At 52.1% G+C, this 70,020-nt stretch overlaps 2 protein-coding genes and 1 long non-coding RNA gene across 5 annotated transcripts; 1 reads left to right on the top strand and 2 right to left on the bottom strand.

Annotated features, from left to right (window-relative positions):
- Positions 1–18,488: 18,488 nt before the first annotated feature.
- Positions 18,489–19,920, bottom strand: Cebpb (CCAAT/enhancer binding protein beta). 3 transcript variants are annotated; one of them, NM_024125.5, is made up of 1 exon: positions 18,489–19,920. In NM_024125.5, the coding sequence occupies exon 1, from the start codon at positions 19,865–19,867 to the stop codon at positions 18,974–18,976; it is 894 nt and encodes a 297-aa protein (NP_077039.3). In that variant the 5' UTR covers positions 19,868–19,920; the 3' UTR covers positions 18,489–18,973. All 3 variants share the same exon structure in this region, with proteins under 3 accessions (NP_077039.3, NP_001288644.1, NP_001288649.1).
- Positions 19,921–31,810: 11,890 nt separating this feature from the next.
- On the bottom strand, positions 31,811–36,921 carry LOC120101790 (uncharacterized). The gene is made up of 2 exons (XR_005502731.1): positions 36,762–36,921; positions 31,811–34,320 (listed from the first exon to the last, which is right to left on the bottom strand). It is a non-coding gene; the product is annotated as an uncharacterized LOC120101790 (long non-coding RNA).
- An 11,725-nt stretch (positions 36,922–48,646) lies between these two features.
- Peds1 (plasmanylethanolamine desaturase 1) lies at positions 48,647–67,814 on the top strand. Its single transcript, NM_001113752.1, has 6 exons — positions 48,647–48,786; positions 56,224–56,343; positions 63,803–63,894; positions 64,756–64,900; positions 66,116–66,328; positions 66,875–67,814. The coding sequence occupies exons 1-6, from the start codon at positions 48,663–48,665 to the stop codon at positions 66,994–66,996; spliced, it is 816 nt and encodes a 271-aa protein (NP_001107224.1). The 5' UTR covers positions 48,647–48,662; the 3' UTR covers positions 66,997–67,814.
- Positions 67,815–70,020: the final 2,206 nt, after the last annotated feature.

The following is a 70,020-nucleotide window of genomic DNA, read 5'->3' as shown; positions in this document are numbered from 1 at the left end:
GGACACACCAAGTGGAGGAGGCAGCCTCCAAATCACCCTGAGGCTAGCAGGAGTCGCTAAAAGAACCCAGGCAGCCTCAGCTGGAGGCAGAGGGCAAGTGGGGTGGGGTTGGGGACAAAGTAGAGGGAAGGGAAGGGGAATGGGAAGGCAGCCTGGGAAGGGGAGGGAGGGGGAGGAGGAGCCACCCACTTCAAGGTACAGCATCTGTAGGTTGTAAGGGTTAGTCTTTAAGGCAGTAGGAGCCACAGGAGGCTCTGGAGCACGGGAGGGTCATGATCCAGTTGTGTTTCGTCAGGGCAGTCTGGAGCACAGAGAGCATAGGAAGAAGGCTGGGAGCGAGGGAGCCGCTGGAGGCTGGAGGACTCATGGGTGATTCACTCAGAGACGCTCCTGTTGTGGCAGAGGTCGGGGTGGAGACCGGGTGAGTCGGAGCTCAGCCTGGCTAGAGGCTTTGACTGCTGCCTATGAGCCTGGGGAGGGGCCCTCTCCGCACAACCCAGAGAGAGAGAGAGAGAGAGAGAGACAGAGAGAGACACACAGAGAGAGACTTTAAGGCAGTCTTGTGTAGCCAGGCTGGACTAGAACCTATTATGTTCCCCAAGGGTGACCCTGAAATTCTGATTCGCCCACGACCACCTGAGAGCTGGGATGATGGGCATGCACCACCATACCTGGTTCATGGAGCGCTGAGGACTGAGCCCAATGTTGGCTACATGTACTCTAACGACTGAGTCCCAGCCCCAGAAACTCTTGACACTTCATCAGATGTAAATCAAGGAGTCACGATGGATCAGAATGGGCTTAAGCCTCCACACCCCTCACCCCTCACCCTCATCCCTCATCCCTCATCCCTCACCCTCACCCTCACCCTCACCCTTCACCCCTCATCCTCACCCTCATCCCTCATTCCTCACCCTCATCCTTTACCCTCACCCTCATCCCTCATCCCTAACCCTCATCCTTCACCCTCACCCTCATCCCTCACCCCTCACCCTCATCCCTCACTACTGCTTCAGTTGGCCCCAGTCACTTGTAAAGCCCCAGCAATAGCTGGGCCTGACAGTAGACAACTCTAATCCCAGCTTCTCAGGAGGCTGAGGCACGAGGACCATGGAGCAGAACCTGGGTTCCATGAGACCCTGTCTTTAAACGAAATTGAGAAAGTAAAGTAAGAAAGTAAAAATAACACGGAAAAGGAAGGAGCCAGCAGCCAGGTGTGATGTTTCACACCCGGGATTCCAGCACAGGTGCAGGCAGAATTAGGAATTCAAGGTCACCCCTGGATATGTAGTGAGTTCAAGGTCAGCCTGGGCTAAACAAAACCAACACCACTCAGAAGAGAGCAGGGGATGCTGAGCTTTGGGTAGGAGAGAGGCTGGATAGTCCGAGGAGTCTGAGGATCCTGAGAAGCACGGGCTTCTCTGAGTCCCTGCTGCTGGGGACTTCGAGCTGAAGGATGTGTGGCCTGACCTCGGACAACTGGGAAGAGCTTGGTAGGGAGCACAGCCGGTGCCAAGGATCTGTGGTGGGTCGAATTCGGAAGGTTCACAAAATAGCAGCAGGTCAAGCCAGCTGCCATGGCAATGTGGAAAGGCCTGGTCTCAGAAAAGGCAGAAGAAAGGAGCAGCAAGCCCCAGAGGAGGCCAGGAAGGAAGGCCAGAGCCCGGGCCCCCAGGCAAGGGGGAGGTTAGTTTACACAGAAGAAACCACAGAAGCCATTAGCAAGGAGCTGAGAAGAGCTGTCAAGGGGGTGTGGTAGTTCACGCATTTGAAGGCTCTAGGACAAAAGGACATGTCTGCCCTGACACACAAGGCCCTGGGAGTCCAAGACCTCATAGGTCTATTCACCGGCACCAGGACCTCCTAGAGAACATTCCAGACTGTGATTACCTCAGTGCTGAGGCCTTTCCAGTTCCCCTCTCAAGAAGCCCCCTGGAGAAGCAACCACAGGACCAGGGGGATGGGAAAGACAAGGAGTGACCAGTGTCTGGAGGGCCATGCCCATGACACTGAGTCCCCACATATGGTTGCCTCTTCCATTCCCAGTGGGCATGTGGTGCCCACACCCTTCCTACTGTGTGCACCCACCCCGCCCTCGCTGTACACAGTTCAGCTGCTACCCCCTAGCTGACCTGCCTTTCTCCCTGTTTCTCTATCTCTGTCCCCCAACCCACCTGATCCCCGGTCTCCAGCTTGAGGTCTGAGTAGATACTCTTCTGGCTAGCCCCAGGGGCACAGGGTAGAGACAGGCGTCTTCTTCCCAGCCTCATTCTTCTAGGTCAACCCAAACCAGGACCTATCACTCTGAACCTGCAGGGCTTCAGGAAGATGAGGCGTGGCTCGGGTCCTCTTGGGAACTCAAGATTGAGTAGGACCAGTAGGTCTGAGCCTCCCCGGAAGGGCCCCCATTCACACTTGAGGAAACCAAAGCTCAGAGAGGGCACACCACTGGCGTAGGGCCACACAGCTAATTGCAGTCAGAATATGACCCCAGGGCCTTGGGCAGGGCTTCAGAGAGACTCGCTCCCCCTCCAGCCCCCAGCTTCCTTCTGCAGAGGCCACTGGGCCTCCTGTCCTGGGAGTTCTTCCAGAACCATCCACGCATCGCCTGCTTCTCACACAGGTAGAGAAACAGTTCACTCTTTCTGCCCCTGCACAGTGACTGAGATACCAGAAAGTTTGTCTGGCTGAAAGCTTCTACCTCCGGGCCCACCAGTAGCCTGACAGCCTCCACCGGGCCTCCTCCCTACATCTTAGTAGAAGCCAGTCTTCTCCGGTCCAGGAAGTGTCAGTGATTCCTCATATCCCTGTACACATATGTGCACACATGTATATGTACACATATGTGTACTCCCACACCTCTGAGTCTGCTAAGCTATAAGACAGAAGAATCATGGGACATGGTATGAAATCTTAATGAGGAGCAACAGGTGGCCTTGCCAAACTGCAGGTCTCTGGGCTCTACTCCAGACACCCCCAGAACAGAAGCCCCCAAGCTGGAGGTGCCTGGCAGTGACCATCAGTAAGAGTCTAGAGTGGGACAAGTGGTGGACAAGGCTAGGTCTCTGACTGGAAAGGCTCTTGGGGTGTGGAAGGCTGGAGCCTCAGCTCTCCTGAAGCCCTTTCTTCTTGTCTGTGTATGTGCTGGGGTTCTCAAAGGGTGGGGGGTTAATAAAACCAGCGATGGAGAGCTTTGACCAACTGGGATGGGAAGCAGACCAAACAGCAAGAGAGGACCACACAGCCAGGAGCCAGCTCCTGGGATGCAGAAGAAGGGGTGCTGGGAACCCCCTAGGGGTCTGATCCTCTTCCTGCCCCTCCCAGAAGGCCAGCCTTCCATTGGAATCACCCTCTTGCCCACCCCACCGGCCCCTCCCATTCACCTGTGCATTGCTCCAGAGAGTTGTCTCCCTGCCCTGAGGCCCTGCCTGGGGTTAGCAAGGGGGTGGGAGTGGGGGAACCAGAGCTCCCACACTGAGAGGCCACCTCCACCAGGAAGCCCAGCGAGGCCCTCTGCGAGGCCTCCACAGATCCTCTGCCTTCCCAGGGATTACTGAAAAGCAAATCTCCTTGAGCCTTTGGATGGGGTGGAGGGGTAAGAGGAGGTGGGGAGCTAGGGGGGTGGGGGTAGAAGGGTGGGGGGTGGCAGGGGAGCAGTCAGGGGAGCATATTCTGCTTAGGAACCCATGACCACATACGCACCCCACTCCTGCCCCTCCTCTCCCCACTACAGCCTGGCTACATAGTGAGTTCCAAGCCAGCCAGGGTTACAAAAGGGAGGAGAAAGAACTCCAGTTGTTTGATATCCAGTTCCCTGGGTCCTACAAGGGCTCAGGGAGGTTTGGTGGGGTGCAAGCGTCTGAGGTTTACTCATTCACTCACCAGCCAGCTGCTCACTGACACCCAGCATGTGACATCCTAGGGCCCCCCACTCAGAGGCATGACTGACATCTGGGAACCCGGAAACGTGGTGACATGGTTGGTGTGAAGCTACCACAGCACTAAGAAGGCGGCTTTGGGGGTGCTGGAGAGGTTAAGAGCGCTGGCTGCTCTTTCAGAGGACTTGGGTTCCATTCCCAGCACCTGCATGGTAGTTCACAACCACCTGTCACCCCAGTGTCAGGAGACCCACCAGGCCGCACACAGCGCACATACATACATGCGTGCAGTGTACTTTCATGCAGGCAGGCAGAACATTCATAATTACGAAGGAAAATAAGTAAGATTTTTAAAAAGCAAGGAGAAGGAAGAAGCACCTCGGGAAACATTAACACACAAGGACGACTCACAATTACAGCCCATAGAGTCTCTGAGATCAACTGGGGTGGCTGCTGGGGCTGGCTTGTATCCCCCCCCCGTGCTGTCCACTGGAGCTGGTCACAGAGTGACCCAGGCCTAGCCTAGCTGCCCAGGTACAAAAGTGCAGAGGCCAGAACTTGCTTGAGAATTCGAGAAATGTGCCTGGTGCCTTCATAACCCACAGCCGGACCATGGGCGTGGCCCGGTATCCGCTGACAGGCAGCTAGCTGGACAGCAAGCAGCTTGTCACCTGGAGGTCTACGTCACTGTAGGAAACCAGGCACCACGTACCACAGATGGACCCCAAAAAGTGTTGCCAAGGCAAAGACACTAAACACAAGAGCAGGCACCCCCCAGTAGGTGGCCCACAGGTCAGCTGCCCTGGGGGAAGTCAGGCAGAAGGGCAGAGGATCCGGGGAAAGCCTGCAAGGTGGACTCCACTAGGAAACACTTCAAGCCCCTGCCTTCACTATGCCTGTGACCGCTAAGAGGTCACGTGCTCAAAAGGGCTAGCAGAGAAAAAAGACGTAATGCTTGCAAAGAGATGAAGGAAAGGAAATAAACAGGAGGTTTGAACTTGAGCCCCCTAATCCAAAGCCCCCATGGGGTGTGAGAGGAAGGCTCAGCCTGTGCCTGGCCATCCAGCACCCATCGATCTTGGTCTCATGGCAAACATCTCTGAGAATCTTCACATGTATGGCTAAAGCCATTTTTATTCATCATGGACAGGAATAAAAGCAGAGACAGAGGCCCTGAGTTCAGGGTCAGTCTGGTTCATGGACTGAGATTGTCTCAAGTCAGTGCAGCTGGATCTGAAGGTTCAGGCCTGTGATCCCAGCTGCTCAAGAAACTGAGGCCTGCCTTGAAGTTTGGACCATAGAGCAGGTTCTAGGCCGACCTGGACAATTGAGCAAGACACTGTCTCCAAATGAAAAGTAAAACATTGACTGGGGATGTAGCTCAGTGGTAGAGTATTTGCCTTGTATGCACAAGGCCCTGGGTTCAATCCCCCATCCTCCCATAACCACTGGGAAGAGTGATTTGAACTCTGGGACTGGGGAAGAGGGCTCAGTTGATACCTGACTCCTAACCCTAGAACTCATGTGCAAAAGCTGGGCTTGCTGGCACACATCGGTGGGGAGGGTAAGGTGGGTGGGTCTCTGGGGCTCGCTGGCCTGCCAGCTAAGTTCTAAGCTGGAGGGAACCCTGTGTCAAAATCAAGGTGAGTGGGGCCTGAGGAAGGGCACCTGAGCTTGACCTGTGGCGTGCACGCACTCACACACACACACACATGTACACGTGTGCACACATGATAATAATGAGAGGAGGAAGGGGGAGGAAGGGGGCTAAGGAGGAGGAACACAAGACAGGCCAGGCAGGAGTCAAGAGCACCTTGGATGGATGGAGGGCCCCTCGAATTCCCAGTGGTACTGTCTGCCCTGCCAATCCCATCTTTGCCCATATTTCTTGATATGGGTGCAAGGGTAGAGCTCAGGGTTCACCCCTACCCCAGTGGCCTTCCCTGGGAGGATGCAGGTCAGAGAGGTGAGTGGTGGGGACTGTTGTCCTCAGCTTGTCACTGACCCTCCAAGGAGATGATTCGGGTGACCTGGCAGGCAAACAGCCCTACAGAGCCAGCCCCACAGAAACCCAGGGCCTTCTAGAACCACTAAAATTGTCAAGCCGGTGGGTGGTAGCAGGCCTTGTTAGCTTGCAGGGGCCAGCGCTTTCTCTTCTTTTCCTCCTCCTCTTTGTCCTTGCTTACATGACTTTGTTTTTAATTTTGGTTTGTTTTTATTTGTATGTTTGGGTGTGCCACCCGCCATTCGTGTGTAGAGGTCAGAGGACACTCGTGGGAATCGGTTCTCTCCTACTGAGGTGTGGGTCCTGGAGAGTAAACTCAAGTCTTCAGCTTAGCGGCAAGGGCCTTTTCCCATTGAACCATCTCGACAGCCCCGCTTTGTTTTTTGAACCAGGATCTCATTCTGGCCTCAAACAAATGCGCTTCCTGCCGGACCTCCAGCGTGCTCTAATTGAAACCTGCTCCCTCGCACTGCCCTGGAGAGCGTAGGGCATGCCCCCAGAAGCCTACCACAGTCCCCTGAGATTGCTGAAAACCTTCTCAAACACCACTTGGTCAGTAAGAGTCCTCTCTGACCCCATCAGTCAGGAAGGTGTTCTTCTAGAACTCGGCGTTCAGTTCTGGCAGGCTGGGGTTTGAGGGCCCCCTTCCTACCTTGGCAGTCCTGGGACGCAGGCACTGGAGTGAGTCCCACCTTCTTCTGAGTCCCCCATGCTGCCTGGTTGAGACTAAGAGGTTGGGTTCTGGGGCTGGAAAGCCAGGCCCAGGGCCCGTGTTGCCAAGCCAGATGAAACTGGATTTGTACCCAAGCCCGGAGGCAAGAGATCCCACGCTCTGACCCAGGAAGCGAGGCAAAAGCCAAGGAGGTAGGTGGAGACTCTGGCTGCCCAGGCCCGGGAGAGACGGACGCTCCACAGTGGGCCTGTGCCCCACTGACCCCCCTCCCCACTTGGAGCTGCAGCTCTGGATTGGACCTTCTTTGCCAAACCTCTTTCGCCATTTTCAGCAGGCCCTGGGGAGCCTCCCAGACTGCCGCTGGGGCTCTTCCTGCTGGTGAGGCCAGACCAGAGCAGCAAGAAGGGAGCACACCGGTATCCTCAGAGCCGGGTTCAAATCAGGTCCTGAGACCCACTCTCTGTGTGACCTCCAGCGATGTGCGTGGCCCTGTTGAACTCCGTGTTTTAGTTTTTCTCCTTGAGCTCAGGTGCCTGGGACACCCCTTCCCCGAAGACACGACTGCCTGCACAGGGCTCTTTGCTTGCTGGCGTGCTTTGTCGTCTTTAACCCATTCCCACCTCAGTCTCCTCTGTCTCAAAGTGTTCCTCTGGCTATTCGGTTGTGCCACTCTGACTCTGGGTTTGAGCCGTGTGGCACAGCGTGTAAGGGAGTGGGTCAGATGCACCGAGCTCCATAAACCTTATATGTACCTCATATAGTCTTGTTGTTTTCCAAAGCAGTGCCTCATGTAGCACATGCTGGCTTCAAACTCCCTATGTAGGGAAGGACGACCTTCAACCCCTGACTGTCCTTGCACCCGTCTCCCTCAGGCTGGGGTGACAGGCGTGCACCACCATAAGACCACGTTCATACCAGGGAATGAAACCCAGGGCCTCTTGACATTAGGCCAATGCTCTACCAATTGAACCTGCCACGTTTCGTACAGTTCTACAGGTGGGTTTTGATGTATCCAGAGACCACCCTCCTGGGTAAGATTCAGACCCCTCTTAGCTGTCCAAGAGGCTTCCTGATGCCCCTCTCCAGGGAGTAATTCCCCTGCCCACAGAGGAAGCTGCCAGAGTGTCTGGGGACTCCCTGGTGTCTAGCCCCCCTCACACAGTGAACACCTCCAAGATTCATGAACCATGCGCTCAGATCTGCAGCTTAGCTGTGATTTTGCTATCTGTCACAGGGAATATTCCTTGGCCTTGGTTTGAGGCTGTGAGAGCTGTAACCGCTGTAAGCTCACAAGTCCTTTGCAAGCGTTTTCTTTCTCCTGGGTGCATAGGAGGTCAGGTTTCTCTTGGTTATCGTTTTAAACAAGCAGAGAAATGGGAAGACGGGTGTAAGGCTCCAGACTGTCTCCCTGGGAGGCTGTTCCCACAGCTTCCCTGCACTTTAGCCCTCTTTCCTTTTGATTTTTCTTTTATTTTTGAGACAGTGTTTCAAATCATGGTGCAACCTGGGATGGCCTGGACCAAGTCATCCTCCCCAGAGCCAGGAATCTGGGCGCACGCTGCCAGACTCAGTTCAGTACTGCCTTTCTATCGCATTTGAGCACGAGTTGTTAATACGGAATCACCCCCCCCCCATCCAATATCTCCTGGCCTTCATCACATGTGCATGCGCGTACACACCAGCACACACACATTCACATGTGTGCACTCACACAACAGTACTAAAGCTGAGTTCAAGTCAACATCGCAATTGTCCACATGTGGGTCTTCTGACATTTGTCCGGTCCAGAGTGACATAAGTCCCTTTCCTTGTGTTTGGGGTCTCACCGTCTAAAGTAGTTCCTTCCCTGGCGTTCCCTCCATTCTTGAGACCTCTGCCTGACTGAGGGTACCACCCAGCTGTTCTGTAGGGCATTCCTTGACTTGAATTCACCTCACATTCCCTGAGGGCTAGAGCTGGGCTCTCTGCTTCTGCATGGGGACAGCAGGAGTGACACTGGGTTGCTGAATGTCCTGTGAGGACACCTTTAATTTGTCCCATGTTTGGAAAATGAGGACAGGGAAGTGTCCCATCCCACTGAGTGATTTCAAGGATTAAACGAGACACAGCCCAACGACTGGTTTTGCAATGTTCTCTCCTTGTATCTGACCTATCTCCCTGGCCCTGGTCCTGGCTGTATCCCAGAATTCCTACCCAACCCAGAAAGAGACAGGGATACAAGGAGCTCAGGATTCATCCCACCTGGTTGAAGGCAGGGACAGGGACAGGGAAAGCAGATATTTCCCACGTACCACCAAGGGACACTTACTATCTCTCCATACCAGAGATTTTCCAACCAAAAGCAGTTTTGCCTCCAAGCAAGAGCTAGAAGCTTCTATGGGGAGCCTAGTGTGGTGGTGCATACCTTCTAGCCTAGCACTTCAGTGGCTGAGGAAGGAGGATGGCAAGTTAAAGGCAAATATGGGTTATACAAAGAGATCTTATCTCAAACAAATGAACAATCTAAGAGTGGACACTTACTCCTGTAATCTCAGCACTCAGGATACTGAGGCAGGAGGATCACCATGTATTCAAGACCCCACTTTGGGGAGAAGCCAGTGGAGTTTGGTAGGTGAAGACAGGAATTGTGGTAACTACTCTTTGATGCATGCAAACCCAGAAGAGAAAGTGACCCCATTCCAAATGCCACCCGCGTTGAGGCTGCAGCACCCTGGCCCACACCAGACCTAAGTCATTCAGGAGCTGACAGGCAGGCCTCACCATCGCTGTCTCCTGCTATCTATCTGCCCAGTGGTTGATGAGAAAAGGGCCAGTTCTGATATCCAGCATACACAGAACTTGAGGGAGAGCTTCGTCTTATGAAGAGTGAGTCACAGATCCTAAGCTGTTGTTCTGTAAGCCCTGAGAGGCTTCAGAGAGTCTGAGAACTCCTAACCTCTGGGAAGCTGAGAGGGAGGGCCTTATAGGGCAGCCCAAGCCTTGTCCTCAGAGCACCAGAGCAGGAGTCCAAGATCCAGAACCCCTGACAAGTTTAGGATATTAACAAATTAAAGTGTTGGTGGTGATGCTGGTTTAACCCTGCAGATAATAACTTATGACTCTATAGCGGTCAAAATAAATAAGGAACTGGGAGATGGGTAATGTGCTTGCCTTGCAAGCCTGAGGGCCTGTGATCAGATCTGCAGCAGCCTTGTCAAAACCCTGTGTGATGGGGTGAGCCTGTAACCCCAGTGCTGGGGAGGCAGAGACAGGCAAACCCTAGGCCTAATGGCCAGACAGTCTAGCATAACCCATGAGCTCTGTTTCAGTGAAAGAGCTTGGATTTAAAAGTAAGGCAGAGAGCCACTGAGGACGACACCTGCCTGTGACCTACAGCCTCCATGAGTGCACATGCACCCACCCCTTATAAACACACACACCACATACACTACACACATACACCACACAACACCACACACCACACACAACACACACAACACCACACATAAACCAGAGAGAGAGAGAGAGAGAGAGAGAGAGAGAGAGAGAGAGAGAGAGAGAGAGAGAGAACCAGTTGATAAATAGGTAAGTAGAAGTAAGTATAGACCAGGCAGATGGCTTGATGGGTAAACCTGCTTGCTGCTAAGCCTGACCACCAGAGTTGATCCTTTGGACCACAGGGAGGGGAGAACAGCCCCTCCTACAAGTTGCCCTGTGATGCCACACATGAATAAATAAATAAATAGTCACAAAAAGCTTCTTTTAGGGGTTGGGGATTTAGCTCAGTGGTAGAGCGCTTGCCTAGGAAGCGCAAGGCCCTGGGTTGGGTCCCCAGCTCCGAAAAAAAGAACCAAAAAAAAAAAAAAGCTTCTTTTAGAGGTAAATAAGTAACGACTTAAAAGTTGGAGACCATTCAAGCTTTTTTACATTGTTTCAAAGTTCCTCCCTCCAAAGCCTATTAGGTATGAAGAGGGAGAAGCTACCTTACAAACCTGACCCCCTGACCCTGTGTGATGGCTGTTGGTGAACCCAGAGCTCCAGAGACAGAAACCGGAGATTGACTGCAAGTTTGAGGCCAGGCAGGGCAGTTTGGTCTCAAAAAACCCTAAACCAAAACTGAAAGTGAAGCCTGCAGGACTTGCCCAGGTCAGGTGACCAAAGTATGACTTTTAACACTGGGACAGAGGGTGGCACTCAGCCCTCTGAGTCCTGCAGAGGCTCAGAGCCCAGTCACATTCAAGGAGCTCAGTGGAGCTGCTGGGAGGACCAAGTCACAAACAGCCCCCTGGAGTCCCTCGACCTGCTAAAGCTGGTGAAGGACATGAGGCCACCAAGGTCAGCCTGGTCTACATAGTAGGCTCCAGGCCAGTCAGTTTCATAGTCTGTAGCTGTCCTGAAAACAAATGAACAAAAAAAAGTTATTTATTTATTTATTTATTTTTATTTTATTTTTTGGCATTTTGAGACAGGGTTTCTCTGTGCAATCCTGGCTGGCCCGGAACTTGCTCTGTAGACCAGGCTGGCTTTGAACTCACAGAGATCTGCCTCCTTTTTTGCCCCATAAGTTCTGGGATTAAAAGTGTGTACCACCACTGCCCAGCAAGAAACAAACTTTTTTTTTTTTTCGGAGCTGGGGACCGAACCCAGGGCCTTGCGCTTCGTAGGCAAGCGCTCTACCACTGAGCTAAATCCCCAACCCCAAGAAACAAACATTTTAATAGATTTACTTATTTTTATTTTATGTGCGTTGGTGTTTTGCTGGCATATTTGTCTGTATGATCGGGTTGCCTGGAACTGGAATTATAGGCTCACATTGGTGCTGGGAATTGTACCCGGATCATCTGGAAAGAGCAGACAGTGCTCTTAATGGCTGCACCATCTCCAGCCCCAACAAAAAGTTCAAGAGAAACATAATCATGAAGGATTGGTGAGAACTCAGTGATTTATTCTCAGTTCAGATGAAATATGTCAGGCGGTAATTTTCCTATAAATCTTCGATCTTTTTCAAAATGTCTGTCTTTTAAGACAAAGACAGACAGACATACACCACACACACACACACACACACACACACACACACACACACACACACACACTGAGGGAGGCATCACCATGAGCAGGAATTCAGACACATCCCTCATTTTCTATGCTTCCTGGGGGTGTGACCCTGAAGTCCACTCTTTGGACCACCTACTTGTACAGTGTCCACCTCAGCCAGCTCTAAAGAACCCAGATGGAAACCACTGTGTCCCCAAGCTATTAAATGAGTGGCCACTCTGCAATAAAAAGGACTAGTAAGCCACACACTGCCACTTAGGGAAGTGTCAGGTTGGACTTGGGGCCACAGTGTGGGATTCCTTTAACACAGTTCACAGAAACAGGTAGGCCAGTTCTTGATATCAGAACTCACAGTACGGTGGCTGGGGATGTGGCTCAGCTAACATGTACGAGGTCTAGAGTTCAATCCCCACCATCTCATGAAACCGGCATAATACAGGCCTCTAATCCCAGCACTTGAGAAGTAGAGGCAAGAAGACCAACATTTTAGGGGTAACCTGGGCTACATGCCATACTGTCTCAACAACAAAATCAAAGTGCTGATAACCTAGATGTAGGGAGGGGCTCATAGGCATTGGCTTGGTCCTTAGCAGTCCCTGGGGAGGGGAGGGAAGCTAAGTGCCTCTGCAGGTGTGGATGGTAGATTAAAGAAGAGGAATCCACAGCAGGAGACGGCCACGTGGACCAGACAGGACAAGGCTGTAAAACAAGTGAGACATGGCCTTCAAGTAGGCCTACGGGGACTCACGACAGGTGCAGTGCAATTCTTGGAATGGCCTGCGAGAACCTCACGGCACATGCCTGGGGTCAGGGATGAAGACAAGAAATGCCACATCTGTGCGTCTGTCACCACCCTCTCCACCCCATGGAGCAGGAAAGGTTGCGGCCCAGCAGGCTCTGACCCACCCCAGTGTTCTCTTCTCCACAGTCCCTGCCCTGGCTACCAGGTCTCTGAGGATTCCTTCTCCTCCCAGGCTGCCTCTGTCCCTGCCAGGGCTGCTGGGCTGGGCCAGGGATCTGGTGACAACTATAAAAATAATAACTTACCCAGCCAGCTCCCTGGCCTCCTGACTCGACCCACAGCGATCTCGGTGGGCTGGCCCTTGTGCCTGGTGAAGGTGGCCTTCCAGCCCTGGCAGGCTGGCATCTCCAGTGAGCAGGTGCTGATGTCTGGGGCTTGGGGCAAAGAGGTCATTCCAGGTGACATCTGGGCCCTGCACAGCTGACAACATGCTCTGTGCACCACAGCAGGGCCTGAGCCTCTCTGACACTCCTGGGCCCCCTTTCTGGACTCGGGTGGGAAAGCAGGGTCTGGAGCCAGCTGAAGCTAGTTGAGAAGTTTCTATCCAGCCCAAGGGCCTGGGTCATGCCTGAGCTGAAGCAGGCTGAGACTCCAGAACTATCTGGAGACACCAGCCGCCTTCACACATGACTTCTGTAATTCAAACGAATTAAATCAACCCTTTCACCTCATCTAACAGAGACCTTTTCTCCTCTCAGGGGAATGGTGTCAACAGAACAGCCCAGACAAGGAAGCACTAGGCCACCACCCCTGAGAAACACAGGTGACAAAGAGGCCCAGTGAGCTCCGAGCCATTTGGGCAAATGTGTCAGAAATGAATTCAGCTGCCAGTAACAGGAAACGGAATGACAAAGGTCTCAATGAACAGGGATTTCTTTTCTTCACATAAACAAGCACAGAGCAAGGTCAGCAAGGAGCAGTGAGGCTCCTCTGCCGCCATCCCATTGCCATCAGGACTCAACGCCTTTTTTCTTCTGGGTTTGCTACCACGCACACATGCATGACATGCTGCCTCTGGGTTCAAGATGGTCTCTGCAGCTCTAGCTGTCTGAGTTCCAGGCAGAATGTAGGAAGAAGGAAGGGGTCCTGCAGAGAGAGGTTCTGTGCAGCCCTTCCTACAGTTTATGCTCACAGCTCGGGGGTCACTCCTAGCTGCAAGAGAAGCTGGGAGAACGTAGTCTTTCCACAAGGTGTCTGTTCCTAGAACTGGGCAGTCCTGTGACTGAGGGAGAGGGGTTGGCGTGCACACTGCACAGGCAGCATTAGCTACAGTGAGGGGGTTGGGGTGAAAAATCTGAGGAAGAACATTCTAGAAGCTAACAAATGCCATCTCCAGAGGTCTCTGCATGAACTAACCTGTCAGAGCTTTTCAAAACACTGAGGAATGTTGCTATCTTCTCGTCACGGCCAGGGAAAAGAAGTGCTTGTTTGCCCGATTCACGTGTATTGGATATGGTGGATTCAGCTGCACTGTACAAAGCCAAGGGCTAACACCCACCCTGTACTAGGACGGGATCATGTGAACCAACTCAATCCTCACTACCTTATGAAGCCAGTTCATTGTCCCACTTAATAAGCAACGAATCAGAGGCACAGAGAGGAGAAGTAACATATCTAAGGCCACACAGCAAATGTGAACAGGTTTATTTCTGGGTATTAAAATCATTAGTGTTTTTGACTAATTTTTTTTCTTTCGTGATCCACATTCTCTGGAAATTAAATAGAAACAAAATGCCTCTTAGAAATCTAGCCTCCAGCCTATCTCCCAGTCCTGAGACCATAGGAGCCCAGCTTCTCTCTCCAGCATAAACTGTTGTCCCTTCACCACCACCCTTCACCCAACCCCCACCCCTAGGCAGCTGCCCTCTGTCCCACAGTCATAGCTTCCCAGAGAACTCCTCTCTATCTTGGCTCCCAGTCCCTCCTGGCCAGCCTGGCCCCTCTTCCTGCCTGGCACAGGGCTCAACTCGAATGGCTCCAGGCCCTGGGTCACAGGCTCGAATCCCTCAGCTCTCCTGGGCCAGGCAGGCTGCCAGCCACTCTGCTCCTTCACCCACTGCACTTTGCCTAGCCTCCAGGGCCAAGGGGCCCGCTTTGTTCGTCACCAGATTTATCAGGGATTCTATGGGTGCCAGGCTCTGGCAGGGGCACCCACTCAGCCATCCTCACACAGCCTCTCTTGACCTCAGTCTGGCTTCAGAGGCCCTGCAGAAGGAATCCACAAGCCTCCATACTCCTCTGCCAGTTCCCACCTTTGCTGCCACCCCTCCAGCCTGCCTCAGGACCTTTGCACCTACTGATCCCCTGAGGCCCACCCTCTGGTACATTCTACCACTCCTCAGTCTTATTTTCTCAAGCCTCTTATCGCTGTCTGAATGACCTTACCAATTTGCTATGGAGTCCTTTTAAAGAGTGAGGAGTTTAAGTCAGAGTCTTAGGTAGCTCAGGCTAGCCTCAAACTTCCTCTGTAGTAGAGGATAACCTTGAACTTTTGACCCTTCTGCCTCCACCTCCGGAGTGTTGGGATAATAGGCAAATACCACTTTACCAGGTATCCCCCAACATTGTTTCTACTGTTGTTACATTGTTACTCTCAGGTAAATCCCCCTCACTGGGGCCTGCAGCAAAGTGTTTGCTTGTTGTAGGTTGACCAAATGGATATTTTGTTCTCCATGAGAAGGTACAAGCCTAGAAAGGTCAAATGTCTTGTTTGATGTCTCTAGTTATCAGAAGACAAAGCTCAGAGTCACAGGTTCTGAGGTACACCTTCCCCTCAGAGGTTGTGTGTGCCTGTTGTCAGCCCCATGGCAAGACTAGGCCAGCAGGGAGGGGTCTGAACCCATCAACTGCCTAGGTTCAAACCCAGCTCCATCAGCATTGGTCCTCTGGCACAGAAGCTTGTAGCATTTTCCGACACATTTACAGGGCCCATCTTTTTATCTGCAGTGAATGTGTCCTCCACCTGCCAGCTCCCAGATCGGTTTAAATCCCATTCAGATCCTGTGCCTTTAAATTACCCCACCATTTTGTATTTTAAAAAAAAAAAGCCACACCACTCTTTGAGCAAAGAATGTCCTGTGAAGAATTGTGGGTCCCCACACATCACAAAATGGGGCCCCTGGCTATTACCTCAGAGGATGCAGGAGGGGGCTTGGTCACCAGCTCTCCCCCTCCCCTGTTTTGTCCAGCCTGCCCCAAACCCACGCTCAGCCAACAGTAACATCTGAACCCCCACAGGGGTAGTTGGGGGGATGTTACTGGGGTCCCTCTATCTTTGCAGGCCCACAGGTATTCCAGAATAGGATAAGAAGTGGGGAGAAGGCACAACAGCCCTAATAGGAGGTCTAAGGTGACAGGAGGGCTGGTGAAGAGCCTCCAAAGTCACACTGAACTGGGAAGTCAAACTCTCCTGGCCCAGCAGCTCTGAGAAGAGTGACTTTGCCTCTGCCAAGGGGAGAACTAGGGCCGGTTTCATGGGGGCTTGAGAAGCACACAGCTCAGTGACTACTGTACATAGTGTCCTGGACTCCCCACTCAGCCTAGGCTGGCCCCAGAGAGACACCTCCTCTCAGAAGCCCTCAGGGACCTTCTCGCCCCTCCCCACCCTTTCCTGCCCCACTTTTCTTCCTTCAGAGTATTTGTCCCCACCTGTCATTATGTCGTTCCAGTGGCTGAATATTTAAGTGTCCTTCTCTCCCTGTTAATTGTCACCTCGGTCCTTGTCACCACCCAACTCCAACAGCAACAATGGAGCTGGCATATAGCTGGTGCTCAATAAATGTTTGTCACATAAATGAAAAGGAACCAGGCAAATAAATGTCTACTCGAGATAAAGAGCAAACAAGTCAGGGCTGGATGTGGGGGAGGGGAACATTCCTCAGAAGGTTTTAGGAGACAGCCCACCCCCCCACCCCCGACTCCTGGCTCCCATGCCAACTTTTACCCTTCCCAGTTGTGCAAACTTAGAGAAGTTACTTCCCCTCTTAGAGACTCTTTTCCAGGCAGAAGAATCCTATAGCAGAAGCTCCAATCAAGACTGAGCTGATCACAACGGCAAGTGTGGCCTCCAGCTTCCCTTTCCGACACCCACTTTTCTCCTGGGTAAAGTCACCAGGTTGTGGGTGGCTTCGTTAGACAGTACGATGAGAGTACATTTTGTCAAGGCCCCGCTCCTGAGCAGGCGTGGGGAGGGCTCTGGTTGCCCCTCCTCCCAGCAAGTCTCAGCATCGACAACCACCCAGTGGAGCTGTGGGCAATATGGCTGACCACCCAACAATTACCCTTCAAGCTGCTCTCCCTCCCCATCTTGCTGTCTGTCTCCAAGCTTGTGGTCCAGCTGGCAGCCTGGTGATCTGATCCGTGGGGCATGTCACCCCATCAGTGGCCTCTGCTACAGAAGGCCACCCCGATGGCAGGCAGTCAAAGCCTTTGACCTTTGACCCACTCACTGCTTTTTCCTGATCCTGCACTTATCAGATGGGCCTGGGTTCACATCCTTTCTAGTCTATGCTGCCACTCTACTAGGGGCAAGGGGTACCTGATCTCGGAGCCAGGAAATGAACCTTCCATGAAGGGTGGAGGATTTGGGGTAGGGACAGGGACTACAAACCAACCCAAACTTGCTGGAGATCCACCTTGAGTGGGCGTGGCACTTCTGGGACTTTCAAGTTACTTCTGCTGAGAAACAGATGCCAGCCAGTCTGGCTGCAGAGGGGCATTGAAGCTTCCCATTCCTGGGAAGATAGAGCCTCCCCCATCTCCCAGCTTCAACCCAGTCTTGGCTTCTAAGCCTTGGAGCAACAGAGCTGACAACAACCACTGGTGTAGACAGAAGCCACCAAGACACTGGACCTTGGTTCCAGGGCCCACCAAGTCAAGTGTCTGTCTGTCTGGGCCTAGAAGAAAGCTGAATGGAAGCAAGTGTCTGAGGGTCCATCCACTTTAGCATTAGGCAGGCGGAGAGTACCTCCGTCCTCACCCTGTATCAATGGGAGACAGGTCACCAGGCCCAACACTCCAGGTTCCCAAAGAGAAAGGGAAGAAAACATATTCCCTATTCTCCAGCCAGCGTCATTGGTCACCCCTAAGCTCCGGGGCTCCTTTAGGCCTTTGGCAAACTGTTGTGACCCGTTACCCAGAATTCTTCACAGCAGGGTGCTCACAGGGACCTGAGGGCCACAAGCTATCCACATCCATAAAGCAAAGGGCACTTAGTGTCTACCTTCCATGAGGCTTGAAGGAGATGCAGGCAGGCCCAGGGCTTGCAGAATGCTGGCCCTGGGCAGGCGCTCCACACTCACAGTCAAATGCCAGGAGCCTCCCATCAAAAATAATAACAAGAACAAACGCTTATGTAACAGTTCTGGCGTGCCAGGCACGGCGGGACACAGCACATCCACTACTCCTTGGACACCCCCGTCTCTCACTAATGCGGCCCGGCTGCAGCAAAGCTGTGAGTGGTGGCCCTGCATTCAAGTCCTGGCTCAGCCACCTTGAGCACGTAAGGGAGGCCCCTAGGCCCTTCTGGGCAGAGAAGTAGTGAGAAAGGGAAAGTGGAGAAGGAACTGTCTGTCCCCTTCGCCCTCCTCTTGGCCCAGTCTCTCTTCCAGCTACACAGGGACATAGAAACCAAACAGACATGGGATGGGGTGGGGGGGGCGCTACACACCACCAAACACACAGTACTTTGAACACAGTGCTCACCTCCCTGATCCGGCTGTCTGGACTAGCCCTTCCTACATAGTCACTGCCTGCCTAGTCAACACAAGCCTGATACTCAAACCAAGCCCAGAGGGCGGCCCGTCCCAAGCAGGGTTTCTAGCAAGGTCCCCGGCACCCATGGGTGCTGAGTCACCCTGAATTCCTGACCCGGCACTCTGCCCCCTCTCCTGGGGGGAGGGGCTGGCATCCCATCTGCCAGGGGAGGAGAAAAACCCAGATGCGACACCCCCACCCACCACCACACACAACCCAAAAATAACCCGCAGCCCCCTACACACCAGAAACACAAAAAACAAAATCTCGCATAAATCCAAAGTCAGGAGGGAAGAAAAAAAATTTTTTTTCAAAAGCCAACTACTGCCCCCAAAAGGCTTTTTAAACATTCTCCAAAAAAGTTTATTAAAATGTCTTCACTTTAATGCTCGAAACGGAAAAGGTTCTCAAAATATACATACGCCTCTTTTCTCATAGAAATAGAACTTTTTTATATAATACAAAAAAATAATAAGACCAAAAAAAAAACAAAAAACAAAAAACAAAAACAAAAACATCAACAGCAACAACCCCGCAGGAACATCTTTAAGTGATTACTCAGGGCCCGGCTGACAGTTACACGTGTGTTGCGTCAGTCCCGTGTCCACACGCGCTCAGCCACGTTTGATCCGGATTGCATCAAGTCCCGAAACCCGGTGCGCGGTGCAGGTGCGTGCGCGCGGTGCCCACGGTGTCCCCTCGGTGCAGGTGCAGGTGCGCGCGGTGCACGCACGGTGCCCCGGGCGCGCGCGGGGACGGAGCGCGCGGGGCAGGGCGCACGGTGCCCAGGGTGGCCGCGGCGCCCCCACGCCACCCCCGCCGGGCTAGCAGTGACCCGCCGAGGCCAGCAGCGGCTCGGGCAGCTGCTTGAACAAGTTCCGCAGCGTGCTGAGCTCTCGCGACAGCTGCTCCACCTTCTTCTGCAGCCGCTCGTTCTCCGCCGTCAGCTCCAGCACCTTGTGCTGCGTCTCCAGGTTGCGCATCTTGGCCTTGTCGCGGCTCTTGCGCACCGCGATGTTGTTGCGCTCGCGCCGCATCTTGTACTCGTCGCTCAGCTTGTCCACCGCCTTCTTGGCCTTGGCCTTGGCGGGCGCGGCCGGCGGCCCCGCGAAGCAGGCGGCGGGCGCGGCCTTGGCGTCGGCGGGGCTCGGCGTCCCGGGCGGGCTGGACGACGACGACGTGGACAGGCTGCCGCTGCTGCCGCTCGGCGTCGCCTGGTAGCCCAGGTAGGCGCGCAGGGCGAACGGGAAGCCGGCCGCCATGGCGGGCGCGTCGTCCGCGCGCTTGCAGTCCGCGGGTTCGAAGCCCGGCTCGGCCTTGAGTGCGGCGGGAGGCGGCGGCGGGAAGCAGGCGGGCGGTGCGGCCTTGGCGCCCGCGCGGCCGAGGCTCACGTAACCGTAGTCGGACGGCTTCTTGCTCGGCTTGGCGCCGTAGTCGTCGGCGAAGAGGTCGGAAAGGAAGTCGTGGTGCGCGGGCGCGGGCGCGGCGAAGTCCGCGGCGGCGGGCGCGAGCGGCTCCAGGTAGGGGCTGAAGTCGATGGCGCGCTCGTGCTCGCCGATGGCCGGCTCGGCGGCGGGGGCGCGCGGCGCGGCGCGGGCCGCCTTGGCCCCGTAGGCCAGGCAGTCGGGCTCGTAGTAGAAGTTGGCCACTTCCATGGGTCTAAAGGCGGCGGGCGGCGGCGGGAGGCATGCTGCGTCCCAGGCCAGCAGGCGGTGCATGAACGCGGGGCCCGCGGGCTCCGCTGCGTCCCGGTCCCGTGCGCGGCTCGGACTCGGCTCGGCGGCGGCCGAGCGGGAGGTTTATAAGGCGGCGCCTGGCAACGGGCTGCGTCACGCCGGGGCCCCTCCCGCCGCCCCGCCGCCGGGTCGGTGCGCGTCATTGCCCGGCCGCGGGAGCGCGAGAGGGCGCGGCGGGGAGTGGGGAGCGGCGGGGGTCCGCGCGCGGGATACTGAGCGGTGTCCTGGGCGCCCCGCCAGCCCCGCGATCGCCACGGACGCGGGTGACGCTAGCCCGCCCCCTTCCCGCCCCTCGGGAACACTGAGGAGCGCTGCCGCCGCCCGCCCCCTGCTGGAGGACGCGGTGACTGGTCCGGCTCCTGTCCGCTCTCCCGGGCCCCCAACTTCTGGGAAACAGATCAGTCCACCCGGTGCACGACCCCAACCGTCGGATCCCGCCCGCTGTCCCCGGTCCCCAACTCCCTGGAAACAGCCTTCCACCCGGTGCATGTCCGCCCACCCAGGTGCTGCCCACGCCTCTGAGACCCCAACTCCTGGAAGCAGAACTCTCCACCCTGTGCACGCCCACCCCGGGGATGCTTACTGTCCCCGGATCCCAACCCTCAACCCTTTGTATGGCCCGCCCACCGCACCAGCCTACTCCACTCCCCACGCCTCTCCGCGAAGGTGGCAAGGGTGGGGGTTCTGCCACACTGTGTCTGTGGGTGAGTCACTTTGCTCCTCTGAGTTTCCTCCGTGGACAGTGTTGGTATTGTCGGTAGTGGTGTCCGGGTATCAGAGACAAATGGACCCCAAGAAAGACCCGCACAGCCCTCCCCGGAGGCTGCAGCTCCTCAGGTGGTTGCGGTGGGAACATGGCAGACCCAAGTCCAGTCGTAAGGACGCAACGGTCACCCGGAGAGCTGGAAAAACAAACTCTCCATGCACTTGAATGGGCACCAGGTTGGACCACCAGCCTCTCCCCGGTGAGACTCTTCCGAGAAGGCCCAGGACAACTTTGGGGGCCCACTCTTCTGCCACTCCCAGCCGGGCCACTCAAGCGGGAGCTGCCAACCTGCCTGGGGCTGACCCCCGACCCATTGACCCCAGGCCTGGCCCCGGCAAGCTGGCGGGGTGTTGCTCAACCTTCGGTGTTATCTGCTGAGCTGGGGTGACCTCCGCCCCCAAGAGCTGGAGAAATGACATCTCCCTGTGCCCTTGGGGGTGGGGGGCAGGGAGGGAAAGGATAAGACACTAGCCCTGCCTGCGGCTTTCTGGCCTTCCCAGCAGCCTCTGGGCCAGGAAGGGATCAGGGCCCAGAGAGGCGTGGTGACATCCCCAGGGCCACCCAGCCAGGCCTGGCTATAAAGTGGGACATTGGGGCTTCACTGACAGGCCTTCCCTCATCCAACACTGGTGACTGTTCTTTCTGCCTCTAGGCCACCATTCACACCATTGCCCTCCTTCCCTCAGTTTCCCCTCAGACTGGGCTCCAGAAAGGCAGTGCTCCCTATTCCCTCAACCCTGCTCCAGGAGTTCCCTGCTGGGGTCTCGGCTGAGCTTGCCTCCAGGAAGCCCTCCAAGATTTCCTGAGCCCCAAGCTCCCTAACACTCCTAACCTGAAAGCCTATTTCACTTGGCCACTCTTCCTTCTGTCCCTGCTGCCTACTCCCCATGTCAGCACCTCCAGGGAGGGGTCTGTCTGTCTGTCTGTCTATCGTATTTATTTACTGTGTGAATGTGCACCACAACTTGCATGTGAAGGTCAGAACTTCAGAGTTCACTGCCTGTCACAGGCCGCTCCTTCTATCCAATGGGTCCTGGGTATTGAACTCGGGTCCTCGGACTTGGCTCTAAGTGCCTTAAACCACTGAGCCATCTTGATGGCCTGACTTCTCTCTTTACTCCCTGTTTTGGCTGGGTGTGGTCTCTGGCAGACTGGCTCTGCGCCTTAGCTTCCTGTCGGCATTTCAGGGCTCTGGGGAGACATAGCGAGACCTGGGGAGAGTTATACAGTACCCCAAGCATCTCTGTGTGGCCTTAGCCCTCTGCTCTCTCTGAGCCTCATTTTATACTCATTTGATCCCCCTGGTAATTGTGGGAGGTGAGCCATTCTGTCTGTGTTCACGGGTAAGGAGACGGGGGGGCTCAGCAGATCTAAGTGAGGGCTCAGGGTCGTCACAGTGAAGAAACGGTGGTGGAGAAAGTCTCCCAAGCTGTGGGGTTGTAATCGGCTCTAACAGTAAACTCTAGTCTAGAGAAAGGTGACTCCGGTCACACAGGGACACAAGGGGTGACTCAGGCCCTGGAGACCAGACTCAGATCACTTGGTTCTCTGGCCTCCAGTTTGGGCTAGCCTGCCTCACAGCAGCCTCCTGCTAGGCTCACCCACCCACGGCTGACCCAACCGTCCCTCAGGGAGGCCAGAGGAGTGCACCCTTGTTCTCCCCCGGAGTCCTTGCTCAATAGGCCATGCCTGTCACCTCGACGTGGCTGCCAGCCCTTCCTCAGGGCTCAGAGGTCCCACCAAGCCAAAGCAGCTGGCACAGCCAGCCTTCCCCATTCAGACCCAGCTCCTCCCCTCTCCCTGTCCCAGCCTCATGCTTGAAGGAACCTGGGCTGCAAAGGTCCCTTGGTGTAGCCAGAACAGCACAGAAATGGGTTGTGCTTGGGAGCTCATTTTTTTTTATTTACTTTATTTTATTTACTTCATATTATATTATTATATTATTTTATTGTCACGATGCTGGAGTTGGAAGAGCCTGGCCTTGCACATGCTGCACATGCTGGCCACAATTCTGCCAGCGAGCTGTATCCAGCCCTCTTTTTTTTTTTTTTTTTTTTTTTTTTTTTTTTTTGAGACAGGGTCTTGATAAGTTGCCCAGGCTGGCCTTGAACTTAGAATCCTCCTACTTCAGCCTCCAGAGCAGCTGGGATCACAGGCCTGTGCTACCAGTCCCAGCCGTTCCTTTAAGTGAATTCATTCCTACCGGGTAAAAACCAGAGACTTCACACCACACTTCCAATGTCCAGTTCTTCCTTTAAACTCGGGTCCCCAAACTGGCCTCTGGTGCGGTGACAGTGGCTGTGGGCTTGGACATTTCCAATATGGGTTGCACACACTCTGCCACCCCCAGACTCCGGGAGAGGAGGACTTAGCCCATCTGCAGGAGGAGGAGGCTGAAGCCGACCCCCCCCCCACTCCCTCCCACCCCCAGCCTGCAAGCAGCAGCTGTGACTCCGTACAGATGGGACAGCAGGTGGTGAGAAGAGTCGGGACCGCTTTTGTTCCTATAGGGACCTCCTTACAAGGGTGCCCCGGACATTTCTGTGGCCCTTGGGCATATAGCATGGGGTTGTGGAATGTCCTGTCTCTGGGTCCTGTTGGCCTTCTCCTGACAGGTGGGGGTGACTCACCTCCCTGCAGCCCCACACAGGGCTTAACGGTGGCAAAGCCATGGAAACCCTACGCGGCAGGCAGATGAGGAAGTCCTCAGTGGCTCACAACTTCTCCCACATACCTAGTGATGCCGGAGTCCTTGAGAGACACCTGAGCTTTGTTGGGGTACAGCACTTGGTTTCGATCCTAGCCAAGAAAAATAAGCAGAGAGGGAAACCACCGGGCCTCCTCTCTCGGGCCTCAGTTTCCCCGTGTGCTCAGCAGTCTTCAGTCCCAGATTGGCCTCCGCATACCGGCTGTCTGTGAAGCTTGCCTGTGTGTGTGCTGCCATCTAGTGGCGGATTCTGGGACTGCAGGAACGACTCGCGTATCTTTTGAATGGAGACCAACTGTGGAGAACCAGGCGCTGTGGGTATCACACTCGGCACTCGAAGGACGGGAGCATGCCCCAAGGAGAAGTATTGCTGTCCAAGGGATGGGGAGAGGCTCTCAGCCTTCGTGTAGTCACTCATCAAACACTTTTTAACTGGTTCAGATGCTGGAGACACTGGATGCAGGGAAGACACTGCAGGGATGAGGCTCAGTGCCAGGGATAAAATGTCCAGCGTTTGGGAGTGGGGAGAGCGTCTGTACCAGGCAGTGAGACCAGGCAAAGGCTGCACCTCTGCAGCGTGGTATTGGAGGCCATATTGCAAACAGCCTTGCTGATCATCGAGGACACAACGTAACTAACTGGTTGTTCCAAGGGACAGGAGACAGGACAGGACCTCTAAGGGACCCTTGTGGCTCCCTGTGGGGTATGGTCTGTGGTACAGGCCAGTGAGGGAGAGACACCCATGAGTCAGGAAATGAGGGAGGACATGGTGGGATTTGGTCATGCTCAGGACTCTACTGGAGGAAAGACCATCACAATACCCTGATACAGTGACCTCAGTGGCCTGCTCTGTCTCTAGGGTCTGAATCCATGGCCAGAAAAGGTTTGATGAATGACTACACAAAGGTCGAGATGCTTTCTCTGTTGCTTGGATATTCTTGTTCCTCTCAGTGAGTATTCATGGTTGAGACAGGGGGATTGGGTTTTTCAAGGCCAGCCTTAACTACATAGTGAGACTATCGTCAAAAGACGTGTGTGTGTGTGTGTGCGCGCGCGCGCACGCGCGCGTGACAGGGAGAGAGGGAGGAAAAAGACACACAGAGACGGAGGAGAGGGAGAGAAAGATGGGGAGAGAGAGAAAGACAGACAGAAACAGAGAGAGAATGCATCCCTCCACTGGATTCAGTAGTGCACAAACACAACATTCCATGAGGAAGCCATCTTGTCACAGAGCCCAGCCTGCCTCACCTCCCTCCAAGGTCTTCTGAGATCTGGGCTCCACATCTCCCGCATATTGTCCACATCTTCCTGTGCCAGCATCCCTGTCAGATGCAGCTCTTTTCTTCTAAGGCACTCACCGGAGCATGATTGGTGCCTACGCCATAGCAAGTTTGCAGCCTCTTTACAAAGTGTGAAAGAGAAATGACTCCGTGAGGTAACTCCACAAGCACTGGGCACGGTGACGCGGGCCTGTGGTCCTACACCCAGGAAATGATCACAGAAGGATGCATTCCAGGTTTCAGTACATGGTGGCGCACATCTTGAATACCAGCACTCTCTGAGTTCAAGACCAGCCTGGGCTACAATAGTGAAACCCTGACTCAAAAAATAAATCAAAATCCTTTGCTATCTCTGGCCTAGAAATACCAGTTCATTTACAAAGGCTCAGAGACAGGTGGATCTGCACCAGCGCTGGTGACGTCACAGGGGCGTTGTCTCTGCGGAGAATGTAAAAGGATGAGGTGGCTTTGTGGGGGAGGAATGAGGCAGCGCGGCACAACAGAACTTTCTGGTATGCCTGGAACAGCCTCTCCCTGTGTGTCACAGCAGCTGCGTGTGGTTCCCAAGCACCTGGGACCTGGCTGGTGCCACCGAAAACATTTTTACTGCATTCCTCTTTGTTTTTGAGACAGTCTCATGTGGCCCAGGCCAACCTTGACCCCTGTTGCTCCACTGGGATGCAAGTTTGACCCACCACACCTGGCTTGAATTTTTTTTTTCTTTTCTTTTTTCCGGAGCTGGGGACCGAACCCAGGGCCTTGCGCTTGCTAGGCAAGTGCTCTACCACTGAGCTAAATCCCCAAACCCTTGAATTTTAATATTTAAGTTCTCACCTGTGGCTGGTGACCACTGTACTGAGTAACAATGGTCTAGAATTATCTCTACCATCTACTGGTTGGTGGTTTTGTTGTTGTTGTTGTGTTACATGTGGTGTTTTGCCTGCATGTCTGTGTGCCTGGTGTCTGCAGAGGCCAAAAGAAGGGGTCAAATTCCCTACAGCTAGAGTTACAGACGGTTGTGAGCCCCCATATGGGAGCTAGGAATCGAACCTAGGTCCTCTGGAAAAGCAGCCAGTGCTCTTGATGTCTTAGTTAGCGTTCTACTGCTGTGAACAGACACCATGACCAAGGCAAGTCTTATAAAGGACAACATTTAACTGGGGCAGGCTCACAGGTTCAGAGGTTCAGTCCATTATCATCAAGGCGGGAGCATGGCAACGTCCAGGCAGGCATGGTGCAGGAGGAGCTGAGAGTTCTACATCTTCATCTAAAGGCTGCTAGCAGAAGACTGGCTTCCAGGCAGCTAGGATGAGGGTCTTATAGCTCACACCCACAGTGACACACCTACTCCAACAGGACTACCCCTTCTAATAGCGCCACTCCCTGGGCCAAGCATATACAAACCATCACACTTCACTACCCTCTGCCCTGCCCCCTCTATGATCTCATGTTAACTGAAGAAAAAACTTTGAGGTGGGAACCTGCTATAGTTTTGGGAGAGGGTGGAAGCTCCTGCTCAAAATGGAAGGCATAAGAAAGTTGGAACCAGGGGTTGGGGATTTAGCTCAGTGGTAGAAAGCGCAAGGCCCTGGGTTTGGTCCTCAGCTCCCGAAAAGAAAGAAAGAAAGAAAGAAAGAAAGAAAGAAAGAAAGAAAGAGAGAAAGAAAGAAAGTTGGAGCCATGTAGACGGGGGCCAAGCAGTTCACCCCAAACCCCACCGAGCCTCTATTTTATCCTAGCTCATTGCCTGAGTGCTCAAACCCAGTGCTCAGCAGACTGAGAAGAGGGTACCAGCTTCAGCTACATAATGAGTTCAGGACCAACCTAGATGACAGAGTAAGCCTGTCTCAGTGGTTGGGGAATAATCAGAAAAAACACACCAGTTTACCCTTCCAGGCTCCTAGGGGGTCAGAACGTGGGTGTTAGTGGGGCCAGGTGCCCACTGGGACACCCACAAAGTGGCTTCTTCGTCCCTGAGTTCAGCCCTCACTAGGGTGGCCCACAGGGCTGATGGATGGATAAGCGGTGTGTCTGTGACTGCAGCCCTCTATTCCACCGTGTCCCCAAGAGCTGCTTCCTCCCTGTGTGGTTTCCATGGGACCTTAGTACATGGTCCACATTGGCTTTCCTGGTATCCTCTCCCATGTGACCGGTGTTCCCCATCTCCCAGCATGTGCTTCTGACATGGCAACGGGCTTCTCCAGTATCGTCGAAATGGAAGCTACCAGACCTTTCTAGGCTTAAATCCAATAGTGGCTCCGGGACAGAGGTTACATACAGCCTTTGTCCAGCAAAAGACCTCCACCCTCGAGACCTTCAGGTCAGTCTCCCATCAGTGTGACAAAATGCCTGAGGGAAACATGGACTAATGCAATAGAGGGTGGTGGTCATGTGACTCAGCAGGTGAAAGTTACAGTAGCCCGGGGGCCACCGTTCAATCCCTGAACCGCATGTGGAAGGAAAGAGCTGGCTTCTGAGGTGGCACGTAGGGGACAAAGATGGGAGGACCAGGAGTTCTGAGGCTGTCCTGGGCTATAGAGAGAGTTTGAGGCCAACCTGTGCTACCTGAGAGTCAATAATTTAGACACAAAGGGGGCTGGAGTTACAGTCCAGACATTGGCATTGTCAAGCATCTCCTCTCTCGCGATGTTATGTAAATAGTTCTCCTTCAGCTCTGATTGGCTAATACAGAGCTGATCAGCCAATAGCTGGGCTGGGAAGGAGAAGGCGGGACTTCTGATTCCAGTGGGGGACCAGAGAGAGGGGCAAGGGCCATGAGAACTCACCAGGAGGGTCACCAGGAGAGGGTGCGTGGAACAAGAGCAGCCAGAGCAAGACTAAGATAGCAGGTAATGCCATGTGACTGGGAAACAACCAGACCACTATGGCCAGGTTAGAACAGATGAGAACCCTGCTATAACACAAGAGGCTTTTTAATAGGTGTACCAGCTCTCTATGTCATTATTTCAGAGGCAGAGCGGGCGAAGAAAAGCCCCAAACATTTACATGCGCTCAGGGGTAAGAGCCCTGGCTGCTCTTTTGCGGGCTGGCTCAGCTCCCAGCACCAACTTGACAGCTCACAGCCGTCTGTAACTCCAGTGAGTTTCAGGTGATCTGACGCCCTCTTGCGGCCTCTGCAAGCACTGCGTGCACATGGTGGTCGGACATACATGCTGGCACACAGCATAAAAAAAATCTAAATCTAAAAAAAGTCTTTAAAATACGTAGAGACACAAATGAAATTAGCCAGCGGGAGAAAGGATTTCTATGTTGTCCCACTGTTTCAGAGGATCCTGTCCCGGGTCAGCCGCTCCGATGCCATGGGCCGGAAGCCAGGCTGAAGCATTGTGGCAGAAAGCCATACAGAGGAAAGGTACATAAGACTGCAGTGCAGATGCAGAGAGAGGAGAAGGCGTGCCCTCAGTTCCCATTTCCCGTGACAGCCCCAGCTCCGAAGAGCTGAACTTGCCTGGTCCCAGGGTTAACCTCAGGTGATGTTCAGTCTCTGCTCATTAACACTGCCCCAACCCACACCCTCAACCCAATGCGCATCTAAGCCTTCAACGCCCCAGCCTCTGCAGGATTCAAATACAGACGACAACAGAAAGCCTGCCACTAACCTTTGTCCATTCTGTTCCCGCCTCTGTAACCCCTTCCTGCTCTGTTTGGGCCAAGGCAAACCACACACCCCTTCTATACATTGTCTAAGTCACTATTCCAAGGGCGTACAGTGGGCTCAGAAGCAGTGGTTTGAGGGCCCCATGTCAGAAACACACACACACACACACACACACACACACACACGCACGCACGCACGCACGCACGCACGCACGCCCGCCCTATGGGCCAAAGCTCTCTCTGGATACACCTGCAGGTGAGGTGCGCAGAGCCACCGCCAGAGGGCGCTTCCGCCCAATGTCGCCTGACATCAGATCGCTAACCAGAAGATGACCCTGAGTGAACCAGGCCAGACAACCTACTCTGCTCTGCCTCCCGGAGAGCCAGCGTCTACCCTGCTTGACTTCTGTGTGCACAACATCTGCGTGGGCAGGTATCCTACAGTGGGGTGGCTTTCTGTGTAGAGACCCGCTGTTACCTCCCACCCACCCCAGTGATAGCTTGGGTTTTGGTGCTGAAAATGGAACTTAAAATAAAAGTTGCATTTATTTATTTGTGTGGAGGGTGCAGTCATGCCACAAGGGGGCGTGTGAAGGTCAGGGGACAACCAGTTAAGAATCAGTTCTCTTGTCACCATGGGGATCTTGGAGATTGAATGTAGGTCTTCAAGTTTAGCAACAAATGCCTCTTGACCCACTGAACCATCTTGCTCAGCCCCAACGTTTTTCTTTAAGTTTTTATTTTTAGATTTTTTTTCTTTTTTCTTTTGTTTTTTTTTTTCGGAGCTGGGAACCGAACCCAGGGCCTTGCGCTTGCTAGGCAAGTGCTCTATCACTGAGCTAAATCCCCAACCACTATTTTTAGATTTATTTATTGTATCATGGGGTGTGTTTGCTGCGTTTATGTATATCACCTACATACCTGGAGCCTAAAAACTTCCAAAGAGGGTGTTGTGTCCCCTAGACCCGGAGTTTTGGATGGTTGTGAACCAACATGTAAGCACCAAGAATCGAACTAGGATCCTCTGCAAAAACAAGAGCTCTTCATTGCTGAGTCAACCCTCCAGCCCTCTGACTGCCAAAGCTGTCCTTGAACTTCCATTCTTCCTACCTCAGCCTACCCTATAGCTGGGATTATAGGCCTGGCCACAAGGTCTTGTGTAGCCGAAGATGACTATGAACTTCCGGTCCTCCTGCCTCTGCCTCCATGGTGGAGGTGGGTATCAACAGATCCAGTTCGTGAGGCTGGGAATGGACCCAAGGCTTTGTGCGGCATAGGTGAGGGCTCTACCTCTGGTCCGCCCACTCTTTAAGTGTTTTGATTATGAAACAAACAATTTAAGATTTAGAGAGAAGATACATAGTTGCTCCGTTATTACCATCTGATGCTTAATTTGATACAACGCAGGCCTTGTTATCCTTTCTGAGCTGTTAAAATGGGAGCGCCAGAGTTTACTCTGCCAGACCCAGTAGGTGCGCTGAGACTAGAGTTTCACTAATATAAACCAAAGCATTTCTATGGCTCCGGCTCACTTGGATGGCACCACTGGCCTCAGCTATTTATGTCCTCTAAGATGCAGATGTGGCCTGCCACTCTCTGTTGCCTCTTCGCTGTCCTGTGGCTGGAACATTTGTTCGTTCTCTTTCTCTCTTTCCTTCTTTCTTTCTTTCTTTCTTTCTTTCTTTCTTTCTTTTTTCTTTCTGTCTTTCTTCCTAAATGCATTTTTAAAGGGTTTGTTTATTTCTTGTGTTTACAGTGTTCTGCCTGAGTGTTCACCTGCTCCCCAGAAGACAGCTCCAGATCTCATTATAGATGGTTGCAAGCCACCATGTGGTGCTGTGAATAAAACTCAGGACTTCGGGAAGAGCAACCGTCTCTCTCTGGCCCTCATCTTTCTTTTCTTTCTTTTTACAGGGTCTTTCTATATAGACCTGTCTTGGTATCCTAGAACTCAGGACAGTCCTCCTGTCTCAGCCTCCCAAGGGTCAGGCTTGTGAGACCTCTGCTATTCTTTTTGTCCTGCCATTTTGGAAACCTGTGGCTTGTCCTTTCTGGTCTTGTATGCCTACAATGTCCCATGGGAGCAGAGCCCTGTAGCTCCCATGTGGGTGCAGCAGGTCTGGAGGGCTAGAACCTCAGCCAGATGCCGCCACCAAGGGCTGTGACTTCAGCCCTCACACCAGCTGCCTGGCCGCTGGAGTATTTTGATGACACAAAAGCCGTTGTCCCCAGAGACATCCAGGGAAAGCACAAAGCTTTCTAAGACTGAGGACCACGGATCCTTCCTGACATGTTCTATTTATCAGAGAGGAGAAGGACAGTCAGAAGTATGTCTGTCTGTCTGTCTGTATTTGTGCATATCTATATCTGTCTCTGTATTTGTGTTTGTCTCTGTATCTGTCTTTCTATATGCATGTCTGGTGTGTCTGTCTGTGTTTACGTGTGTGTGTGTGTGTGTGTGTGTATCTTTCTGTCTGTATTTGTGTGCATGTGTGTCTGAGTGTGCTTGTATCTGTCTTTGTTTGTGTATCTGTTTGTCCTTCTGTATGCCTGTCTGTGTATGTGTCTGTGTGTATGTCTGTGTGTATGTCTGTGGGTGTGTGTTTCTGTGTTGTGTCTATGTGTCTATGTCTCTGTGTGTCTTCTTTCTCTGTGTGTGTGTGTGTGTCTGTCTGTGTGTATGTGTGTGTGTGTGTTTAGCTGCACATCAGAGGTTAAAGGTTAACATGAGGTAACTTCCTCAGTCTCTCTCCACCTTGTTTTATGAGTCAAGGTTCCTCGCTAAACCTGGAGCTCACTCATTCAGCTCAGCTAGCTGCCAGTGAGCCCCAGGATCCCCCTGTCTCTGCCTCCGGGCACTGAGATTACATAGATGCACTCCCCTCTTTATGTCGGAGCTGGGGATCAAACTCAGGTCTTTATACTTGCTCAGCAAATGCCTTACCAGTGAGCCACCACCCCCATTCAGACAGGATCTCGTGTAGCCCAGGATAGCCTAGAACTCAACAAACTTCCTGACTAGAGATGTGTCCCTCCAGACCCTGCTCTTAAAGAGACGGCTCAGCGGTTAAGAGCACCGATTGCTCTTCCAGAGGTCCTGAGTTCAATTCCCAGCAACCACATGGTGGCTCACAACCATCTGTAATGGGATCTGATGCCCACTTCTGGTGTGTCTGAAGACAGCTACAGTGTACTCACAGACATAAAATAAATCTTTTCTTTAAAAAAAAAAGAACATGACAGGAAGCCATGGAGACCACAGGGTTATCATGGGGTATAAATAAAGGGATTTTGTTTCATTTTGCTTTTGAGATAAGACTGAAGCCCAGGCAGGCCTGCACCACACTCGGGCCTCCTGCTGTCTGGCTCTTCACCTGCTGAGGTAACTTCTTGTTAGGACAGCCCCCTCTCTTCCTTTCATCTCTGTTGCTGTGATAACATACTTGAACTGTCAAGGGCTGTGCCCACCATTGCGTGCTCTGCCAGTTAAGGAATTAGAAGGCAGAAAACCTTAAATGTAGCCACAGAGAACTCTCAAGCGCCTCAGACAGTCAGCGGGTGAGGGACAGCTTTTATTGGGGGTAAGGAAGCAAGCACAAGGCAGACACTCAGAGAAAAAGACCCCACAGCCAAGCCAGGATTGAAAGAGTCCAAACCCAGTTCCTCCCAAGGCCTGGGACAAACGTTTTAGCCTCCGTAAAGTTTTCCTCCTCTACTTGAAGCCGTCAGTTTCAAGGAAGCTCGGAAGGTTGGCTGGCTGGGAACAGTGCTGCATTCCTGACCAGGTCCTTTAAACCAGTTCATCAGCATGGAACCTGCTGGTGGGAGGGAAGTCAGGACATTGAGAACGAGGCTGACTATCTTGGAAACTCACTTTATTTTCTAGCTGTGGCCCCTCTCCCTATCTGGTTGCCTACCAGGGAGTCAAACTCAATATCCTGACCAAAGCAGTTTAAGGAAGAAGGGGTTTATGCACCGTACAATTCCAGGTTCCAGTCCATTACTTGGGGAAGTCACGGGAGAATGAGAGCTTGAAGCATCTGGACATCACATCCACACTCAGCAGAGAGCAATGGATGAATGTGTCTGTGCTAGCTAGCCCTGGGCCCTCTCTCTACATTTACACAGTCCAGGGTCTCCAAGCCCAGGGAATGGTGCCACCCACAGTGGGCGGGTCTTTAATGTCAATCATTCAACCAAGACATCCCTCACAAACATTCTCAGAGGCCCTCCCTTCTCAGATGATTCTAGATGTATCTGGTTGACAAGTCGTTGTCACCCACATCCAGGGTTCTGGGCACCCTCACTAGTTTATTCTCTAGGAAGCTGGTACCAGGTCGGTATCCTAAGAACCTCGGTGAGACCCTCCAGTCCTAGGTGCTGGTTATTGCACACACTAAAGTATCAAATGATTGAATACTTTCTTGCAGCCCTGAACAGAGATAGGTCTCAGGAACCCAGGTTCCTAAAAAGATGTAGGCAATGACAGGTCCGCCCATGAGCGCCCGGCGCAGAGACCGGAATTCGATCTGATTGGAGGTTTTAACGTCCACTCCCCGGCGGCCTCCTCACCTTGGCTCTTTCTTCAGTAGTCCCTAAGGAACCAAAATTGTATGTGAAAAACATGACCCAGCTACATAGGCTGCAGTACTGACATCCACCAGCAGGTGTCGCCAGGAATCCCTGGCCACGGCCAAACCACAGAATCAACGCCAATAATGCCTTGTGTTTGTGGTGTGTGTGTTTGGGGGAGGGAGGGGAGGGGGGCTTTCCCTTTCAGGCAGTTTGCAAGATTCTGCGCCTCAAGCAAAGCCGCAGCTGTGTCTTTGCACCTTTGTTCGCAGGCTATAAACAGAATCTCAAAGAGTGGAAGTAACGGTTAAGTTGCTTGTATTGATTTCAGTAAGTTGCACAAATTGGTTGACAGCTAAGCAAAGTAGATCGAGAGAGGGCACGAGGTTAGCCAAGGACACACAGCAAGCTAGTGGGACCTGCCGCCTGAGAACTGCGTTCACTGGCTATGGATTTCTGACCGTGGGCTTTGCTCCCCACTAGGCTGCATTAGGCTGCAGCAGAGAGGGGCGGAGTCTCTGCCCCTGTCCTTTTCAGAAGACAAATCTATCCGGGGTGCAATGGTGCACTTTTTTTTCTTTTTTCTTTTTTTTTTTTTTCCAGAGCTGGGGACCGAACCCAGGGCCTTGCGCTCGCTAGGCAAGCGTTCTACCGCTGAGCTAAATCCCCAACCCCCAGCAATGGTGCACTTTTGCTTTCAGGGACACCGCCTCTTTCTCCTGTGCAACTGGAAATTTCCATTGTATGATCCAAAGTGTATTTACATTTCGGTATATGAGAAGAAAAACAGCAGTCTCTTGACACGCCCATGTGTGCGTTCACCACTCTGTGATCCAGAGTGGAACAGGCTAAGGCCAGCATCATAGTCTAGTTTACAGAGCACGACAGCCTATTTTAGAGTGTTCCTTTACCATAATGGCATCCATCCATTCTCCAACGGTCACACACTACCGGGAGAGCCCTGGGTCAGGGCCCTAGAAACCATGCTGTGGAGAGTTTGAGGTGAGTCCTGATCCTACCTTTCTCAGCTGTGTGTCAGGATTCTCTCTGGACCTCAGTTTCCTTGTTTGTAAGATGGAGACAGTGAGAAAAATGCATGGGCCCGTGTCACATGACACGACATCACACTCTCAACAGGAAAGGAATGGGGGTGATCGGACGTTAAAGTGTATCAGACAGGAGGCTTGCCACAAGTTAGGGCTAGCCTGGGCTACAGGATGAAACCATGAAGGGGTGACATTGAGTACACACACACACACACACACACACACACACACACACACACGGGACACGGGGGTGGGGGGATTTGAACACACCCAGAAGCACTGGGAGTAGCTCCTGGACTGACCTGAGAACCTGCTGTCCCACTGAAGTCCCAGTGACTTTTTCAGAAAAAGAAAAGTCATCCCCAAGTTCATGCAGATGCCAAGGCAACATGCTGTGGTCCCAGCACTTGGGAGGCAGAGGCAGGAGGAGCTCCAGGAGTTTCGGGCTAGAGTGAGGCAATGGGGGGAGGGGCAAGAGGGGAGGAGGAAGAAGGACAGGCGGAGGGAGAAGAGAACAAGGCTTCAAGATTAAGAGTCCTGATTTCAAAACTCAACAAAAAAGAGGCAGGTGTGGTGTCACAGGGCTGAAGAAGGCTTGGGAATTCAAAGTCATCCTCCATGGTGACTATGGGGATAGCCTGGGCTACATGAGACCCCATATCAACACAAAGCGAGAGTTGATGTGAGCTCAATGTGCTCTGAGAGGCTGGAGGGAGGGGGATGTGGCTCCCTGATCAGGAAACACAGATCGGGGTGTCTCAATTAGGGTTTTACTGCTGTGAGCAGACACTGTGCCAAAGCAACTCTTATAGGACAGCATTTAATTGAGGCTGGCTTACAGGTTCAGAGGTTAGGTCCATTATCATCAAGGCGGGAGCATGGCAGCACCCAGGCAGGCGTAGTGTAGGAAGAGCTGAGAATTCTACATCTTCATCTGAAGGCTGCTAGAGGACTTACTCTCCCCCATGTGGTAAGGAGGAGGGTCTCATTGCCCATGCCCATAGTGACGCACTTCCTCCAATAAGGCCACACCTCCAAATAGTGCCACTCCCTGGGCCAAGCATATTCAAACTGCCACAAGGAGTTTCTCAAACACTTAAACTGGAGATCCCCTATGACCAAACATTTCCCCTTCTGGTGCCCAAAAGATTTGAAAACTGGGGATCTTGACACGCCCACATTCAGAAAATGGACGCCCCCAACGGTCTCTGCAGATGATCTGAGCGGCAAAGAGAGCAGCCTTCGATGTAGTGCAACCTTTTGCCTACAGTGGAAGGAGTGGGGACCACACCACAGTGTGCAAGTACCACCCACAGGATCCCAGAGGCCCAGGCCCAGGGCTGCAACTCCCTCAGAGGCAGGACAGGGTCAGCATCACAGAGGGGCAGAAGAGAAGGTGTTCAGAGGGGACCAAGATGTCAAGAACTGTGGAGTCATGTTAGGTGGTGCATGGTGAGAAGGGTCATGAGTTCAAGGCCATCCTCTGTTATATAACCAAACCTTGTCTCAAACAAAATGAAATTTTGGAGATGTGTCATGACACCCACCATGAATGCGTTTAATGTCCTTAAACTGTTTATTCCTAATGGTGGACTGGGGTCCCCACTCAGTTAATTAAGAGGTCACTTGGCACACATGAGGCCCTGGGTTCAGTCTTCCACACAATGTAAAACTTCAAAAACTGCACTTAGACAGAGGAAGAAGGACCAGAAGTTCAACGTCATCCTCAGATATACAGAGTTCAAGGCCAGCCTGAACTACATGAAATACACACACCTCCTCCTTTTTGGTTTTTCAAGACAAGGTTTCTCGTGCAGCCCTGGCTGTCCTGGAACTCACTCTGTAGACCAGGATGACCTTGAACTCAGAGCTGCCTTCTTCTGCCTCCTGAGTGCTGGGATTAAAAGTGTGTGCCACCACCACACTGACTGAGACCTTGTCTCTTTGTCTCTTTAAAAAAAAAAAATGTTCCTAGCACCAATGGGGTGTCCTAGCCATCTGTTTAACTCAAGTTCCAGGAGATCTCGCGCCCTCTTCTGGCCTACCCAGGTATAGACATAGTGCATTTTACATACACATAAATCTTAAAAATAAAAAAATTAAAATGGTTAGGATGGTTACGCTGTGTATTTTACCATAGATTTAGTATTTATTATTGTGGTGGTAGTGGTGGTGGTTGACAGGGTCTCATACAGTCCAGGCAACATCAACCTCTTTACCAGCCGAGGTAAACCTTGAACTCCTGACCTGGATTCCACCTCTCCCTTGCTGGGATGACAGATGGGAACATTATCTGGTTTTTGCAGCAGTGGGGCTAGAACCCAAGCATAGGACTCTACTACCTGAGCCACATCCCTATATCCCCACAATTTTAAACCCTTAGGTAAAAACCCAGACGCGGTGGCCCACACCTTTACTCCCAGCACTTGGGAGGCAAAGGCAGAAGGATCTCTGCGAGTTCCGGGACTGCCTTGAAAAACCAATAAACAAACAAATTTAAAAGCCATAGGGAAAAAAGAAACAGTTGATATTTTCAACAGGAGCCTAAGGTGACTCGGCAGAGGCCCCACCCTCCCCAGAGCAGGACTACTTTCTAGGACTGTTCTGTCAATAAAAGCTGGTACCCAGTCAGTCCACTATGAGGCTAATACGCTCGCGCTCTCTCCCTCTCCCTCTCCCTCTCCCTCTCCCTCTCCCTCTCCCTCTCCCTCTCCCTCTCCCTCTCCCTCTCCCTCTCCCTCTCCCTCTCCCTCTCCCTCTCCCTCTCCTCCCCCTCCCCTTCCCCTTGACTGCCAGTTTAGACAGCTGACAGCTGCCCAGGGCTCCCAGGGGACTCTTTCTCCAGCTGCTGTCACAGCAGAACAATTGTTTTGTGTTGTTTCCAGACCTTGCTCTGCATTTTGAGGGCGGGGCAGGGCGCACCAGAAGCGGAATTGCTGCATCATCGGGCACTGAAGAATTACTTTCTCTTCGAAGACATTACACTGCTGGGTGATCCGTGGACTCGAGGATGGGAGGGGCATGTTTGGGGACGTGCCTGGGAACATACAGTCCCATTTCCTCCCTCCCTCCCTCCCTCCCTCCTCCCATCTTTTCTCATTATTGTGGGGGGATGGGTATAAGGGTGGAGTCAAAGGGTGACGCTCATGAGATGAGTCTGCTCCTGCTCTGGTGGGTTCAGTCAACACAATTAGAAAAGTGAGAGAGGAGAACTTGGTGCCAAGGCTCAATTTCATAGAGAGTCGTCAATGACATCCAGTGACGACGAGTCCCGGGGCCGTTAGAAACAATCTATAGAGCACAGGTGGCACCAGACACTGGCCAGCCCAAACACTGAGAATGTCAAGGCCCACGTGGACCAGCTGGGCATGGTTGGCACAGGCCTGTCATCCCTGTACAGGGAAGGCTGAGGCAGGAGGATTGCCACAAGTTTGTGGGTGGGGAAAGGAATGTTTGAGATGACTCAGCGGTAAAAGGGCTTGCTGCCAAGCCTCAGAACATATGACCTCCCAGGACCAACATGGCGGAATGAGAGAACCAACTCACCTCCCAAGAGCCGGCCAACTCCGGGCAACTTGTCTCAGACCTACACCCATGAAATGAATAAATGTAAGAAAACCTTAAAAAGAAGGGAGGGGAGAGGAAGGGAGGGGACAAGAAAGGAAACAGACAGTTCTGTGGACCAGTGATATCGCTGATCACTGTGTTTCCAGCAGCCAGCCCCTCCTCCAGCAGCTCAGTGCCTCTGGAACTGGTCAGTCCCCAGCTCCCTGGAGGGCCCATGGGTCAAAGGGCAACTTAACTGCACTGCCTGCAGCCAAGGAAAAAGGAGGAGCAGTTCCTGGAAGCTCCTCTAAGCTGTTTGATTTGCCTGGGTCAACAAAGGGAGGAAATTAGTCTGTGAGGCCGGCTGGCTCAAAGGCTTCAGGTCAGTAGCAGGTCCAGGCCTGGGATTAGAGAACTAGACCTGAGAACCTTGGACATCCAGACTCTACCCTGGCCTCGTCTATGGGAAAGGAGACATGGAAATAGTTGGGTGCCCAGTGCTGGGACCACAGGTGTGTGTTACCTGGCAAGGGTCACCTGGTCTCTGGGGTACCTGGGACTAAACCCAACACTTAGTGCAGATTAGGCAGGACACTCACCCTCTGAACCACATCCCCAGACCTGTGCTAGCAAGTCCTGTTGACGCCAGCCTCCTTCACATCCCAGGATCCTGAGGTCCATTGTGATTGGACCTTCTGAAGTCACGTGATCACCTCTGACCAAATCCCTATGTCCCCAGGGACCAGAAGATGATGTTGCCTAGCTTACATTAAAGGAAGGTCAATCCCATGCTAATCACAGACTTCAGAGGAGCAAGGAAGATGCTTCTGAACTTCAAGGAAACATTTCCACTCAGAAGGATGTCTGAGTCAGGGTTTCTTTTTTCTTTTTTGTTCTTTTTTTTTCCGGAGCTGGGGACCGAACCCAGGGCCTTGAGCTTCCTAGGTAAGCGCTCTACCACTGAGCTAAATCCCCAGCCCCTGAGTCAGGGTTTCTGTTGCCTTGAAAAACACGTGACCAAAAACATGCAGGAAGGAAGGCTGTTTTCAGCATATAACCCTCTACTCACACTCCATCACTGAGGGAAACCAGGGCAGAACTCAAGGCAGGAACCAGGAGGCAGAAGCAGAAGCCGTAGGGGAACACTGCTTACTGGCTTGCTCTCCATGGCTTTCTCAACCTGCTTTCTTGTATTGACAGGAAGCTGGGCCCTTACCAAGTCAACCACTGATCAAGAAAATGCCCCCACAAATTTGCCTACAGGCTGGTCTGATGGAGGCCTCTTCTCAGTTGAGTTCACGTTTTCCAGATAACTATAACTTGTGTCAAGTTAACAATAAACAAACAGACAAAGCTAGCCAGGACAGAGGCGGAACGGAAGTGGTAGCCCGTAGGGACATTGGACATTTTGCATTTAATTCTGGGAAATAGCTGACACCATCCATAGTCCAAGCAAGCAGTCCCTCAGGCACACTGTGGCATGTGTGCACACACACAGACACACATGAAATGCAAGTAAATCATACATTTCAAAAAGAACTCTGACTTATAGTCTACCATTGTACATTGGTCCAGGTCTCCTCGGTAAGGAATGCCGGGTGCCCTGGTATCAGCAGTGGCCTCTGGGTGTTAATAGTGTCCCTGTAGTCTTGTTGGGTGGGACACATGTATCACCCTGGTGATGGAGGTAAAGATAACAGATGCTGGGTGTGTTGGGAGGACCCGCAGAGTATCTTGGGACTTTGTCTCAGTGGTGCTGTGAATCTAAAACTGTTCAATAAACATAAAAAAGTCTGGGGCTGGCGAGATGGTTCAGGGGGTAAAGGTGCTTGCGGCCAAGCCTTCAGTCTGAGTTTGACTCCCAGGACCCACAGGATGGAAGGAGAAAATCAGCTCTTCTATGATGTCCTCTTACCTCCACGTGTGCCAGGGTGGATCACATGCACACATGCACACACGTGTGCACATACACACAGAAAGACAGACAGAGAGACAGAGAGACAGACAGACTCAGGTTCATTTCTCAGCACCCACAGGACAGCTCACAACTGTCTATAACTCCAGTTCCAGGGGGTATAGCACCTCACACAAACATACACGCAGGCAAAACACCAATACACACAAAATAAAAATAAACCACTAGAAATAAATGCATCTTTTAAAGGTGGGAGGTGTTGGGAGATAGGATAGAGGGTCGGTGAATGCCAGAGAAGAGTGTGGGTCTCTGGGTCAAGGTGACAGATGGGAGTCGAGAGAGGAGCACGCACGCGGAGCCTTTGTGCCTGGAAGGTTCTTCCAAAAGCTCATCTCCACCATTGCCCGCAAGATTCCTTTGCTTCGTCCAGATTCCTATGCATGGCACCAGATTGACCCACAGTTGTTACCCCACCTCTCAGTGTGCAGCCTGAGGAGCTGGATCTCTCCATCTCACAGGTGGAAACCAGAGACACTGTCCCCGTGGCCAGAGTCACCTGGTGAGGCAGGCCAAGCCTTCTGCCAGCCTCCCTACCGCTGGCCTTTGCTCTCACCCCGAGTGCATGATTCTACCTGAGTTGCTCACTTCTTTATTAGCTTGATACAACCCAGAGTCGCCTGGGAAGGCTGTGAGCAGCCAGCCTTCTTCCTGGTCCCTCCCTGACCCTCTCCAAGATGAGCCGGGACCTAGGAGAATAAGGTGAAAGAAACCCTTTTTTGCCCAAGTTGCTTTTGCTCATGGTAGTTTTATCACGACAGATGCCACGCTAGGGCTAGTTGCTGGGATGGGGCTGACCGTGCGGTTTGGGGAGAACTGGGAAGATTTTGGAAGTTTGGGCTGGAAACAGGTTTGGTGAGCTGTGGTAGTCTGGAAGAACCCTGAGAGCAACTCAAGACAGTGGAGGCCTGGCTTATGAAGGTTCAGGAAACCTGAGAGTCTCTCAAAGGCTGCATAAGATATGTCTGAATGAAGCATCTGTAGAAGTGAAGCTTTTGCTTCACTGGGACCATCAGTGCTGGTCGGCTGGGGCCACGGAATCTGCAATGGTTAGGAAGAGACCAGCATTACTGAGGTGGATCTTCCAGGAAGTGCTTTCTCAGAGTCGGCACACAGAAGCTGTCCTGAGGAGGCCAAGGCCACCTCTCAAGATGACAGCCAAACTCAGAAATGTGTAAGAGTCTTCCACAAGTGCTGGTTTTGAAGACGTGAAGAAGTCACAGTGAGCAGCTGGATTCGGCATCACTGGCAGGATTAGAGTCTCGCTGAGCAGGGAGGCCAGGAGGCCATTGGCGAAGGTTGCCTTGGGAACCCCAGGACTGAAGGAGTGGGGCTTGGCACCATACAGGAAGGGGTGGAGTCTGCACATCAGCCAGGCAGCCACTGGTGTCAGTGACACCTCAGGTGCCATGAAGACGCCAGGGTATTAGAGGAACCAGGACTGTGGCAGGACCATGACAGTGGCTGGTGTGGACTAGAACTGACCACAGTCTAGGAGTCAATGTGTGTGCTGTGGATGCCAAGCCAGAGAAGTGAGTGGCCCAAGCCCATCACAGAAAAGGTTATGCGTGAGTCCCAGACGTCAGACACTGAGCTGCAGAATTTGAAATTACACCATCCTCATTTGGTTTTGCTTTAAAATAAGAAAATATGTGATTTTTTTTTTACTTTATAGGAGCCCACAGTTAAGAGATTTGGGGTTTTTAAAGAAACATTGGGGGACTGGAGAAATGGCTCAGTGGTTAAGAGCACTGACTGCTCTTCTCAGAGGTCCTGAGTTCAAATCCCAGCGACCACACGGTGGCTCATAACCATCTGTAATGGGGTCTGGTGCTCTCTTCTGGTGTGTCTGAAGACAGCTACAGTGTACTCACATAAGTAAAATAAATAAATAAATAAATAAATAAATCTTTAAAAAAAAAAAGAAGGGGTTGAGGATTTAGCTCAGTGGTAGAGCCCTTGCCTAGCAAGCGCAAGGCCCTGGTCCCCAGCTCCGAAAAAAAGAAAAAAGAAAAAAACAAAACAAAACAAAACAAAAAACAAAAGACAGTGATCTGTTTATGCGTCAAGTTGACAAGGGGTAGGCTGATCCGGTCAATGTTTACAGTTACACACCCCAAGGGAAGTCGGGGAAGGGGCCAGGCCGGTGAGCAGCATTTGCCCATGGTTCCTGTCTCCAGATTCTTGCTGCGGATGCCTGCTGCCTGCCCTTCAAGGTGGACTGTGGCCTGGTTGCTTTTGCCCCTGGTGTCTTTATCAGAGCAACAGAGATCAGACTAGGATACCACCCGCCCCTCATCTCTGTCTTTGCTCTCCTGTCTGTGGTCATTCTGCCTAAAGGTTCTTTCTGTCCTGAAGGACATGTTCCAGATGGTTTGATCTAGATCTTCAGCCACCAGCCCCAGGCTACTGCTGAGCACGTGATGTGAGCCTAATACAACAGGGGTAAATTATAAACATCTGTAATTCATTTACTGTCAGCAAGGCTGTGGCTGGAGAGAGAGTAAACCCACATACCATTCCAGGGGCAGTTTCTTCCTTACTGCCAGTTTGACCACATCTGTCAAAATGATAAAGGCATTTAAACATTTGTTTGAATAATGCCGTGTCTCAAGTGTGTCCCGTGGATCTACCTGTGTATGCAAAAATGACATTATACAAGAGCCTAATAATGTACGAAGAAGAAGCCACACACCGGTAGCATCTAAACAGAGAAAACCAAAGGAAAAATATAGATAAGTCAGACTCCATCAAAAGTCCAAGTTTTGGGGTTGGGGATTTAGCTCAGTGGCAGAGCGCTTGCCTAGCAAGCGCAAGGCCCTGGGTTCGGTCCCCAGCTCTGAGAAAAAAAAAAAAAAAAAAAAGAAAGTGAAAGAGACTAGGCATGCTGGTGAATGTCTTTAATCCCAGAGGTGAGAGGTCTCTCTGCATCTACATAGTGAGCGCCTAGTGAGCACCGGGACAGCTGGGGCTACCTCCACATTTTTGTTTTGTTGTTTTTTTTGGGGTTTTTTTTAAGATTTATTTATTATACATAAGTACCCTAGGTCCACGTTTTAAATGGGGGGGAAGATTTGAATAAAGGTTTGTGTGGAAAGTTCCGTGTACGGCCAATAAGCACAGAAGTCACTTGCCACTCAGGAAAGGTAAACCAAAAGCACACTGAGGTAAGCACAGGCCAAGAGTTCAGGCTCATCATCAGCTACACAGTGAGTTTGCGGCTACCCTGGCATACGTGGACCCCGTTTCAGAGAACAAATGAGTAAACGGTATGTAATTCATCGCTCTCCTGGGCAGTCTGTCTGCACGTCAGGAAGCCTCCTGTTGTCGCTATGTCAGGTTTAAAAGAGAGGACCCAGGTAGAGAACGTTTCATTTCTTTTGCGTTAGAAAGCGACAGACAGGGGCTGAGGAGATGGCTCAGAGGTTAAGAGCTCTGGCTGCTCTTCCTGAAGAGCTGGGTTCAATTCCCAGCAACCATATGGCAGCGCACAACTGTCTGAAACTCCAGTTCCCAGGGGCCCGACACCCTCACACGTGCAGGCAAAACACCAGTGCACACAAAATTAAAATTTTTTAAAAAAAATTAGAAGGTAGGGAGGGGGAGGACAATGGGAATATGTGCTCGTGGGGCTGAAGGGATGGCTCTGAGTGAGAAAGCTTGCTGCAAAAGCATGAGAACCCAAGTTCAAATCCCAGCACCCATATAGAATTAAAAAAACTGGAGGGACTATGAACATGTTTGTAAACCCAGCAATGTAGGAGCTGAGACAGGAGGATCATGGGTTTGCTGAAAACCAGGGTAGCTTCAGGTTCAATGAGAGATCAAGCTTGGTTTGGTTTGGTTTTCAGACAAGATCTCACTGTGTAACCCTGGCTGGCCTTGAACTCACAGAGATTCACCTATCTCTGTCTCCCAAGAACTAGGACTAAAGATGTCAACCACCACAGGACACTGCTGGTTTCATGTAGCCCAGGCTGGCCTGGACTTGCCTTGTAGCTGAGGATAGCCTTGAACTGTTGAGGTTAGGCTCTGGTTCTTTCTCCCAGCCCCATGCTCCCAGGAATAAGACTCAGACTCAAAATATATATTTACAAATACCTTGGCCATATAGCTCATCTTTGACTAGTTATAACATAAAATATCCCATTTATTCTAGCCTGCGTACGTGGCTGGTTGCCTGTGCTCAGGTATCATGCATCTGGCTTGTCACATCTTCCTAGCAAATCTCCTGCCTCCTTCTCTCCCAGAATTCTTTCCCTTCTCAAAGTCCCACCTTCTATTTCCTGCCTAAGCCATAGGTCATAGGCTTTTAAATTGACAAGCACAATACACAAGATATTCTCTCTACATGTTGGACGTCCAGTCCAAAAAAAGTCTCTCTTTTTTAAATATAAATTGCGTACAATTTTAATAATTATAAAGCAATTATGAAAACTATAAGGTATGATATACATTTATAATGTCTACTCAGTTTATATTGGGCAACTTATTCTAGCATCTATCCTATCTTGGTGAGTTCAGAGTTCTGTATAAAAATCAGTTTTTATCCTAACTTGTATTAGTATACTAAAAACATCTTTTTAGACCTAGAACATCTTCTTTTTTTTTTTTTTTTTTTGGTTCTTTTTTTCGGAGCTGGGGACTGAACCCAGGGCCTTGCGCTTCCTAGGCAAGCGCTCTACCACTGAGCTAAATCCCCAGCCCCGAACATCTTCTTAAATCCTAAACAACTTAAGTTTAATTTTGAAACTATGACTATCTAGTTAGATTTCAACCCCATCAGAGATCTGAGAATGAATAAATATTTTAGAGTATGCAGGAAGTGCAGGGTCACAGCTTCCAAAAATTGTAGATATTACAGAGACAGCTTACCGCCTGGACAGTCTCCAGTATTCCTTATAATGCTGGCGTATCTATCTTCAGCCTTCTGGCCCAGAACACCTGAAAGACTTTAAGTGAAGGGGGAATTATAGAGGACTACCTTACCTTGTCTTGTCAGAGCTCAGCAGTGGGCTATCCTGCGTCTGTTTGTCCTTTTTGGACAGCATTCTGTCTGCAGATGAAGTTAGGGCATTTCTTGCCCAGTGACTAGCTTGGCACAATTGAAGCAGCTACACGTGGAGGTCATTGGTGCTCACATCTTCTTTGAAATGGAACATGGGTACTGTCAGGAACAGATCTGTCTTATAGATCTTTCAATAATGAAATAACTTTAAACACCATACTCTGGATCTTTGACGCTTTTGAAGACCTTATATCTTCTCATAGAATATCTGAACAAACAAACATTGCCTGTCTCCAACTACCTGTTATCTGCACAACCCAGGATGTATATTTCTGGGATAATCCATATTACTATCAAACCTATGAGTTTGATTGATTGACTATTGACTTGCATGATTTGATCATCCTAAACAGTTTGTAACAGCAGCTATTAAAAGGATTGAGACTAAACCTTGTATTTTTTTTAAAAATATTTTATTTATTTATTATATCTGAGTACACTGTAGCTGTCTTCAGACACAGCAGAAGAGGGCATCAGATCTCATTACAAATGGTTGTGAGCCACCATGTGGTTGCTGGGATTTGAACTCAGGACCTCAGGAAAAGCATTCGGTGCTCTTAACCACTGAGCCATCTCTCCAGCCCTAAACCTTGTATTTTTAAGTAAGTTCCATAGACCCAATGCTTATCTAAGAGTTGAAACATACACATACTATGTTGTTACAAAGTTAAACTCAAGTTTTGTATCAATATACAGAATTCTGTACCAATCTAACAAAACAATAACCTCAATTTTGCATCAAAATGTAAAGATCTTTACCAATATAAGATTATGGCTATAAAATGCTTTTGTTTAAGAGTAGATTTAATAGGGGGCTGGAAAGATGGCTCAGTGGTTAAGAGCACTGACTGCTCTTCTAGAGGTCCTGAGTTCAAATCCCAGCATTCACATGGTGGCTCACAACTCTCTGAAATGGGATCTGATGCCCCCTTCTGGTGTGTCTGAAGAGAGTGACAGTGTACTCATATAAAATACATAATAAATAAATCTTATTAAAAAAAGAGTAGATTTGGGCTGGAGAGATGGCTCAGTCCAGAGGTCCTGAGTTCAATTCCCAGCAACTACATGGTGACTCACAACCATCTGTAATGGGATCTGGTGTCCTCTTCTGAACTGCAGATGTCCATGCAGGCAGAAAGCTGTCTACATAATAAATAAACCAATCTAAAAACAAAAACAAAAAAAAACTTCTGTATTTGTTTCCTCCCTGTCCAATACTGTGATTATTTATAGTCATCCCCTAAAATGACAATCTATCTATTACTCATAAAATAACCAAAACCATCCATTCTCAGTTAAGGGATTGGGATGACGGGCTTCTTATAATTGCTTCTTGCTGAATTGGGCAAAGAATTCCTGTTTGGGAAAATGGTTTTGTCAAAAGAAAGCTAACTGGGCACCATTTGTTGTCCAGTGTCTATGTGCTGAGAAAGTTCAGGCCTTAACTGAACTCCTGATTGGAACAGGACGGGATGAGCCAATGTCATTTGGTATCAACAGTCCTTTCCGGAGTTGTTCTAGAAGCACGTCTCTGGAGATAGCATCTGTTTGAGGCAGGATCAATCAGGGAGCTGAAACAACTAGTCTCAGAATCTCAGCATCCCCGAGGGTGAATCCTGTCAGGGCTGTCCTTTCAGTCTTTCTGTGAACATAAAGCTTTTAGAGGTAATGTATGTTTCTATATTAACATGATGTATGGATGTGTACTGTGCACAGATCAGTTAAAGATGAATCTTTTTTGCTCCTTGTTTGAGCGGGTGAAAGACACTTTCTTTATGAGTTAGTTTGGTCATATAATCAAACTGTAACAAATCTCCATTCATGCCATCTGAAAGGATGGCACGAGGAATCTCGAGGACTCTGTAGCCAACAAGATCCATTCATTGGCAGAGCTGAAGTTCTGGTTTGAGCCATATTCACTGTCCCAGCCAGTTCAGGGCTCTTCCCATGTAGAGCAGTCCGCAAATCATGTTTGGTCCTGTTTGGTCTTCTTGATTTCTTTCTTCTCGTCTGCAGCCAAGTTCTTGAGGGGGTCTTCCTCTATCAAATCTGATTCCTATTACTTTGGAAGGAGCCCAAAGACTCTTTTCTTTTCCATTAACACAGACACAGAGCCTTTCTCCCAAAATATCATGTCCTTGGTCCAGCAAACAAAAGTCATCAAAAGTATAGATTGATTTAATCTAGCAAACCCCCTTTTTCATTTAGGTCTGCTCTATTTTAATGATTTGTAACACCATTATAATTACTGAGTTTATACTCATCTTCATTTTGATAATTGAAACAATTTAAAACAATTATTTTTATTTATTGAGACAGGATCTCTTTATGCAGCCCAAGCTGACTGACTTCGATATGCTTTGAAGATAGACTGGCCTCAGACTGGCAAGAAACTTACCTATCCATGCTTTTGTCTCCCAAACTGTGAGATCAAAGGCCTGGATTTATCTATTTATTTTATTTATTTATCTATGTACTGTTGAAAACATTTATGTCAACCCTCATTTCTTTCTCCCTTCCTTGGACATTAATATCTCTGCGGATAAATATACTTTTATCCCCTTTCTCTTTCTATAAATTAAATTAATATCCTTCTCTATATTCAACCTAATTCAACGTAATTCAACTTAATTCAACCTAATCTTCCTGCTCCTACTTCCCTTGTGCTGGGATGATTGGAGTGCACCTCCATGCCTGGTTCTGAGAGAGAGAGAAAAAAAACTAATGTAAATCAGATCTTGTCATTCTGCTGCTTAAAATCCGACAGGATGTCATCTGTCAAAATACCTATTGCCAAACTGGAAAACCCGAGTTTGATCCTCAGGATTACATGGTTGAAGGAGCAAGCCAACTTTGACCTCCACATGGTCACCACATGAACACACATGCACACAAATACTGCAGGAAGGGACTTCCCTGGTCATTTCCAGCAACTATCAGATTATGCGTAAGCCAAGCTGGTGCTCTGTGAATTGACTAACCGTGAGACAGTTCAGGATGCCTGTCTTGTCTGTCAATGACAATGCGTTGGCAGCTGGCAAGGTCCCCAGCCTTAATCTGAAATCCCCAGCCTTCTTCCTAATAGGCACCGTGCAGTTTGGGAGGGTCTGAGACCCAGTACCTGCCAAAGAAAGTCAGCAGAACCCATGGCACTCCAAATCTAATTGCGTAGTTAGTACAAGTGCCAGGCTGTCAGCTTCACCGGAACCCGGAAGGACTTGGGCTGCAGCCTGACTCGGCCATCTGAGTGGCTCTTCCTTTGAGTAGACATAAGAGACAAAGAAGGAGCTTGGAAGCTTAAATCTCAGAGAAGAACGAAGATGGAGCCTTGAAAAAAATCTTTACATCTTAAATTCCCTCTGCGGGTCCTAGGCACCTCTCCGTCTTGGATGCTGTTTATCATCCCTTAAGGTCTTTACATAAGCCTTCAGCTCTGTTAATGCTGATGTCCTAAAGACAGAAGGACATTCGCTGAGTCCGAATTCATTCAACCCCTTCTAATATCTGTCAACTGTTGGCCCAGGCAGAGTCCCTGCCCTCGGGGGCTCCTTTCCTGACAGGGAGATGTTATTCCTGACAAGCACTGAGTAGCGTGAGGGTGATGTCACAGTGACCAGAGGAGGGCACTCCAGCAGGTGGTCATGAGCGGCCTCTCAGCAGGCAGTGTTACTACTTATGTTCTGTGATTGGGTCTTGCAATGTAGCTCAGGCTGGCCTCGAACGCGAGACGCTCCTAGGTATTAAAATGAAACGTAGCGCATGCAGCCTGTGTGCTGCTCAGTCCAGCAGCTTCCTAGCAAATGCATGACCTTCTGTAGCCATGCACTCCGTAGGCGCTTCGCGGTACGCACCAAAGTCAAGGCGCAGACTATTGCACAGGCGCGTGCTCCTCGGCTCGGGCACGCGAGCCCGCGGGGCGCAGCGGGGACGCGCACATCCACCCTGTCTGTCTTCCGTGTCCAGCTGCATCCAGCTGCGACCCCGCCCCCCGGCGCCGCGGTTGGCTGCGGCCCGAAGGCCTGCGATTGGCCGGGCGCGGCGCGGGCGCGGGCCTCGATTGGCTGTGACGCGCGGCCCCGCCGACGCCCCGCCCCGGCCGCCGCGCCCCGCGCCGGCCAGTCATTGGGCGGCGTGATCTCGCCGCGGTTCCGCGGCCGCCGCCGCCGCAGGCAGAGCGCAGCGGGCGGGCCGGGCGACGGGCCATGGCGGGCGCCGAGGACTCGCCGGGCCGGCAGCCGGAGCTGGACGAGGACGAGACGGCGGAATGCCGGCGCTGGGGCGCACAGCATGCCGGAGCCCGTGAGCTGGCGGCGCTCTACTCGCCAGGTAGGACGGGCGGAGGGCCTGCGGTCTGATGGGTGCTCGGCGCCGGGCCCGCCCGGACCGAACCCCAGGCGGTCCGAACGCCTGGACCCTAACCCATCTGAGCCCCCTGGATCCGAACCCTATCCCATTCGAATCCCCCGGATTCGAACCCTAACCCCCCCGGAACCCACGGATTAGAACCCCAGCCTATTCGAACCTTACTTCGACCCAACCCATCCGAACCCCCACGGATCCGAACCCCAGCCTACCCGAAATGCCGAGATCTAAACTCTACCCAGATCCGAACTCCAGCAGCCCATTTGGACGCCTTTAGACTAGAACCCCACTCCATCCGAACCCTAGCCCCATCCTAACCCTGCCCCCATCCCAATCCCAGCTTCCACCCAAAGCGAAACTCCAGGACTTCCAACTTTGCAAAGAGCACCCCCAGATCTAGGGACCCCAAACAAACCCCTTCCTACTCCAAGCTGTGAGGCTTTGGGGTTGCAGAGATTAGGAACAGCACCAGTGCACCTGCGCACCGGGAGCCCTAGCCCCAGGGCACCTTGGACAGTTTAGGAACCCCACCCTGGCTTGCCTTGTGTCTCCAGAACCCAGTCCAAAGCAGGCTTCCGGTTCTTAGGTAGATGAGCCTTAAACATTTTAGCAGCAGGCACTGCCCTTAGCCACCTAAACTCACATGCCGTCCTAGGACCCCCACGTTAGGAGTCTGCACTCTGCTTTTTTTTCCAAGACGGTGGGTTGCAAACTGACCCCCCTTCTGGGACTATCAGTTCTCCAGCTACTACCCCCGCCCTCCCACCCCCCGATTTGGATTTCAGCTGCAGAGTAGCCCAGGAGCTCTTCCCCCAAGCTCCATCACAGTCCCTGCTTCTGTAGCTGCAGTGAACTTATCCCCTCCCCCTCCCAGTGAGACCGGCAGCCCTCACCTCTTACTGGTAGATTCTCTTCAGCGACTCAGACCCTATTGAGTCTGGCTCTGTCCTCTCCCACACCCACACACTAGCTGTTCATTAGGACTTCCTGTGATACCCTTGTTCCCCAACCCTTATCACCACCCGGAGCCCCTCGCAGCCCCTCGCCCTGGCTCCACCCCTTCCCTCAAGGCCAGGTCCCCTCTAGTTTCTTTGCTCCTTGACACGCTCTAACCCTAACTAGTGCTGGCTCCATCCTGTTCTCCAGCTCCCAGGGAGCCTCGGCAATCTCACCGCCTGGCTGGGTGTCCCCAAGGGGTTGAGGAAATGCCTGTACACTCCAGAGTCAGATGACAGCCTTGAGGCCCCTCTGCCAGGGTATCTCCATGAGTTGGCTTTGTTATCCAACATTCTGTCTGCTCCCCCGGCTGGGCAGCTTCACGGCACAGCACTGGCCAGGGTGGGGCAGAGGCCACTACCCTCTTGGCTCCCTGCCCTGGCTGGCATGCGTCTGATGCTTTTTCAACTACAAGTGGCACGTGACATAGGACCATTTGCTTTTCCTCTTTGCGTTCCTAGGTCAGTAAGGATTGTCCTGCCTTGGGTTCGGTCTGTTTGTGCGGTTTTCCACTTGTCTGGGGTGTTTGGTCTGTTCTGCTGGGTCCTTGGCCCACACCCAAACACTCAGCCTCCAGACCCACTCTCCTTGAGGGAGGCTGGTAGCATTCTGAGCGGTAAACTGGATGGCCTGGATGGGGCCTCTTCCTTCACCTGATCACCCACTGTAATGACGCCCACTGTGTGGCTCTAGGCTTTGTGGACACCAGGTGATCCCCGTGATTCACCTGGCCAGCTGCCCTTCTCTGAGCTTGAAGCAAGCCTTGTCTTTCTGGTCCTCAGGTGTATAGGAAAATGGAGAGGAAGGACTCAGAATGGGTGACTGTGCTGTCCTCACAGCCTACTTTCTATTGTCCCCAATTGTTTCCTCTTGTTTTCCCCTGGGGGCCACCTCTCACCTCTCCTTTAGGATTCGGTCTCAGTACCTGAAGAACAGCCACATAGCTTCAGACAGCCTCCTGGGGCTCCAAACCCTCAGTTGAGGCCTTCTTTCCTAACCTGGAAAGAGGGAAAGACTGGTCAAACTGGTTCCTCTCAGTAGGTCTCCCTCTGCCTCTGTCCCTTGAGCTGTGTGGTCTTAGAGAGGTGCCCTGACCTCTCTGAACCTGACCTGTAAAAGAATCAGGAAGCAGGCCTGACGCATATCGAGAACCTATTGGTATGTATTGGAATGAGTCCCTGTTCTCGGCCCTGAAGGCAGGCAAGACTTGAGCTGGCATTTTGATTTAGGAGACAAACAACAAGCCCTCAAATAATGGATTAGGGTGGCAGATGCCATGTAGCAAAAGCAGCAGGGAAAACATGAGACAGGGGCTTGGCTTTATTGAAAGGACAGCATTTGAACACAGAGCTGAAGGGAGGAAGAACAGGAGGGAAGAAGGGACCTTGAGAGTGTGTGTGAAGGAGGGGTTGGGGATTTAGCTCAGTGGTAGAGCGCTTGCCTAGCAAGCACAAGGCCCTGGTTCGGTCCCCAGCTCCGAAAAAAGAAAAAAGAAAAAAAAGAAAAAAAAAAGAAGGGTTGGGGATTTAGCTCAGTGGTAGAGCGCTTGCCTAGCAAGCACAAGGCCCAGGGTTCGGTCCCCAGCTCCAAAAGAAAAAAAAAAAAAAAAAAAAAAAAAAAAGAAGAGAGTGTGTGTGAGGGCTAGAGAACAAGTGGAAAGGCCCTGAGGTGGGAGTGCGCCTGGCACATGTCCTCTGCTGAGCACGAGGAACCTGTGGGCTGGAGCGGAGAGAATTCCCTGCGTCCAGAACCGAGTACTTGAGATTCCTGGGGCCAACAGTGATTTGTCATTTGACAGCTGATAGCAGTAAGTTAACAAAGATGCCATTTACTGAGCACTGACTTATGCAGGCGTTTCCCGCATGCTCCCATGACTTGAAACACCAGGCCTGTTTGGGTTATGCCACTGCTGCTGCCACAGAAAGGCTGGTGAGAGTAGGCTGTGTGTCTTTGACGTCTGGCTTTCGAGGAATCTGTGGCACCGCAGGACCACCCTGTCCATGTCTGTGGAGGCTTAGCATGGGATGGTAGCCCTCCTTGTTCCTGTAGGGGTTACCCACAGTACCCATTTCTTGTTTGCCAGCTTCACCCTGGCTGTAGAAGTTAGCCAGTTCTAGGACAGCGGTCCAGCCTGTTTGTGGGGTTGGCAGCAGACACAGAGCCTGGTGTGGGTGTGTGGAGCTCCAAGCAAGGTGACCAGGGTGGGTGGGATAGAAGGGGATACTCAGAGGTAAGGTAGTAGTGACCCTGGCATTGGGCTTGGTTCTGTGTGGTGTCAGTCACTGAAGGTTTTCTTCAGTGCTTTGCTCGGTCTGCCTTTCTCAGCAATAAGCCAGACGAGAGGAGTCTCATGAATTTGACGGGTCCTTCCTCCCACCTTCTTTAGGCAAGGTGGCACTCACAGCGGCCACTTCATAAATTCCCCAGCTGTAAGGATACCGAGCCCAAAGGGCGTGGATCCAACTGTCCATCAGCTTGGACAGTTGTGAGTGCTGTGTCCTGGAGGGGTTTAGGCCTGAAGTTGAACCCTGCTTCACTCCAAAATAGGCCTGACTGAAGCCATGGTACAGGGCCTGGAGCCACTGTGGGATCTGTCCCTGCCCAGGTCTGGTCCCACTGCACTGGGCCGAGCTCTGTCTGTCTCTACCTTAGTCTGACTTTCTCGCTGGTCTTTCTCCCTATGGTCTCATTTTATTTTATTTTTTTTAAGATTTATTTATTTTATGTATATGAGTACACTGTAGCTGTCTTCAGACACATCAGACGAGGGCATCGGATTCCATTACAAGATGGTTGTGAGACACCATGTGGTTGCTGGGATTTGAACTCAGGACCTCTGGAAGAGCAGTCAGTGCTCTTAGCCGCTGAGCCAGCTCTCCAGCCCTGGTCTCATCTTTTTATATCCCTGGTTTCTGCTTCTCCATCTCATTCTTCCCCTACAGTCTGGTCCTATCTGATCAATCCCCCTTCTCTGCTCCTTTTGGTGCACAGGATGTGAGGGCTGGAGGCTAGCACAAGTGTAGGTTGTTTGGGGCAAGAAGAAGCTTGCCCTGAGTAGGTTAGTCTCCCTCTCTTCCCAGGCTCCACACCAACTCAACACAGGCACCCAAGCCAGCAGTCATTGCTACACTTTGACCCTGATCCCCAGCATCTGTTGCTCCAAGCCAGGATACCAGGACACCTGAGTCCTGAGTAGGCAACCCCCGCTTACACACACACACACACACACACACACACACACACACACACACACACACCAGTACCCCTTTGATTCCTGAGTGAAGGCCTGCCCTACCTCCCTAGCCTGTCTGTTTATAATGTAGCTCCATTCCATTTAGGTCCCATGACTTCATGGGCTTGCCATGTTGGTGGTCTGGGTCCTGACTTAGTTATTTGGTCTCCCTGGCATCAGGAGGACCGTCCTAGCTCTCGGGGGCATTGTGAGGTGCAGCCTGCATGTTAGCATGCCGTGCATGTTTCCTATGTCAGAACTGAGGTCCATCTACAGCTAGACCCAGGTTGAAAGATAGGTAAGTTTAGGAAAAACTAATTTCAGGGCCATTCTGCCCAACAAGGTGAGAACTGAATGTCCCTGGAACTGAGACAGCCTAGACCTACAGTTTCCAGGCAAGGACCCACACCCAGCTCTTCCTCAGTTTCCTTGTCTGGGTCTCAGTCAGGATTTCAGAGGCTAGGCAGACAGCCCTGAATGCAGCTGGGGGACTGGTAAACCCGGGACCACATGACCCCTTAAATGGTGGCTAACTGTCTGGCCTGGAGTGGCAGACGGCCCTGTGTTTTCAGGGCTAATGAGAACTAGGGATGTGCGTGGTTTTAAGAAGTACGTTTTTAAGAAGCAAGAACAAACCTGACTAAGGTCCTGTTTGCAGACATGCCTTGTGCCCACATGGAGGGCACCAGCTGATGTCAGCATCATCACTACTGTTGTTTTAGTCCAAGCCTTGGCTGTGACTCAGTCTGTCCATCTGTCTGTCCCTCAATCCCTACGGGTAACCAAGCAGGTCGGCAGGGAGAGTTCCCTGTCCCTTGACTCTTCCTGGGTCCCCTTTCCCCACCCCTGGGGCTTCCTGCTTCTGAGTCCTGGCCCCTACCCACAAGCAGGAACCGGAAGAGGTAGGCAGGCTGTGGCTCAGAAACAGCCCAGCTGAGAAGGGAAGGGCCGAAGCCTCAGGCCTGCCTGCCCCTGTGACCTCTGGGGGCCTCGCCCCTCCTTGGCCTTGGTGTCCTCTTCTGTATATGGGCAAAGGGTGAATGACCTTTGAGTCCCCCTCTCCCAGTGTTGGCCTTTTCTGGGGTCAGTTGCTTTAGCTCTGGCTCCAGCAGTCAAGAGCAGCTGATTGCCACATGGACTCAGGTGGAGTCTAATCTCTGCTTCCTACCTAGTGTTGAGCACAGAACACAGTTATAGCTTGGGATTAGATGTGTTCATCCCACAAGCATTTATTGAATACCAACTGAGTGCCGGGGCCCGGGAAGGGAGCTGTACGTAGCCTGCGCTCCCATTCAGGCAGGGCTATGGCCCTAGGTTTGTGGTGGGGGTGTGTCAGAGAACCACAGAGCGGGGGATAAGCTAGAACTTTCTTCAGGGGCAAGGCAAGTGGGCAGCAGCCTGGCCTGGGCCTTTATTAGCCCCATACAGGAGCCTTTGGCAGGACGCAGGTAGAGAATAAGGGGCAAGCATGGGCAGCAGGGCAGGGCCAGGGGATGGTTGAGAGGTGACCACAGCATCCCTCTGCGGCTGGCACATCGATCTGCCTTGGGTTGCCTTGCTTTCCATCTGTAGCCCCTGCTTCTGGGCCGGTTCTGGGCCCCTGGTAACAGTAACTGCTGGGTTGACGTTGAGCACCCGTGGTAATCGCTTGTCACATGAAGGGTCTCTGACCTCTGGGACCAGTTGCCTGGGAAACAGGCTTACCATTCATGTGTGGTTTTATTTATTTATTTAAAAATGAATTGCTGGAAGAAAACACCTTGGTGGGGTTGAGCAAGGGGAGGCCGTGGGGAGGGCGGCCTCAGGCGGTCTAGAGGCGTGGCTTCTGTGCTTTCTTCTTCCATTTATTCCTTTAGTGTATGTGAGGATTTGTGCCACAGCATGCTGTTGTGGAGGTCAGAGGACAGCCTGTGGGAGTTGGTTCTCCCCTTTTGTTATGTAGGTCCCGGGGATTGAACCCAGGTCATCAGGTTTGGCAGTCCCTGCCTTTACCCTCCAAACCATCTCGCTGGCTCCTTTTTTTTTTTTTTTTTTCTTTTTTTTTTTTTTTTTTTTTCTTTTTTCTTTTTTTCGGAGCTGGGGACCGAACCCAGGGCCTTTTGCTTGCTAGGCAAGCACTCTACCACTGAGCTAAATCCCCAACCCCTCGCTGGCTCCTTTATGTCTTTGTACGGAGGGGCCTTGAGCAGCTTCGAGCTCAGCTCCTGACCCTTGCTGTTTTCTCTTTTTAAAAACATTTACACATCCTTGCTTTTGTGTGTGTGTGTGTGTGTGTGTGTGTGTGTGTGTGTGTGTGTGTGTGTACTGCTATAGTGCATGTGGTGGAGGTCAGAGGACAACTTTGAGGAGTCAGTTCTCTCTGGCCGTGTGGGACCCAGGGACTGATCTCAGGTGATCATGCTTGGTGGCAAGCTCCGTTTTCCGGCTGAGCAAACTGGCCAGCCTTTCTTCTTTATTGATATTATCATCAACACGTTGCTCTCTGCACCGCTGTAGAACCTGGGCAACACAGAGAGGCCATGATTGGGGCCATTCTGGTTCCTCCCCGAGCCATGGACACTTGGGTGATATGTAGAATTTTGACACCTCCACCAGAGCCACAAGGAATGACCCTGATCGTCCAGTCTTACGTGTCTATAAACTGATGGCATTGAAAATGGAATTCTCATACCCAAGGTCTTCTTGGTCACCTGCAGCCCTCTGGAGGCCACACTCCTGCCTGGCTGCAGGTGTTCAGATGCCAACCCTGAAAGGCCTAATGTCCCAACACTATTTCTCGTTGACCCTGAGGCTGATGGCCTATGTCCTGGAGGCTGGATAGGCTCTGGATGTTCCCGGGTTGAAGGATCAAAAGCCTCTCCCATCAGATGACCGCCTACCTGGGGAACAGATGGTTCCAAGAAAGCAGTTAAAATGCAAGGATGTCATTCAAGTTCCCACAAGTCCCCAGAAAGCCTGCAGAGAGACCAGCATTGGGACCTGTCCGTCAAGAATTGGCACTTGCAGGCCCAGCCTCATAGGCATGCAGCATGTGCTGTGTCCTGCTTCTGCAAAAGCCCTTTTCCTGGGCCAGTGGTGCTGTCTGTGAAATGGGTGCTTGGCACAGTCCAGTGCTGCCGTTGAGGCTCCTGCAGCCTGCGCCTCACGCAGCCCTCCCCTCCCCCTCCCCACAGGCAAGCGCCTCCAGGAGTGGTGTTCCGTGATCCTGTGCTTCAGTCTCATCGCCCACAACTCGGTCCACCTCCTGCTGCTGGCCCGCTGGGAACACACACCCCTCGTCATCCTGGGTGTCGGTGAGTGCCAGGGCCCCTCCCCAGGTCATTTGCCTTTGTGCAAGCAAGCATGTGAACGCTCAGGGTGGTCTTGCATCAGGGGCAAGCTATGGGAGGCCCACGTGCTCATCTTGGAGCGTTCAGTCCAGTGGCACGGTGCCGTCACACCCCCCCCCCCCCCCCCCCGCTCCTGTTTGTTTCATTCTTCTTTTACAGTACTGAAATTCAGCTGCCCCTGCCCTACTCTCTTCTTCCGGGGGCTTCAGTCCCTCCCACGGCCCTGTCCAGTGTGTTGACCAGGTGGCCATTCCATGTGACAGCCCCAACCTTAACACTCCCTCCTTGTCGCTGTTCAGCCACACTGGCCACACACACACACACACACACACACACACACACACACACCTTCCTTTGGGGCCTTTGTACAAGCCGTTCACTCTGCCTGTAGTCTGCCTGTAGCCCTTCAGGACTCCACACTTCTGAACCCCAAGATCTACTACTGACAACCACCTGCTTAGGTAGGTTCTCCGTGATGACCCCTCAGAGACAGCCCTATGGAGTATGGTGGCTGCAAGCCTTTAATCTCCGTACTTGGGAGGCAAACCAAGCCCTGCCACACACACTATCATCCTGAGCCCTCTAGGTCTCCAGCAACTCAGAAGTCAGATTCTTTTTTTCTCCTGTTTCATCCACTGCTGTATCTCTAGCCTCAGGCATGAACCCTGGTATGTGGCAGGAGCCGAGAATTCAGCGAGTTGGATGGTATGACGGAGTAGAGGGTACTGTGTGCGGTGCTAGGAGGTCCTGGTGTTCCCCTTGGCCAGGCTGAAACTCATCTTATTGATGAGGAACTGGGGGCTGAGAGGAGGGACCTACAAGACACTTACCCTCCCCCCCCCCCTTTTTTTTTTCTTTTTTTCGGAGCTGGGGACCGAACCCAGGGCCTTGCGCTTGCTAGGCAAGTGCTCTACCACTGAGCTAAATCCCCAACCCTGACACTTACCCCTTAACCTGAAGCACATATGGTCGGAATGCCCAGCTGCAGTCCCTGTTCCGGATGGCTGTTTCCCTCCTTTCCAGCCCATTGTCCTTTGGTGTTTTCTCTTCCTCTCCTGAGCCCCGGGGCTGGCCAAGGAGCTGTGGTGTACCCTTGGTCCCACCTGGTCCTTCCTGTGGCTTTGCTTCTCAATCCTGTTAAAAGCATTCTGTCTGCCTAACCCAATAGTGTGCAGTCCTGCTAATCAAACTGTCTCACTGTCCAGGGGAGAGCCAGTGTAGGGGAGAGTTTATCCGGCTCTGTGCCTGGAAGCCTAGGCCCCATCTCTAGGAGTCTCCTACAGCCTTGGCTGTGCTGGCTGCAGCCATGTCCTGAATATTGAGGCCATGACAGTATAGATTCCTGGGGCTATAGGAAAGCCTGGAGGATCCGGCCATGCTGAGAGGGCTGGTGATCGGGGAGAAGAGGGAAGGTGACCTTGCCTGCAAGGCCACTGGCCAAGGCTATCTCAGTCCCTGCTCTGATTGACAGTGGATATTCTATAAGCATCTACTGGGTCATACCCTGAGTTGGCCACCTCCCTGCGCAAGATTCCAGCATTGTCCTCTGCCCACTGGCCCTGGTCTGGGATCTCTGGCCACACCGTCCCTGGCCAAGGGTGGGTAGACATCCGGTAGTAGTTCCAGCTGTGTGCCGTACAAGCAGGTCACCACCGCCTCTCACTGCCTGATACCTGGGTTTCTGCAGCTCCCAGCCCCATCCTTGAAGTGGAGATGGCCAGCGCTCCCATCGCACCCAGCTTCTGGGCTGATAAGGGCGGGTAATCCCCTGATAGTGGTGTTTGCACAAGCCTCAATCGATTTGAATAGCCGCCCTGATTTGACTGTTAACACGCAGGTAGTCTCGAGGGCACCGTGCCAGCTCATTTCTATCTCTTCAACGGTTGCCAATGCCTGGGGTAGCCCCGGAAACCAGAGCTTAAACCAAAAGAATTCCAGTTGGCAAAGCTGGGCCTGTATGAGACTATGCCTGAGAGTTGGTCAAGATAAACTTGTGTTTGTTACAGCCTAAGGGGAGGAGATGCCGGAGGAGGCTTGTTTCCAGGCAGAGCAGGTGCAAAGGCCCTGGGGCTGCTGTGAGCAGCACATCAAAGGAAAGAGCCTGCCGGCCTCTCACTGACGTGAATGGGCGAGTGGGACAGGACCCTGGGGTCATGGTCTAGGCTGCCAGTTTATCTCGAGTGTTGTAGGGAGTCACTGGTGAATTTCTCATGGGAAGATAGTTTCTGGTGCTAGGATCCAGGGAGCAGGTGGTGATGGTTTTTTTGAACTGAGAGGAGCTGGGCAGTTGAGCTCCATGTACAGTCAGGCTGCTTTGGGGTGAGTGGTGGGTGAGGTAAGGGATTAAGTCCATATTTGGTCCCGAGAGTGGGTGGCAGAGGAAAAACAGAAGTGGTCTGGGGAAGACCTCGGTTTGACAGCAGGAATGAACACAAGGAGCAGGAAACGGGGAAAGCTGAGGGGGCAGCGGGCCTCAGACAGGGCGCCACCAGAGGTCGGCAGCATAGCAGCTGGCCCTGAAGGTCACTGGTGACCGGGTGTGGCGACAAGCTGATCATGCTCTTGGGGAGAGGATGCCATGGGTCCTTGAAGTAGAAACTTGAAGATTGAGGAGGGCAGGGATCAGCGCTGAGGGCCAGCGGCCACACTGCCTAAGGCATTTGGATTTAACCGAGCCCAAATGGTGTGGATGCTCAAGGTCTGTCTGCCCAGCCTGCCGGCCTCTCAGCTCCACACAGACTTCACAATGTTGCTGTTGCCGGATAGAACCATCCTTGTGCCCTTCCCAGTGTCTGCGGGGAAGGATGGCGACCAGGCCAAAACTGCTCCCAGGGTGACCCAGCCACCAGCTGCCACCAGGGCTGGAACAAAGAGACGTCTGTATCTGCACCCTGCCCCCATTAAAGGAACCTCATGGGTAACTGAGCGCCCTAGAAACAGCTACCAGGCTGCAGGAATTGAGGCCCTTTTCCTCATGTGGTGGGAGAGGACACTCTCTCACCCAGATTATTCCTGACACCAGTGACACCAGCCAGAGCATGCTTCTGTGAGTACCGGGTGTCAGCCATCCAACAGATGGCAAGACCGAGGCTCGCAGAGGGGCCAGGGTCAGGCACAGGCAGCTGTCACAGAGGAGCTTGTGCCAGAGCCCAGAGTGTGTACTGTGTGGCTAGTTTCTGCTAGTTAAGGGACATGAGGCTGAGTGTGGTCCTCTTGTCCCCAACCCCATAGGCGACCTTGGACAGTCCTTCCCTTCCAGCCTCAGCAGGTCTGAGGTCTCGGGGCGGGTCAGGCGTGACGGGGCCTGTCACTGGACTCGGAGAGAGAGTATGCTGTTGTAGCAGATAGTTCTCTTTGACAATTCCAACCTCCTCATCTTCCTGCTTCACCTTCAGAGTGCCGGGTTTACTTGGTAGCTGTTTCTGCAGGGTTGGGATCAAACCCAGGGAACCCAGGGCTTTATGTGTGAGATAATACTCTCCCAGCAGTCGCTTTTAGGCCAGCTCGGCATAAGGAGTGGTGGAAGGAAGCAGGCTTTGAAGCCCCACACTTGTGCCAGTTAGCTCCCAGTGGGGCTGCTCTATGCTGTCTATGCTCTACCATCGATCGCCTGCCTTTAGTTCCATAGCCAGTGTCCCCTTCCTATCCCAGGGTTCCATCTAGGCTAGCACAGTCTGGTTACCTGTCACGGCCCTAATCGGGGATTACTGGTCTGTGGCAGTTTCTCAGCCACAACCCTGGCTGCCTTCGAGTTCTCTAGGTAGCTCAGGCTGTCCCGGAACTCCTGATCCTCCAGCCTCAGCCTCCTGAGTGCTGGGCTGCACTGGGCCTCTTGCTTTGCTTTTGAGCAGTGCTGGGGGCAGAGCTCAGGCCCATACACATACCAGGCAGGCGGTCTCAGGCTCCATCTGACTCCGCACCTGCAATCCTGGCTGACTTGGGAACGCTGGCTAGAATTACCAGGCTGTCTCGGGAGTCTGGGGTGGCGATGGCTCTCCCGGTTCCTTTTGGTGTCAGCAGAACAGGTGCAGCTTGTCACTTTGCCCTGAATCAGGGAGCGCCTTCTGGATTATTTGCCACGTTACCACCACCACCCCTTTTTTGAGACAACCTCACAGCCCAAACCTAAGTGAAGAGTGAGGCCTGCACAATGCACTTCCCTAGCGCGCTGGACGGCGCCGGGAACGAGGGAGAAGCTCCCAAAGGAGCCAGGCTTGACTTTCTAATGCTATTCCGATCTATGTTCCAATCACAGAGGATTAACTGCCCAGGACAGTTAAGGGGAAGGAGCTTAACCACACAGACCTGCCCTGGGCCCACAAGGGGTAACAGAGGTAATACACTGAAGTCCGGTGTGCTCTGGTTTAAAAACAAAAGTGCCAACCACAAAAAAAAAAAAAAAAAAAAAAAAAAAAAAAAAAAAAGTGGTGAGTGCCTTTAATCCCAGAACTTGGGAGGTAGAAGCAGAGAAGCAGGAGGAGCTCTGAGTTTAAAGCCAGCTTGGTCTACATAACAAGTTCCAGGCTAGCCAAGGTTACACAGTGAGACCCTGCCAATAAATAAATAAATAAATAAATAAATAAATAAATAAATAGCATTGGGGCTGGATAGGTATTTAGGTAGCTCAGTGGTAAACTGCTTGCCATACAAGTGTGCGGGGCAGAGTTTGAATCCCAGCACCCATATAGAAGAAATCCAAGTGCGTATAGCGGCCTGCCTACAGTTCCAGCCCTTGGGAGGTGGAGACTGGATCCCCAGGGCAAGCTGGCTTGCTAGACTAGCCAGAGCTGCGCGCTTTGTGTTCTGCCAGAGGTCAGCACGCAGAGAGCCTAGAGGAGCCCTCGTGTCACTGTCTGTCAGGCTGTGTTTGCACACCTGTCACACTCGTACTTGACAGGCTGAAACCAGATGATCAGAGACATTCAAGGCCAGCCAGGGCTACATGAGTCTCTGTCTCAAAAAACACAATGTCTCTGCTGTCCTCTGGGCAAGGAATGGGAGGATCTTAAGCACATAGGCTTCTCCGTGAACGAGCAATGCAGCAAGGGTTCAAGAAAGGGCCTGTGAAGGCTGCGTGCGTTGCACCCAATGACGGGACAGTACTTGGCAGTAAAAAGGGAAATGGCCAAGCACGTGACACATGGTGACTCCAGATGAGCTAGCCCAGTGAAGCAGACCAAACCCAAAATACTCTCAAACGCAAACAAGGTATTACGACAATACCATCCCCTCACCCCTCGCCCCTGTGTTGACTGACACATTGCTTGTGGTCACCCTGTGATGTTGGCAGGGTAGAGCCATAGGAACAGACTGTGTGGCCGCAAAGCCTGACAGTTTTCCTGTCTAACTCTGTAGAGAAAGTTTGCCGGCCCCTTAGATTCCACTGGAGAAGAAGCTGCAGCGTGACCTTGGATGGTCAGCAGCACAGCCTTGACCCACATAAGCCTGCACACCAGTGTGTGCCGCTTAGTACAGTTCTAACCAGACTCGAGCCACTGAGGGAAGACATTGTCTCATCCAGACCCTGAGCCCAACATTCACAAGAAGCCTGGACTTAGAGTCCCTGCCATGTTCCACCACAGACACCCAATGTTCCCCAGAACTGTGTGTCAGAATGGCAGTGTTTAAATCTGTCATTGACCAGTGAAGCTGGGACAGGCCTCTGGAAGGACGCTGAGACCAAACAAGGCAAGAGGCATAGCAGTGTGGTTAGTTAGAGATGGGGCCCCCAACCCTCCCTTGCTTAGAGGCAATGTGTTTACACCATTCATAGGGTACAATAGGTGTTTCAGTAATGCCCAGACCCACTGGGGTGCCAGGGAGCAACAGGACTGCCCAGTGCTAGGCAGTAGAGCCCTTCTATCCTTGGCCTCCCGCCCACTGCTCTCACCCCACTGCCCTGTGCTTGGATGGGTGGATGGATATGTGGGTGGGAGGTAGATTTGTGAATAGGTAGCCAGGGATAGACAGGTACTGTGGGCTTCTAAAAACCTACCCTTAGCAGCTGCCTTTAAACAGATTGGACACTAGAATTCCATTCCCACAATCCCCTGTGTCCTTTCTCTTGTGCCCTGGGTTACAGTCCCATTCTCTGGGGAGGTATCCAAAGGTTCTCACCCACGGTTCTCATGGCACACCAAGGCCTTGGTCCCCTGTCAGCGAGAGTCCAAAGTGGTCATCATTGCAACTCAGAACCTGGGCTGCAGACAACCAGTTTACAGTGAGAAACTGTGGGTGGGGGCCTCAGATGGCACAGACCTGCACAGATCCCAGCTACCCTCCTGAGTCAGCTCTGAGGACCTACTGTGTGCCAAGCACTACCTCATGTGACATTGAGTTCACTGATGTTGCAGAATCAAGGTCCAGGCCTACACCAGAGCCCACAGAGCCGAGCCCAGAGCTGACAGTACAAACTTACAAAGGGCAGGTGTGCTTGAGGAAAGTGACAGGAGATGGGAGGGAGGGCTCAGATGCCCCAGGTAACTCGGCTCTTAGGAAGGGCACAGAGCCCCAAGCAGCAGAGGAAAGCAAGCTGTTCAACTGCACCCTGGAAAGGAAAGATGTTCAGAGAGGATCAGTCAGGGAAAGGGCTCAGAAGACAAGAAACTGCAGGGGGTGGGGGGCACTGCTGGTCACTCTGCCTCAGTTTCCCCATGTGTACATGGATCCAGCTGTGCCACTGCCGTGTATCTGACTCAACACTTCTCCCCCAGCCTGTGTCTCACCTCTGTCATTTGAGCTAAATGCTACTAACAGAGAGAGGTAAGGAAGTGACCGGGAGGCCACAGACAGAGGTGTGCCCTGCTGAGACAGCACTTGGTAAATGGTCACACTGCGCTCTTTTACGTCTTCACTCTTGCCCAACAAGAAGAAAATGGGATACAGAGATGTTGAGTAACACATACAGTGACACAGCTCATGCATGGTAGAGGTGGGAGTATGGCCCAAATCTAAGGCCTGTGGTGACTTGTTTGGTGGGGAGGGGTACCTCAAGCTAGTTCTGAGCAGATTGAAAGCAAAGGAAAAGCTGAAAGGATTAAGTCCACGATAAAAGCCAGGTGGGATGGGGACATAATTGCAAGAAAGGAACTGCTTATGTTTGCTGTAGCCCAGGCTAGCTTCAAACTCGATCCTCCCACCTCAGCCCCCGAGCCCCGTGCTGGGTTTCTAGACAACTCAGCTGAGGCCTTTTTAAGGAAGTTGGTTACACCCCCACCTCAGCAGGTGAGTCTGCTCTGTGCAGCCCAGAACCGGGAATGTTATGCTGAGACTCTGTCCACTGGGCAGGGGCCTGGCTGCTTCACTCTCACAATGAATGAACAGATGAGGAAACAAGCAAGATGGTGGAGGGCTGGCCCCTGACGGGAGGGTCAGAGACATCTTTGCATGCCCCTGCCTTGGCTTACATTCTTGTTGCCCACAGTTGCAGGAGCTCTCGTCGCTGACTTCCTGTCTGGCCTGGTACATTGGGGTGCTGATACGTGGGGCTCTGTGGACCTGCCCATTGTTGGGAAGGTGCGTATGACAGGCTCTGGGACTGTCCCAGGGTTAGTCCCCGAACCTCTCAGAGAGCCTTAGCTACCCACACGTCATTCTGTGTTTTGGAGACTGGACTGGGGATCCCAATGGTAGCACAGGAAGACAGGTCAGAGAGCTTCTTGGAGTCTTCCCTCAAGTCAGGGTCAATCTTGTGCTTGCATGTAAGCTGTCAGTGAGGCTCTCAGGGTTATGCAGAAAATTGAATCCAAACTGGTTTCATCGGGCAAGGACTCCTGACTCAATCAGTGCTAAGTTAAAGCCGCACTGAGCTGCAACAACCACCTTTTCAGACTGGACTCTTCATCTCTGGTTTCTGCTTCCCCTGCCGGGTTTGGGCCTCCACTCCTGGCTGCCTAGAGAATTCTTTCCCCTAGAGGCAGCCAAACTCTCAGATCCTCATCATTGGTCCAGCGGGTATTGCACTGGTCATCTGCTGCCAATCCCCGCCGGGGAGATGACTGGGCTCTGGTTAGCCATTCCTGGGTCTTGCTCACCCAGGGAAGACTCCATTTAGTAGCATGAGTTGAGAGCCTGGAGGTTGCTCCCAGAAGCAGGAGCTTAAGGGACAGGTAGACAGGGTCCCCTTTGTTTTTGTGGGGCCTCTTCCCTTGCTTCAGGGAGGAGGTTGTCTTCAAGGCCCTCCCAGTATGGGTGAGGCCCAGAGGATTGAGGAAGGTCCCCGTCAGTGTTTTGAAGCCATCTGGGACCGCAGCCGGCCAGACTTCATCCGGGGCAGGGTCTGTGTCAGTGGCAGGGTAGGGGGCGGGAAGCGGGGTCTGTAATGCACCAGCTGCCTTTAGCTTACTGGGAAGCTTTGCCTGTACCCTGCCCACCTAGGCCTTCATCCGGCCATTCCGGGAGCACCACATTGACCCCACAGCCATCACAAGGCACGACTTCATCGAGACCAATGGTGACAACTGCCTGGTAACACTGCTGCCACTGTTAAACATGGCCTACAAGTTCCAGACCCAGAGCCCAGGTGAGACCTGCAGCTGGGGCTCCTCAGAGTGTGCCTCAGGGACGGAGGCCCCCAGGGTATGCGTGGGTGTCTTGTGACATTTAAAGTATTCTCCATTAGTAGGGTGCATGTAAAAGTTGGGCATTTAGCCTAAGACTGCATTCCCAACTTCTCAGAGCATTCTCTGGTAACGTGGTCCCTAGAGTCCTCCTTCACACCTCCTTCCCGGAGCTGCTCATTTGACACAGTCCCTGTGAGTCACAGCCAGCCCAGCTCTCATCTGTTGTATCATTTAAAGGCACACTGAGGGCTTTGGTGGGACCTAGCAGCCAAGAGCTGGCCTGTTGTGCACATTTCCTGGGTTCAATCCCAGCATGAGAGGGTGGGAAGGTTGGGGGGACAAAATATGGACTGTGAACTGAGGCCAGCATGCCTGTTTTTGAATCAGCTGGGTATCAGCTGGGGCAAAGCCAGAACTTGTGGTAGCTGGTGACATCTCCCTTTGGGAGAAACAGAGGATCTGCCCGAGGCCAGGGATGGGATACTGCAGGGCCCACCCTTATTGACAAGTCTCCCATCAGCCCCTTCCTTATAGACCCACCTCCTATCTCTCCCCTTCCCATGAGCCAGAAGCCAGCAAGTGAAGGCCTCTGAAGGCCCATGGCTTTGCTTACTTCCAAGGTGATTTCTTTTTCTTTTTTTTTTTAAAGATTTATTTTATTTATATGAGTACACTGTCACTGTCTTCAGACACACCAGAAGAGGGCATCAGATCCCACTACAGATGGTTGTGAGCCACCATGTGGTTGCTGGGAATTGAACTCAGGACCTCTGGAAGAGCAGCCAGTGCTCTTAACCACTGAGCCATCTCCCCAGACCCCCCAAGGTGATTTCTATGGAGCTGTTGCACCCTAGAAACCCCCAGGCCCCCACAGAGCCTGAACTCCTGTCCCAGACTCTGCCTACCTACCTTGCTCTGTAGATGTCTTCCCTTGAATACATGAGTGTCCTCAAGTCCTGCTTCAGAGAACCTGACCCAGAGTCCCTGCTCCGAGCCCACACAACCCACAAGTGTCAGCAGGAATCAGAACCTAGCCCCAGTTGGCTGCAGAGCCCACACTCTTAGCCAGTCCCTGGCTGGTTCTAAATCTGAAGATTTCATGGTAGAGGCTGAGGGGGGCCTGGGCAGTCAGCGGGCAGTTACAAAAGTCCCATGCCTGTGCCCTTGCCCTGCAGAGACCCTGGAGCAGCTGTACCCCTGGGAATGCTTCGTCTTCTGCCTGATCATCTTTGGCACCTTCACCAATCAGATCCACAAGTGGTCGCACACGTACTTAGGGCTGCCATGCTGGGTCACCGTCCTGCAGGACTGGCACGTGATCCTGCCACGGAAACACCATCGCATTCACCATGTGGCACCCCATGAAACATACTTCTGTATCACCACAGGTGGGTGGTGCCATCCCCAGGGTCAGGAGAGTGGGAGGGCATACGGCCTTGGCCTACCCAGTGTTCTCAGAAAACATTTACTGAGCTCCTGTTATGTGCAAGCATTCTTCTAGGTCAGGACCATGACCACACCAAAGCCCCTTCCCTATTTCAAGCTCGTGTGACTCCAGACACTCACTGAGCCAACAACAACTTACTGGGTGCCTATTTACTGCCCTAGGCTTAGGCTCTAGCAGTGAACACAACAGACAGAGGGCCTTGTGACTGCCAGGTGGGATGGCACACTCCTGTAGTCCCAGCAGAGGCAGGTGAATTTCTGTGAGTTTGCAGCCAGCCAGCTCTAGGACAGCCAGGTCTACACAGAGAAATCCTGTCTTGAAAAACGGAAAAAGAAAGAAAATCGTAGTGATTGGGGGAGGCCTGAGGGAGGGACCCAAGCCCCACGTGAGGGAGGTCTCTGTGCCTTACCTTCAGCCTGTCTCCCGAGGGCTCGCCACCCCAAGCAGGCTGGCTCTCCTCACTATAGCCCTGACTATGTCTGCGCAGGTTGGCTCAACTACCCCCTAGAGGTGATAGGCTTCTGGCGGCGCCTGGAGGACGTCATCCAAAGCCTGACCGGTGAGAAGCCGAGGGCGGACGACATGAAATGGGCCCAGAAGATCAAGTAGCATGCCCGCCTCCTGGTCGCCAACCTTCCCCAACCTGAACTGAAGCCATCTGCCAAATCCCGGCGTCTCTGAGCTACTGCTCCAGTGAAGAGAAGTCCCCTGGGCTGGGCCCGGGCACCCCTAGCCCACCCCCAGTGACACAGAATACTTGAGCCTCCGAGTTTTCATTTCCTCTTCTCCTTTTCTTTCCTTGGACCTTTCTGGCCACTGAGCTGCTCCAAGGCCAAGCCTGACTGCAGAGGGGAGCCCAGTTCCACTGGTCAGCCCCGTCCTGATGCTCTGCACGCCTGCTCCCTAGTGTAGGGTCACTGACACACGTGGTGTGTCTCAGTGATCCAGAGAGCCCCCAGAACACTTAAATGTCCCCAGATCATGATCCTCCCTTAGCCCTGCAAACCGACCCCAGAGGTCTAAGTAGATGGGCCACCCCAGCTGCCACCCAAGGGCAGCAGAGTTAGGCAAGGGTCAGGGCAGCTGGTAAGGAGAGGCCAGAATGTCCTGCCCACACGCGGATGCTCCCTTCCCTTCCCCAGTTCTTCTGTCCACGTGTCCAGCCACATCTGAGGTCTCCCTGTGGAGACATCTTCATGGGCGCAGCTCTTATGAAGGGCTTGGTCACTTGTCATTTGGGGAGGGGACACTGTGTCCCTTCTGGCCAGTGTGTCAGAGGAGGAAGAATAAGGCCTTTTTATTTGGATTTTTTTTTTAAAGGTGCTTGCTTGTCAATGTAAATAACAGAAAGCCTTAATATCTTTCTGTAACATGGAGTAATATTTTAATGTCATGTTTTGGATGTATATAATATATTTATAACAAAGGAAGCATCTCCTTAACTCTGGTTGCCGTGTGGTGTTTCCGGATGGCTGCATAGAGGGAGCTAGCCCTGGCCCGAGGGAGGGGAGCTTTATCCCCCGACAGAGTGAAGTTGTCTAGACTTATGTATTTTCCGTTTTGCCCTCATGTGTGTATGTGTGCCATGTGTGTGCCTGGTGCCCACAGAGGTCACAAGAGAGCGTTGGAACCCTGGATCTTTAGTTACTGAAGTACTGTGGGTACTAGGAAAAAAGCAGATCCTCCTAAGTGCTCTTAACCAAGGAGCCATCTCTCCAGTCCTGAATTTTTGTTTCTTGAAGCAATGTATCATATACTCAAAGTGACCTCACACTGCTTATATAACCAAGGCTGACCTTGAATTCCTGATCCCCATACTGTCCCAAGTGCCGGGATCACAGGTGTATGCCACCATTCACAAGACTTTTCACCTAGATTGTGCTAGAGCCATGCTGGCTGGCCTGTCCCAGAACTCCTTTAGAGTCATTGGCATCTAATGTGTGTCATGGCTCTGGCCTGGACCCAGGCCACCAGACAGACTGGTGGGAGCTGACCTAGGAAAAAACACAATAAATTAAAACAAAAAAAAAAAAACAAAAAAACAAAAACGTACTGCAGTTTCTTTATTTTATAATTTCTTTATAAAGGGTCTCACTATGTAGCTCTGGCTGACCTGGAACTTATTCTGTAGACCAGGCTGGCCTTGAACTCACAGAGATCCACCTGCCTCTGCCTCCCAAGTGCTGGGATCAAAGCATGTGCCACCACTGCCCAGCTCACAATGGCTTCATGTGGTCATCTGTGAGAAGCTACTAATAAAACTGCTTTGGAGAAGCAGGGGAGAGCCTGCTGGGACAGGAGGCCATTTGAACAGGGAGCAGAGGCAGCCTGGGTTGAACAGAATAGGCCTTTTCGTGGGACAGCATGTACAAAGGCCCTGGGGCAGGCGCGGGCTTGCGGTTAGATGCTGGGGTGATCAGCAGGACTAGATCGCACAGAACAGGGAAGTGAGGGGAACTGCAGATGTCAAGAAGCCTCACGCCACCTGACGCACATTTCAAACGTTTATTCCGAGGCACCGGAATTTAGTAGTGAACGCATGTTCTGGTGTGTATCCAGTCAGGCTGTTCCGTGGCGCCAGGCTTGTGGTTCAAGCCTTTAATCCCAGCATTCAGGAGGTGAAGGTGAAGGAGGTTCGAGGTCATCTTTGGCTACATAAAGTATGAGGCCAACCTGGGCTGTAAGAACCTATCCTTATTAAGAAATAAACAAGAGGCCCCCTAGGCTACTTTCTGCAATATTAACAAAGGAGGAGAAAGGGGTTATTGAGGACCTGAAATGACAGTGTGAAAAGCATTTAAAATATGTGCCCGTATGAGTGTGCACACACACGTAAGAAGGTGCACCTATAGGCCAGAAGAGGGCTCCCAGCTTATTAATGGGAGCTGTGTGCCAATTCTGGTCCTAATGATGACTTCGGTAAGCGAGTTTTAACTGCTGAGTCATATCTGTAGCATTTATTGGTCAAATGTGACCCGTCACTTTATTGTCCTTAGAGGTAGCCAACACTGACCACTACAGCCACGACCACTGAAGGAGGCGGTGTTAGCATCCATCCGTCCATTAGGGATAGGGGATGAGGCTAGGCCTGGAGGCTAGAGCCTATGGCTCTAGCTACTTTGGAGACCAAGGCAGAGGGATTTGAGAGTTCTAGACAGAAGGAATTCAAAGCCAGCCTGACTGGTACTTTAACAAATGCCTCAAAGGTAAAAGGAGGCCTCCATATAAGAACAGTTGTAGAACATGTGCCTAGGAGGTAGGCGGAGGGAGCCAGGGTTTGGGTGGCTTGTGCTGCCATCTGGTGACAGAGTTGGGTCAGTGATGTGCAGGGCAAACATGGATTTAGAGTGGACTGAGGTCAGGCATCTTCTGTGCCTACTTCCTGGGGGGGAGGAGGGGGGTTCCTACGTGTGTGCCACTTCTCATCTGTGACTCCCACCACCTCAGATGAAACCCAGTGGTCCCAGGCCTCCCTCAGAATGGTCCCTACCTCATGAGCTGAAGGTAGGAAGGTTAGCAGGGTCCCATCCAGTCAACCTGGTTTCCTGAGGGTCAAGAGCATTCTCCAAATGACAAGCAAGGAGCGGGTATGTTTCACAACACAAGTGTTCAGTGTCCTTGAAAAGTGCAGCT

This window comes from Rattus norvegicus, chromosome 3, assembly GCF_036323735.1.
Source record: "Rattus norvegicus strain BN/NHsdMcwi chromosome 3, GRCr8, whole genome shotgun sequence".
NCBI classification, from domain to species: domain Eukaryota; kingdom Metazoa; phylum Chordata; class Mammalia; order Rodentia; family Muridae; genus Rattus; species Rattus norvegicus.
This window is presented reverse-complemented; position numbering and strand designations above follow the sequence as displayed.

Coding starts and splice junctions, on each gene's coding strand:
- Cebpb (NM_024125.5), bottom strand. CDS start 19,867: ATGCACCGCCTGCTGGCCTGGGACGCAGCATGCCTCCCGCCGCCGCCC.
- Peds1 (NM_001113752.1), top strand. CDS start 48,663: ATGGCGGGCGCCGAGGACTCGCCGGGCCGGCAGCCGGAGCTGGACGAG. Junction 56,344..63,802: donor CCTCGTCATCCTGGGTGTCG/GTGAGTGCCAGG, acceptor TGTTGCCCACAG/TTGCAGGAGCTCTCGTCGCT. Junction 63,895..64,755: donor ACCTGCCCATTGTTGGGAAG/GTGCGTATGACA, acceptor CTGCCCACCTAG/GCCTTCATCCGGCCATTCCG.